Raw genomic sequence first — 72,089 nt, forward strand, 5'->3', positions numbered from 1 at the left:
TTGTGGACAGCGACTCCTACAGGTCGGTTGGGGGACGCCTGCACAGCAGAGACAGGAAATGTAGTGTGAGCCTCCCACACGTTACACCTCGCCAATGAGAGTCCGCGCTAGCAGGTGAAAAGATGCGACAGGCTGCCTTCTCGTGTACCGGAGGGGGCACGTGATGCAAGGCTTCTATCCTCCCTACAATCGACCAGTGGGGGGCATATGCGAGCAACTTTCAAGACAGGGGAGGGGAGAATTGGAAACACGAAATTGGGATGGGAGAAAAATAGAAAATAAGGACAAAAAGTGAAGAAAAAAAAAATAAGAAAGGGCAGCAAATTAGACCCAGGCAACTACCGCCCTGTTTCTATTCTTATCTCAATCTCGAAAGTCATGGAAGAAATAGTATACGAACAGGTCAAAAAGTACCTTGCGGAAGAAAATCTAATCTTCGAATTCCAATCTGGCTTCAGAACATCCCACTCCACCGACACATGCTTTCTCTATTTGAACGACCACATCAAACAAGAGGTGGACGACTGGACGCGGGCAAATACTGCGGATTGGTCATGCTGGACCTACAAAAGGCCTTCGACACTGTCAATCACTCCATTCTGATAGACTATCAAAACCAATTGATTTTAGCTTGTCAATCAGTGAGCTGGATGCAATCCTACATGGAGGGGAGAGAACAGATGGTGGAGGTAAATGGTACCCTATCCCCCCTCCCAGTGAGCTGTGGTGTTCCACAAGGAAGCATACTAGGACCGCTGTCCGCTACTGTTCCAAATTTATGCAAATGACATGTCGTCAACTTGTGACTGCAACTTGTTCCTGTTCGCGGACGACTCTGCCCTGCTGGTCTCTGACAAGAACAAGTTACAGGTTGAAAAAACCCTCAGCTCGGAACTAGGCAAAATCTGCACCTGGCTCACTGACAACAAACTATCATTACACCTGGGTAAAACAGAGTCCATTCTTTTACAATAAAGTTTCATAGAAATCTTAGTCAAACCTTTAGTATTATGGATATTAAACATGCAGGCAGAGTACATATGCATCCATGTTGTTGTGAACATTTTAATTAAATAAAGAAATTCCATATCCATAGTCGCCGTGGGAAAGAATTAAATAAAAAATTTAAGAAATTCCCTAACTACCCATGGCCTTAACTGACAACCAACAGGAAACAAACAATATTTTCTTTTATGCCTAACAGGAGCACTCATTCAAGGGTACTACTACTGTGCTTGTACCTCATGGTACCAAAGCACCTCAAACGGGGAACAAAATAACCACACGCCATTCGCCAATGGCCTGTAGATTTAACGTCTGGCGACTAAAAATAATAGGTCTGCCTGCCATCTGGCGTGTAGTTCATATCGATACTCTTATTTTGAAAATCCTGTGCGGGTCTCATTTCCGCCCCAAGCGCAGCTCCAGTCATAATATCTGGGCTCCGGCAGCTAGCAGCAACGTTCGGTTCATATGATACTCTTATTTTGAAAAACCTGTAGCAACTCCGCGAGTCATATGATATCCGCCCACTCCGTGTTTCTTGAAAACAGAGCAGCGTTAAACACAGCAGCGTTAACACAGCAGTGCGCCTACAGACTCAAAATAAGTCTGTGGTGTTTTTTTTCTTCTCACAACGAGTCAAATGCACCGTCGCCATTCCTTTATGCCCACATCGCTCGAAATTAACGTTTATGTACCAATCACTACAACGTTAACGTAAGCTAACAAGCTAATCCTGATCAGACGAGGCAGAGCCATAGTGAACAGCAGACAGTGTGGACTGAGGAAAGGGAAATGGGGGGGCACTCTCCCCTTCACTGTGTGTGTGTGTGTGTGTGCGTGCGTTTGGAAAGACGACGAAGTCACTAGTCAGGACTCAGGACAGGAGTATATTATAGTAAACTGAGGATTACTGAGGATGGACAGATAATGTTGATATTCAAATATAAAAAAGTTTCGAGAGGAGTGGAAGTTTGAAGACAGACTACAATATGATGCGGGGGTGGTGAGTTGAAACACAGTGTGTGTGTGTGTCCCGACCCCACTTCTATGTTTCAATAAATTATTTGCATTTAAAACTATTAACGCCGACTCATTCCTTCAGTCCACTCAAAATTATGCTAATATTCCTTATGTTGTTTATGATATTAATTGAAAATAGCATATGAGAGTATTATATAGTAATAATAACACATGGCAATATACTAAAAAGCTATTTATTTTTGGCTGGTAAAAAATCTGCCCCCCAGCTGGTAGTTTTTAAAATCTACCAGCCAAATGGCTGGTAAGTCAAAAAGTTAAGTTTGTTCCCCGAGTCCTCAAAGGCACTAAAAACAAGATTACAAACATCACAAAACAAACTGGTCACACTACTGCTTGACCTCACTCCTAAAACCCACCTCACCCCTGCCCACTTTGACAACCTAGGATGGCTTAGAGTAGATGACAGAGTACAGCAACTTGCAATGGGCCTGGTCTACAAGATACACTACACCACTAAGGTACCCATGTGCATGTCGAAATACTCCCCAAGGGGTCAGTGAATACCACGACCACAACACCCGAGGGAGTTCCACAAATCATGTCCAACACAGATTCGGCTCAAACAAGGGACTAAACACATTCCGCAATTATGCCACATCAATGTGGAATGCCCTACCCAGAGCTGTAAACAAATTTGAATCACTACCCACTTTCAAAACCGCTCTCAAAGAGCACCTACGGGATGCTGCAATTCTAAACTGGCCCCCCCCGGATCTGTTTAACAGTACTGTTTGCATATCTTGTATGTTGATTGATTGATTGAAAAGTTTATTAACAGATTGCAGAATGGGTACAGTACAGTACATCTCAATACATACAATTGTTAAGGGGATGCAGACCAGAGAAAGACTTTCGTCTTGTTTACACCAGGGTCCCCCATTTTCAATTCATCATAACATATATGACATACATGACATACAGATAGACAGTACTGCTACATCTATACATTTATGACATATCAGATTTGCAAATACAGTACTGTTTGTGATACAAAAGTGTCCAGAAAAGGAGTGTATATACATTTGGCGTAGAAACTGTACATTGGAGGAGGTTGGTGGGGTGGGGTTGGGTGGGTTGGGTGAGGGCTGTACATTGGAGGTGGGGGGGGGGGGGGGTTGGGTAGGGGACACACACATTTTACACTGTACATTGGAATATTGACAAAGCCTTACTTGGTCATTTACTGTACAACTAGGTTAGGACATTTGTAGGGGCCAGTTTCGAATTGCAGTCTCACGTAGGTGTTTTTTGAGAGTGTTTTTGAAGGTGGGTAGTGATTCACATTCCTTTACAGCTTTAGGCAGGGCGTTCCACATTGATGTGGCATAATTGCGAAATGTGTTTAGTCCCTTGTTTGAGCCGAATCTGGGTTTTACATGATTTGTGGAGCTCCCTCTGGTGTTGTGATCGTGGTATTCACTGACCTTTGGGAAGTATTTTGACATGTACATGGGTACCTTGGTCGCGTAGTGTATCTTGTAGACCAGGCCCATTGCAAGTTGCTGTACTCTGTCGTCTACTCTAAGCCATCCTAGGTTGTCAAAGTGGGCAGGGGTGAGGTGGGTTCTAGGAGTCAGGTCAAGTAGTAGTCTGACTAGCTTGTTTTGAGATGTTTGTAATTTGTTTTTTAGTGCCTTTGAGGTGCTTTGGTACCATGAGGTGCAAGCATAGTCGTAGTACCCTTGAATGAGTGCTCCTGCTAGAGTCTTCAGGGTATTCTTGTTTACCAGAGAGGAGATCCGGTACAAGAATCGCGTTCGTTGGTTGACTTTTTTTATTACATTGGATGCCATTTTGTCACAGGAAAGATTAGCCTCTAGGATGGAACCCAGGTAGGTAATTTCATCTTTCCTTGTGATAATATTGTCACCCACTGTAACCGAGAAGCCGTCGGTCTTGCTGAGTTTGTTATTTGAACCGAAGAGAATGGACTCTGTTTTGCCCATGTGTAATGATAGTTTGTTGTCGGCGAGCCATATGCAGATTTTGCCTAGTTCCGAGCTGAGGGCTTTTTCAACCTGTAACTTGTTCTTGTCAGAGACCAGCAGGGCTGAGTCGTCCGCAAACAGGAACAAGTTGCAGTCACAAGCTGACGACATGTCATTTGCATAAATTAGGAATAGATGTATGTCACAAATGTACTGTCACAAATGTAACAGTACTGTATATCTGTATGTCATAAATGTCATGATTAGATTAGATGATTAGATTGGATTATTATATCTGTATATCTGTATGTTGTGTATGTCATAAATGTCATTATGAATTGAAAATGGGGGACCCTGATGTAAACTAGACGAAAGTCTTTCTCTGGTCTGCATCCCCTTAACAATTGTGTGTATTGAGCTGTACTGTATTGTACCCATTCTGCAATCTGTTAATTAAAGTTTTCAATCAATCAAAACTCCCAACAAGCAACAAGACACCAGAGTATTGACACCAAGCATGAAGGGCCTGGACCATAACCCTAACCCACCAGACCTCGCCAGAAAATAGATATGCAAACAATGCTAAAATAAGCACAGAGGCTAGTCATAGCTTATTAGCACACAGAGAAGCTAACGTTGCTAGTGTTAGCTCAGAGGCTAACCGGGACGCGTGTACCTGTTCCGCAACAGTAAGTGACTTCCGGAGTAGGCCTGATTGGCCCCGACAGGCACGTGACGCAGCAAACTCAGGACGCGCAACGAGGCTGCCGAGAGCTGTCGCGCGGAAATAGGCTGTCTATTGCCATTCTCTAACACAAACTAACCTTAACCGGCGAAAGAATACACGTTAAAAAAAAAATCACGTTAAAAAAAAAAGATTTGATGGGATTCGAACTCACCAACAACGGACCGCAGGATCGCAGGACCGCTGCTCTGCCAGGTGAGCTATAGCGCCGAATGAGAGTCATGGCGTATTTGGACGGTTACGTAATTCCGTAAGCTCTGCCGCTCGGCTCCGCGGAGCGTGCCGCGCGGCAGAGAAAGTTGCGCGTCACGTGCCTGTCGGGGCCAATCAGGCCTACCCCGGAAGTCACTTACTGTTGCGGAACAGTTACACGCAACCGGGACATTGCACACAGAGCTAACAGCAGCACTGAGAGCTCAAAGCTAACTGCTAGCTAATCCAAACAACACTGATAAAGCAGGCGGCCTAATATCCTACTGATCAGTGCTTTAAGACTCATGTCCAAAGGAGCCTTTAAGTTTCATTTAACAAACCTGCTTTGTGTTTCTTCATCTCACTTTTAGGCATCTGGACATTCAGTATTTTACGGTGGTGACCAATCTGTTCCTAGTTCAGACTCCTCCTTAGTCTTCTTCTTCTTCTTTTTTATTTTTCCGGCAGTGTAAACACAACATGGCGTATTACTGCCCTCCTCAGTTCTATAATTAAACTACGCCCACAATTAAGAAAGACGCATACAAATAAATAAAATAAAATAAAAATAATAATAATAATAATAAATTAATTAATTAAATAACATTATATCCTCTGGTACAACTCTGACTCATGCAGAAATGTCTGTACTGCCTCTGTGATCAGCAGTGTTGGGACTAAGTAACGAAGTTACTTTTTGCGATAAATAGTACTCTAACGCATTACTTTTCAAATTCAGTAACGCTACTTACGTTACTGAATGGTTTGTTAGTTCGTTACTGCGTTCTTTTTATGTAGATTCATAGCGAGCGTCCTTATTTCGCCTGCGTTTTGTTTTGTTTACTGTAGAGAGCGTCTATTTCTTTCCGTAGCCTCATTTCTGGTTTTCGCATTTCTGATTGGCCACTGACTGACGTTCTCTGACGTTCTCTGACCAGAGAGCGTCAGTCAGTGGCCACTGGCCAATCAGAAATGCGAAAACCAAAAATGCGGCTACGGAAAGAAATAGACGCTCTCTATAGTAAACTCCTGTTTATTTCACCTGCGTAGATGTGGGCGTGTTTGTTTTGATTTTACTATAGTATTAGTCTAGAGACCATCATGGCGGCGTCCACTAAATCCAGTTTTGGTACATGGAGATATTCTCAGTATTTTTCCTATATCGAGAGCAAAGAAAAGAACATCTTGGTAAAATGTACGTTGTGTCTACGGGTCCTATCGACTGCCCAAACAGCAATTCTAATTTACTGAAGCACCTGGAGAAACAACATGCTTCAACGAAGCTAGTAGCTAAGCCATCAGACACACCCGAAGCCACTCCACGCAAGCAACAGCGGCTCGATTTTACTCAAGGGACTGCTAGCCAGGGAGCACGCGACAAAGCAATTGCACGGTATGTTGTGGAAAACATGCAGGCTATTTCGACAGTGGAGTCACCTGCTTTCAAGCAACTAGTGAACATGATACCATGTCCCAGTGGCACACGGCAAATGGGGCGGAAAACGTTTTCCAATTACTTGGATATTGAATATACAAAGATGGAAACTGAGATCAAGAAAACGTTTGAAGGGCTGGACTACATCTCGACCACCGCAGACATTTGGTCCGTCCACAACAAAAGTTTCCTCGGGATAACATCTCGCTGGATAAACCCAACTAATTACAACGCCAGAAAGCGGCATTGGCTTGTAAACGGATAAAGGGTAGGCACACGTATGATGTCATTGCTGCTGAGATTGACCACATTCACTCATTGTATGGAGTTTCAAAAAAAGTTACAGCCACAGTTACTGATAACGGCTCTAACTTCGTAAAAGCATTTCAAATGTATCAACCGGAATCGCTCTCTGACGATGATGATGATGAAGTTGATGAAGAGGTTATCTTCACTGATGTTGCAGACGTGCTTAACACCGCTGCAGAGGAAGGGCTTGTTTTACCTCCACACCAGAGATGTGCATCTCACACACTGAACTTAATTTCATGCTCTGATGTGGACAAGTGGCTCCTTTCAAATCCTGGGACTAAGGGAATCTACAGAAGCGCTACAGCTAAGTGCACAGCACTGTGGAATAAAGCTAGCAGGTCGACAGTGGCTTCAGAGATAGTGGGCGAAGTGGTGGCCAAAAAGCTGCTGGTGCCATGCACTACAAGGTGGAATTCCTTTTATGATGCTGTGGCAAGAATAATTGAAATACCTATGGCTGACTTGAGTGCCATCTCTGGTCGTTTACAGCTCAAATGTATCAGCGAAAGGGAACTTCAGTTTCTGAAGGAATACTGTGCCATAATGAAGCCACTCACAGTTGCTCTGGACATCCTGCAAGGAGAGGATAACTGTTACTATGGCACCCTCCTGCCCACTCTAGAAGTATTAATGTCAAAGACACTGGGGACGAAAGATGGTCTGACTGTGGCAACTGGCCTACCTGAAGCCGTAGTGCAGGTAAGAAACATTCATCAACACTTTTGTAATGATCTGCTTTCCCCTCCTCACTGTACAGAAAATAAATACTGCATTAATCAGTGGACACCAGTGCACCGCTCGTTTTTATTACAGCACACATGGTATAATTGTTTACTAAAGGAGAAAAAAAAATGTAAACATTAATATTGTTAGCTGAGAGAGAGCACTGATATAGCCAAAGAAAAAGGGACATTATTTGAACATATTGATATCTTATTTATAAACTGTACTGCATCTACACACTGGGTGCAACATACATAAATAGTAATACTTATTTTTTTGGCAAAATAAAGTTTTAGTTTTGTCATCAGTTGTACATATATTCTCAATTTCTCATTGTCTGTTTTTGTGGTGTTTAAATTATTTTATAACTCATAATAATAACTATAGTTCAAAATCACCTGGTGGTGTACAGCTTTCATGGAAATGTACACAAAGGGAATATCTCACTTATTCTAATGTCTGTGTCACTGTGTGTATGTTTCGCAGGCTATCAAAAGACGATTTGCATCCGTCTTGGAAAGCAACAATGCAATGCTGGCGGCTGTCACACTTCCCATGTTCAAGTTAAGGTGGTTGAGAGAGCAGAGGAAGAAAGAGATGGTCAAGGGAATCCTGGCAGCAGAGTGTCACAGGTTTGTCTCTGTGCAGCAATCGGCCAAGAATCCCCTGCCTCCGACAACACCACCAGACCCAGGCTCGTCCAAAGAGCAGGACTTTTTTTGCTTTGAGGACAATGAGGAGGGTGAGGAGGACACCTTCAGCACTGTGGAGACTGAGGTAATGGCCTACTTGAGAACAGCCGAAACAGGGATGGAGATTCTCAAACAGTTTCCCATAATAAAGGAAATGTGTCTGAAAAAAAATGCAGCTACTCCATCCAGTGCACCAGTTGAGAGACTCTTCAGCCTGGGGAGTCTGGTACGGTCTCCAAAGAGGAACAGGCTGTCTGACCAAAGGTTTGAGAAGCTGCTCCTTATGAGGTACAACCACTGGTTCGAAGGCTAAACTGCCACTCAAACATTCATCCAGGTCTTTGCCAGTAAGCACTTTATTTTGTTTTGATTAAGTAGGCCCACATTTGTCTGTGCAACATAAAACGTGGCTTAATTTAGTAGCCACAGTGACACAAACAGCACTTTATTTTTTATTTTATTTTTTATAATTTATGTTATATTTCAGAACACTTATTTTATGTAAAAGTGCATTGCTTGCTGGTATTCATACTTGAATTAAAGGAAAAATGCTGTGACTTATTTTTGTATACTTGGACCATATACACAACAGCAGTTGCAACTTGCCTCTATACGAATATGGTGCTGAAACCACTTACATTTTTGCACTTTGATTCTGAATAATATATTCAGATTGTATTTAGTTATTTATTTCAGAATGCCTTGAGGAAAATAAATGTTGCGTTTGTTCTGTTGCACATTGCTTGCTAGATTTCATACTTGAGATATGAAGGGATATTTTAATGTGCTAAACACAACAGTAGTTATGGTGCTGAAGCCACTTACAGTTTTGCTTTTTGATTCTGAATTATATATTCAGATTGTATTTAGTTATTTATTTCAGAATGCCTTGAGGAAAATAAATGTTGTGTTTGTTCTGTTGCACATTGCTTGCTAGATTTCATACTTGAGATATGAAGGGATATTTTAATGTGCAAACACAACAGTAGTTATGGTGCTGAAGCCAATAAAAATTTTGCTTTTTGATTCTGAATAATATATTCAGCTTGTATTCAGTTATTTATTTCAGAATGCCTTGAGGAAAATAAATGCTGTGTTTGTTCTGTTGCACATTGCTTGCTAGATTTCATACTTGAGATATGAAGGGATATTTTAATGTGCTAAACACAACAGTAGTTATGGTGCTGAAGCCACTTACATTTTTGCTTTTTGATTCTGAATAATATATTCAGATTGTATTCAGTTATTTATTTCAGAATGCCTTGAGGAAAATAAATGTTGTGTTTGTTCTGTTGCACATTGCTTGCTAGATTTCATGCTTGAGATATGAATGGATATTTTAATGTGCAAACACAACAGTAGTTATGGTGCTGAAGCAACTTAAATTTTTGCATTTTGATTCTGAATAATATATTCAGCTTGTTTAGTTATATATCTCAGAATTCCTTGGGGGAAACATTTTTGGTTGGGCTATGTTGTTATGTGTGCCCTGTGTGTTAGTTTTGAGCTAACTAAGCAAAGCCAGACTGACTATTTTTGTTAGTTTGGTTGGTATTTTTTGGATATATTGGCAGACTATACCCAACCCCCATTGTGTATTGTATATTATATGGTAACTCAGAACATTGTACATATGTCTATACCGAACACTGTGACCTCATTTTCTTCTTCTTCTTCTAAATTCATGCTATATTATGTTATTATGTTATTTGATACTATCTTGTCTAGCACAGTCTCTGGAGCGTAACAGTAAGAAGCATTTTGTATGAAAGTATTCTGTACTTCTGTATGACAACTATTAAAGAACTTGAAGAACTTGAACTATGACCTGTAGAGGGCAGCAATACTTGTTCTGGCCTGAAATAAATTGGCATTTAAACATTATCTTTGTGTTTGTGTCAGGTTTGTGTTTGTATAGACCACATTGCTTAGCAGAGTTCAGTGATGTGAATGCAAATGAATGGAAACTGTCAAGTTGATTAACATTTTTGACTGTAAGAATCTGTAAGGGTATTAATGGGAGCAATAAAAAAAATGTAAGTAACTAAATAGTTACTTTTCACAGTAACTCATTACTTTTGGGTGTAAGTAACTATTAAAGTAACTAAGTTACTTTTAAATGAAGTAACTAGTAAAGTAACTGAGTTACTATTTTTCAGTAACTAGCACAACACTGGTGATCGGCTGGTGGTTCTCATTATTCAGACCAAAGAAAGATTTTAGAGAGAAAGAAGAAACTCCTAATACTGATAACCTAACCTCTTATAAAAGATTTCCCTTTCCTTCCTATACCGGTTACATTCTAGAAAAACATGCTCGCCGAAAAGTGGATTTTTTTTTATTGAACATTTGCCGAAACGAAATATGGATGTATCGTGCTCAAAGATGTGCAGTTTGAGGTAGTTGGACAGTTTGTTAAAAAAGTTGGATTGGCAAACCGACGCGGAGAAGCGTGACAAGTTACAACTGACAGCTGCAGCTAACAGCTGAACGGACGGCTAGCTAACAGCTGTTCGTGCAACAAGACAACAACAACAACAACAAGCAACAGTGCTAATAGTAGAAATGGCAGGAGGCATCGGGGCATCTTTAGCCTTGCTCACCATCGTACTGTTTATAAATCTGTCATCTCACAACACAAGCACAAATGGAAAACCGGAAAAACATTTTGGACTTGGCAGAGCGGTGCTATTTACTATCTTAGCACCACCACAAAACAACATCTCCATGCGAGAGAGACGCAAAAATATTCTCTCTTCCAGAACTGTAAATGCCTGCAAACTATTCATAATTCTCAGCCTATTGCTATCCGGAGACATTCATCCCGGTCCAGTCAGCATAGCAGAGAGGACGGCGTTCCAGTCTGGATTTAGAACATCACATTCCACAGACACATGTTTATTATATCTGACAGGCCAAATTAGAACAGAGGTGGACAAAGGTCAATTCTGTGGGATGGTTTTAATAGACTTACAAAAAGCCTTCGACACCTTTAACCACGACATACTTTTATATAAACTGAAGGCTATGGGTTTTAACAGTATATCCTTAAGGTGGATGGAGTCTTATCAGAGAGGCAGGAAACAAGTAGTGGAAATTAATGGTTGCATATTTCATATTTTCAACAGACATGCGGGGTGCCGCAAGGGAGTATTTTAGGACCACTTTTATTTCTTTTATATGTCTGATGCATTTGTGCGCCACACCCGCACATATTAACTTGTTCCCTCACCCTTATTGTTTGTTTATTTAGTTAATGTTTGTACACGTTTACATTCATGATGCACATACACAATTTCTATTTCACATAATGACACACCGTACACACGACACATAGACTTGCATACTGATATGTCATATCCATTCTTTATTATTTGACTTACATGGTTTAAGTGCATGCATGTCGTTCATTGTTTGTTTCTCCAACTCTGCAGCCAGCCGTCCTCGCTCTGAGCAAACAGAGCAGCTGCGACTGGTCCACCACCCTAAATAGCCGGATGGGGGTGGTGGACCGAACCATGTCGCGGGAGTTGTCAATGGGGGTTCATTGTATTGTAATTTTGTTTTGTTATATGTATTTCCTTATTCATTAAGATTATTGGTTGTTCAGTTTGGTAGTTATGTTGTATGTTGTGTGTTTATTGTTTATTAGATTAATCAGATTTGTAAGATATTATTTGGTAAAATATTAATGATCAATAGGTTAATGTATCACTTAGGTTAATGTATCTGGCCAGGGCCTATATATAGTTTTGAGTTCTCATTTGTCTTTGTCTTCCGTTCTGTTCAGGTCTGTTTTTGTCCTGCTGTATTATTTGGACCATTTGTTATATTTAGTAAATTATGTATTTGCATGGGTAAATAAAACCCTTATTCTTTGGCTGTTTTTGAAATGGGTAAAATAAGACCCTTATTTTTTGCCAAAACCACTGTTTCCTCCTTGTCTGGCTGCTTGGTCCCTTACAATGTCAATGACATGAAAACTGCATGTGATTGTATATTGTTTTTATTTGCCGACGATGCTGCACTCATGGTCTCCCATCAGGACAAAAGAGAAGTTGAGAGGTCACTCAGTCTAGAGCGTGTCAAGATCAGCCATTGGCTGGTCGAAAAAAGGTTATCCCTCCACCTGGGTAAAACCGAAGCTATCCTTTTTGGCTCTGCCATACGACTTAAGAGGTCTCCTGGGTTCAAAGTAGTGGTAGGAGATATCGAGGTAACAGCAAAGGAGGAAGTCACCTAGGATGTGTTTTGGACAACACCTTATCAGGGGTGAGCATGGCACAAAAGGTGGTCACAAAGATCAATCAGAGAATAAAATTTCTCTGTAGTGTGTCCACCTATATTAACAGGTCAGCCTTAGAAGTACTGGCAGGGGCCCTGATCCAATGTCATTATGACTATGCATGCTCCTCCTGGTACACTGGCATCACAGTAGTACTGAAAGGTAGGCTACAGACAGCTCAGAACAAATTAGTTAGAATTAGGGATGTCCAATATTATCGGCCTACCGATATTATCGGCCGATATTGGCATTAAAATGTGATATCGGAAAATATCGGTATCGGTTTTCAAAAAAAAATATTATTTTTTTTACATTTCTATAACCTTTATTTACCCAGGCAAGCAAGTAAGAACAAATTCTGATTTTATTTATTGTCAAAAGTATGCATAATGTTGTGTTAATTCCACAACAAGAGATATGTAATGTTAATTACCTGAAATTATTCAGTTTTTTGGGGGGGGGGGAACCCTGCATATATCGGTATCGGTTGATATCGGTATCGGAAATTAAGAGTTGGACAATATCGGTATATCGGTATCGGTAAAAAAGCCAATATCGAGCATCCCTAGTTAGAATGATTTTAAAACTCCATCCCAGGACTCACCTTACACAGACACATTTTAACAGCCTCAAATGGCTCAGGGTTGAGGAGAGGGTCTCTCAATTAAAACTCAACATGATACACAGGATACTCTGGAATACTGTCCCTCAATATCTTAGTGGATATTTTCACAGGGTAAGGGATGTACACGGACATGCCACCAGGGGTAGTCCAACAGACATCGTACCAGTGAGATGTAATAGAAAAATAGGCCAAAACTCATTCATATATTCAGCAGCAGTACTATGGAATAGCCTACCAATGGAGTTGAAGTCCATAAGCCCCTTCTCCACTTTTAAATCAGTTATAAAGAGGTGGATCATAAGTAGCAGAAGCTGGGAGTAGTGACCAAAGGGTTTCTAATGTGTTATTCCTTTTTATTCTTTTATTGTCTATAAAATGGAATATTATTGTATGTATGCAATGTATTATTGGTATTGCACAGTTTAACAATTTTATTGTAAGTTATATGCAATATATCGCCGCCCCCTACCTGTTTTCACCCATGCGTACACAGACTCTGACCATGGTTTGTTTTCTTTTTTCTTTTTCTAATCTAATGGCTGGCCGAAAGCTTTCCACCTTTTGACTAAATACATTTATTTTCTCTACAGAAAAAAAGACTGAGGCAACTGAGACTGAGATTTGATGCTCGCTCTCTCTTTCACTCACACACACACCCACCCCCACACCCCCACACAATTACTCTGACAATAATATAAGAAAGGTGTTTCAATATTGTTATTGTTTTGGTTGTTTTGTTGTACTAAAAAAAACTGAGCGCCCTCCAACCTAACAAGGCCACTGGCCATGACAATATCCCCTCCAAATTCCTCAGAGACTCAGCAGCTGCCATCACCCCAGTCATCACACACGTAATAAACCTCTCCATAAAACAGGGACACGTACCCAAATAATTCAAAATTGCGAGAGTAACCCCTCTGCACAAAAAGGGCAGCAAATGCGGCTGGGTGGCGCAGCGGAGATTGCGCTCGTCACCAATGCAAGAGACTCCGGTCTCGAATCCGGGTGTCAGCATTGCCTCCGGCTTGGGCCGGCCGTCATACTGGCTCAATTGGCAGAGCCAGCGGGTGGAAGTCGATGGGTGGTAATCTGGACGTTGTGGACAGCGACTCCTACAGGTCGGTTGGGGGACGCCTGCACAGCAGAGACAGGAAATGGCAAGGGTAGTGTGAGCCTACCACACTTTACACCTCGCCAATGAGAGTCCACGCTGGCAGGTGAAAAGATGTGACAGGCTGCCTCCTCGTGTACCGGAGGGGACACGTGATGGAAGGCTTCTATCCTCCCTACAACCGACCAGTGGGGGGCATATGCGAGCAACTTTCAAGACAGGGCACACGAAATTGGGATGGGAGAAAAATAGAAAATAAGGAGAAAAAGTGGATAAAAAAAGAAAGGGCAGCAAATTAGACCCATGCAACTACCGCCCTGTTTCTATTCTTATCTCCATCTCGAAAGTCATGGAAAAAATAGTATACGAACAGGTCGAAAAGTACCTTGCGGAAAAAAATCGAATCTTCGAATTCCAATCTGGCTTCAGAACATCCCACTCCACTGACACATGCCTTCTCTATTTGAACGACCACATCAAACAAGAGGTGGATGCGGGCAAATACTGCGGATTGGTCATGCTGGACCTACAAAAGGCCTTCGACACTGTCAATCACTCCATTCTGATTGACAAGCTAAAATCAATTGGTTTTGATAGTCTATCAGTGAGCTGGATGCAATCCTACCTGGAGGGGAGAGAACAGATGGTGGAGGTAAACGGTACCCTATCCCCCCCCCCCCCCTCCAGTGAGCTGTGGTGTTCCACAAGGAAGCATACTAGGACCGCTACTGTTCCTAATTTATGCAAATGACATGTAACTTGTGACTGTAACTTGTTCCTGTTCGCGGATGACTCTGCCCTGCTGGTCTCTGACAAGAACAAGTTACAGGTTGAAAAAACCCTCAGCTCGGAACTAGGCAAAATCTGCACCTGGCTCACTGACAACAAACTATCATTACACCTGGGTAAAACAGAGTCCATTCTTTTACAATAAAGTTTCATAGAAATCTTAGTCAAACCTTTAGTATTATGGATATTAAACATGCTGGCAGAGTACATGCATCCATGTTGTTGTGAACATTTTAATTAAATAAAGAAATTCCCTATCCATAGTCGCCGTGGGAAAGAATAAAATAAAAAATAAAATAAAATAAATGCCCTAACTATGGCATTAACTGACAACCAACAGGCCAGTAGATCACTTTATTTATTTATTGTATTTATACATTGTTATTTATTGTATTTTGATAGACTACAGGCCACCTTTTTACAGGTTTAAATGACTCTACGGACATACTGTCACTTTTATAGGCTAAGTAGATTACATTATAGTATTATTATTCTTTGTCATGCATTACTCAATGCTCTTACATTGTTGTTTTTTGATAATTGTTTTTTGATAATTGTTTTTTGATAATCGTTGGTAATTGTTTATATTATTATTGATCTATTCTATTTTTGACTCATTTCTTTATGTTGTTATAATATTTTGAGCTTGTGTGTATATATATTTATATAATATACAAATTTGTTTTTCTATTTAGTATTATTGTATATTTACTTCAACTCAAGTTGAGAATGTTGCTTTGCCTTCATTTAATTGGGACCAGCTGTCCCCCATTGTAATTAGTGTCTCCCTGAGTTGTGTGTTTTTTCCTTTTTTCCTCTATTTAGTCACAGTATTGTTTTTGTCACAGCAACACCCTGAAGAAGGCCATGTAGGCCGAAACATGTTGGACTTTTAAAAGATTTTTCTAAATAATGTAAGCCACTTATTAAAGGCTTTTTAAAAACTGTAGAGCTGCCTTGGATCTCAACCTCTTATATAAGCGAATCCTACCCCGGATTTAATCCAAAGAGCACCTACCTGAAACAAAATAAGAACGCTGAAGCCCTCTCCATATCCTTTGTTCTGTAGGAAACAAACAATATTTGCTTTTATGCCTAACAGCCACAGGAGCACTCATGCAAGGGTACTACGACTGTGCTTGTACCTCATGGTACCAAAGCACCTTAAGGCACTAAAAACAAGATTACAAACATCACAAAACAAACTGGTCACACTACTGCTTGACCTCACTCCTAAAACCCACCTCACCCCTGCCCACTTTGACAACCTAGGAGGGCTTAGAGTAGATGACAGAGTACAGCAACTTGCAATGGGCCTGGTCTACAAGATACACTACACCACTGACTAAGGTACCCATCATGTACATGTCGAAATACTTCCCAAGGGGTCAGTGAATACCACGACCACAACACCCGAGGGAGTTCCACAAATCATGCCCAACCCAGATTCGGCTCAAACAAGGGACTAAACACGTTCCGCAATTATGCCACATCAATGTGGAATGCCCTACCCACAGCTGTAAACACATTTTAATCACTACCCACGTTCAAAACCACTCTCAAAGAGCACCTACGGGAGGCTGCAATTCTAAACTGCCCCCCCCCCCCCCCCCGGATCTGTTTAACAGTACTGTATATTTGCATATCTTGTATGTCACAAATGTAGCAGTACTGTATGTCACGTATGTCATGATTAGATTAGATGTTTAGATTGGATTATTATATCTGTATGTTGTGTATGTCATAATTAAATGTCATTATGAATTGAAAATGGGGGTCCCTGATGTAAACTAGACGAAAGTCTTTCTCTGGTCTGCATCCCCTTAACAATTGTGTGTATTGAGCTGTACTGTATTGTACCCATTCTGCAATCTGTTAATTAAAGTTTTCAATCAATCAAAACTCCCAACAAGCAACAAGACACCGGAGTATTGACACCGAGCATGAAGGGCCCGGACCATAACCCTAACCCACCAGACCTCTCCAGAAAATAGATATGCTAACAATGCTAAAATAAGCAGAGGCTAGTCATAGCTTATTAGCACACAGAGAAGCTAACGTTGCTAGTGTTAGCTCAGAGGCTAACCGGGACATTGCACACAGAGCTAACAACAGCACTGAGAGCTCAAAGCTAACTGCTAGCTAACCCAAACAACACTGATAAAGCAGGCGGCCTAATATCCTACTGATCAGTGCTTTAAGACTCATGTCCAAAGGAGCCTTTAAGTTTCATTTAACAAACCTGCTTTGTGTTTCTTCATCTCACTTTTAGGCATCTGGACATTCAGTATTTACGGTGGTGACCACTGACCAATCTGTTCCCTAGTTCAGACTCCTCCGTACTCATTATAGCATATGGAGTAGGGTCGAGCTGCAACCTCGGAGCCTCGAGGTCCAGATTGGTACTTCCGCCCTGCCACAGGACTATTAGTCCTGTGACAGGGCTATGCGCTGATTGGCGGAAAGTACGGAAGTATCTCGAAGTACGTCTGACGTTTCTCTACGTTAGCGAACATTAAACGCTGTATTCATAAAATAATATAAAATCAGCAGCATGGGGAGGGCCGGGGGGAGGGGAGGTACAGGTAGTAGAAGACATAGAGGTACAGGTCACATAATTATAGTACAGTGGAGAAGTAAAAATAGAATAAAAAGGCAGTGTAAACAATATACAATATTATTAACTCTAATAATAACACGCCTCGCGGGCTCCTCATTATAATACGAGAGCCGTGGGTCTGCATTGTATAGAGCGGATCCCCCGGCCGTATTCAAGCGCTGGAGCGCTTTGCGATGGAGTATTAATATAGTAGTAAATAATAGTAGTTGGCTAGTTGCGCGCTTCTGGCCACCTCCCGCAGTGCGCGCATACACACATACTGTCTGTAGCTATACAGTACGTGCAAAATTAATTGTCAAGAGCCAATCGCACAGGTTGCCTCATCTCATCTGGCTCTGCAAATAGATCTAGAGTCTGAATATCATAATATAGCCTGCTGATGATCTCTCTCTCTCGAGTCAAATCCATTCTGAGAACGGAATGCAGTGCCGCTACGAGGGTCTTGATTGATTGATTGATTGATTGATTGATTGATTGATTGATTGAAAATTGGGGTGGGGGGGGGGGGGGACACTGTACAACTGTACAAGCAAAACTGTACATTGGAATATTGACAACCATACTTGGTCATTTACTGTACATTGGAGGGGGTTGGGTTACAACACAGGAGCAGAGTATAAACAACAGTACAGTACTGTTTCTCATTCCTGTACTGTTGTTTATACTCTGCTCCTGTGTTGTAACCCAACCCCCTCCAATGTACAGTAAATGACCAAGTATGGTTTTGTCAATATTCCAATGTACAGTTTTGCTTGTACAGTTGTACAGTGTCCCCCACCCCTCCTACCCGACCCCCCCCCCCCCCCCCCCCCCCCCCCAAGGCGAAAGTCTTTCTCTGGTCTGCATCCCCTTAACAATTGTGTGTATTGAGCCGTACTGTATTGTACCCATTCTGCAATCTGTTAATAAAGTTTTCAATCAATCAATCAATCACACACACACACACACATACACACACACACACACACACACACACACACACACACACACACACACACACACACACACACACACACACACACACAGAAAAGGAGAATGGCTCAAATGATTTTAGAATACTTCAGCTAATGAAGTAAAATGTTTATTATCATCAACTATCCAGTTAGTTTTTATAGTGCAACGTTTTTCTACTTTTCTACATTAATTGAACCAGTAGAGAGAGAGATGCCCCCCCCCTGCTGGTGAGTGCTGCTTTCTGTAGTCGGGTCCCAAGTTCCCAACTGCAAAATTGCTGTATTACCCTGTATTATACACTTTTACTATTATATTGTAGACCAGGGGTCAGCAACCTTTTTGACATGAAGTGCCAGTTTGAAATATAGTTGTAACTAGTGTGCCTGTGCCATATCAACAATATCCCATGCATCGTAATTTTTTTTCTCATAATCAGGTATTTTTAATGATAATTTTTACATTATTACATCGTTATTGTTATTGTTATTATTAACAATATTATTATGATGGTTGTATCAACCCTAAATCTGAGTTGGGGCGGGGGTGCAATGCAGACAAACAGTTTTGCTTTACTGAGCTCCGTTATCTGGGGGCTGTAGTTGGTCACTTTAAGCTGCACACCGGAGCATCTTTTAATCCAGCTGTTTGCTGTTCTCTGATATTTTCTGACATTTCGTTGATGCGTCGCTCGACACTTCAAGCTTACATGGGGATATCTTTTATCCTTGATTTGATTGTCTCTTTGTTTGGCAAGCCTTCAAACAAAACATCTGAGCTACAGAGAAAAGCCTCCTTGATATACTCGCCATCAGTGAATGGCTTTCCACATTTTGCAATGCAATGAGCAATGCGATAGCTTGCTTCAGTTGCGTGTTTTTTAGCAGTCGTGAACACTTTGAGGGTGCTGGCTTGCTTTCCATACCTGGCCACGGCACGTTTAATCGATTCTGCCTTAACTTTTTTGATGCTTCGTCTCAAAATGGTGTTTCACACCTGACGTTCTGCAAACTACATTTTCTAAACATAAAGTACACACAGCACGGTCCTTCTGACACACAAACCCGTAGTCGTCTGTCCACGAGGGCTGGAATGCCCGAATTTCCTTTGCTTTAACTTTCTTAGCGGGGGTTGCCATCATGAAAGACGGCACATACAGAATGCAACCGCAGCACTGTGTGATTACCTGGGAACTGCGTGCGGGCGCGGGAGGCCAGCTGACTGCTGACAGCTGAGCACCATGCGAACAGCTGTATAGCTGTCATAGGGGTGTGCAAAACAGTCGACTTACAAAAAAGAGCCTGTGGGAGGATTTCAACAAGATAAATGCGACAACAGTGCAAAATATTTCACTATAATATTTCAAAGCGAAGTAAAAAAATATGATGTAGACTATTCTGCTTTGTGTTTTTGTGTTTACATGTGATGTATTGTATATTGTATACATGCACATTTATTATGTTCTTGTGTGATGTATCGCACATTTTATTGTTGTGTGATGTATTGCAAATGTTATTGCTGTCATCTTGGCCAGGTCTCCCTTGCAAAGGAGATCTTGTATCTCAATGGGACTTCCTGGTTAAAAAAAATAAAAATAAAAAAAGAATATATATATATATATTTATATATATAATTTTTTATTTATTTTTTTAATTGCAGGCTTGGCGATTTGATAATTGCATCATTCCAAATCGCGATTTCAATTAAAAAACAATTAATCGTGCAGCCCTAGTACTGACAATATGTTACTATGGCTCGCCGATAACAAACTATCATTACACATGGGCAAAACAGAGTCCATTCTCTTCAGTTCAAATAACAAACTCAGCAAGACCGACGGCTTCTCAGTTACAGTGGGTGACAATACTGTTATAATGTCAGCTTAGACATTATACCCAGCTTAGCTCAGGGTAGGAGGGGTGGGTGGGGGACACTGTACAACTGTACAAACAACACTGTACATTGGATTATTGACAAGACCATACTTGGTAATTTACTGTACATTGGAGGGGGTTGTGTTCGGACATTTACAGGGGCCAGTTTCGAGTTGCAGTCTCCCTTAGGTGTTTTTTGAGAGTGTTTTTGAAAGTGGGTAGTGATTCACATTCCTTTACCGCTTTGGGTAGGGCGTTCCACATTGATGTGGCATAATTGCGAAACGTGTTTAGTCCCTTGTTTGAGCCGAATCTGGGTTTAACATGATTTGTGGAGCTCCCTCTGGTGTTGTGATCGTGGTATTCACTGACCTTTGGGAAGTATTTAGTCATGTACATGGGTACCTTGGTCGTGTAGTGTATCTTGTAGACCAGGCCCATTGCAAGTTGCTGTACTCTGTCGTCTACTCTAAGCCATCCTAGGTTGTCAAAGTGGGCAGGGGTGAGGTGGGTTCTAGGAGTAAGGTCAAGCAGTAGTCTGACCAGTTTGTTTTGAGATGTTTGTAATTTTGTTTTTAGCGCCTTTGAGGTGCTTTGGTACCATGAGGTGCAAGCATAGTCGTAGTACCCTTGAATGAGTGCTCCTGCTAGAGTCTTCAGGGTATTCTTGTTTACCAGTGAGGAGATCCGGTACAAGAAACGAGTTCGTTGGTTGACTTTTTTTTATTACATTGGATGCCATTTTGTCACAGGAAAGATTTGCCTCTAGGATGGAACCCAGGTAGGTAATATCTTCTTTCCTTGTGACAATATTGTCACCCACTGTAACTGAGAAGCCGTCGGTCTTGCTGAGTTTGTTATTTGAACCGAAGAGAATGGACTCTGTTTTGCCCATGTGTAATGATAGTTTGTTATCAGCGAGCCATATGCAGATTTTGCTTAGTTCTGAGCTGAGGGTTTTTTCAACCTGTAACTTGTTCTTGTCAGAGACCAGCAGGGCTGAGTCGTCCGCAAACAGGAACAAGTTGCAGTCACAAGCTGACGACATGTCATTTGCATAAATTAGGAACAGTAGCGGACCTAGTATGCTTCCTTGTGGAACACCACAGTTTACTGTGAGGGGGGGGGATAGGGTACCGTTTACCTCCACCATCTGCTCTCTCCCCTCCAGGTAGGATTGCATCCAGCTCACTGATAGACTATCAAAACCAATTGCTTTTAGCTTGTCAATCAGAATGGTGTGATTGACAGTGTCGAAGGCCTTTTGTAGGTCCAGCATGACCATGCCGCAGTATTTGCCCGCGTCCACCTCTTGTTTGATGTGGTCGTTTAAATAGAGAAGGCATGTGTCAGTGGAGTGGGATGTTCTGAAGCCAGATTGGAATTCGTAGATTAGTTTTTTTTCCGCAAGGTATTTTTCGACCTGTTCGTATACAATTTTTTCCATGACTTTCGAGATGGAGGTAAGGATAGAAACAGGGCGGTAGTTGCCTGGGTCTAATTTACTGCCTTTTTTGTGCAGAGGGGTCACTCTCGCAATTTTGAAGTCCTTGGGGACGTGTCCCTGTTTTATAGAGAGGTTTATTATGTGTGTGATGACTGGGGTGATGGCGGCTGCTGAGTCTCTGAGGAATTTGGAGGGGATGTTGTCATGGCCAGTGGCCTTGTTAGGTTGGAGGGCGCTCAGTTTTTTGAGTACCTCATCTGTTGTTACCATTTCCAGTTTGAAGTCGTCTTTGTGGACCCCTAGGTTTTTGTAGTAAGCTACTATGTGTTCTACCCCATAATGCCCTGAGTGGGAGGGTAGTTTGTTTACCAGTGTTGTGGCTATGTTTGTGAAGAAACTATTTAAGTAATTGGCTACATCCAGCTTTTCTGTGATGAGCGTGTTGTCCGTCTTTATGTTTATGTTTGAGAATCTGGTTTTAAGTTTTTTACTGCAGCCTAGTTGGTTATTGAGTAATTTCCAAAGTTCACGCGGTTTGTTTTTGTTTTCCTCGGTTTTGTCATTGATGAATTTTTTCTTTGCTGTTTTGATCATGGAGTTTACATCATTTCTTAGTCTGTTTCTTTCCAGTTTGAGTTCCATCACGTGGGCTTGGAGTTCACTGCTCGTGCTTATGTTAAGCTTTGACTGACTTTTACGAAACTCAGAGCATTTTTTGTCTCTGGTTTTCATAGCGGTCAGTATTTCAGCGTGCATCCACGGCTCAGCGCGATTTTTTACCCTGGTGGTTCTTAGGGGGGCCATGTTGTTTAGTATCGTTGAAAATTTGGTTTTGAAGCCAAGCCATGTTTCTTCAACCAGTGTACCATTGAGCTCATCTGACCAGTCCAGACCCTCCAGTTCAAGGTTAAAGGCCTCGCTAGAGTAGGTTTTTAGGTCTCTAGATGTGACTGTTTTGTGACAGCCAGCCTTTTGTTTTAGCTTTTTGCGGGTACAGAATATCATATAATGATCACTTAACCCGCATGCTATAACCCCTTTATTGGCGATCTTGGACTTGTCAGAGGTCAGGATGAGGTCAATGGTAGTCTGAGTTGACTCACACACACGTGTGGGTTGTGTGATTAGTTGGCTGAGGCCGTGCAGATCACAAAACCTATTGTAGGATTTGAAGACGGGTGCATCTTTTTGTTGCATATCCGTGTTCCAATCCCCAATAAGAATCATTTCTGTATCCTCAACTCCAGCTAAGCACTCATCCAACACGTCATAAAAGCCATTTTGGTCTGGCGGTCTGTAAATTGTGCCGACTAGAACAGATTTAGCCCTTTCAAATAGAATTTCTACAAAAACAGTTTCAATAGCCTCATGATCTAGGTCTGTACGGTTAATAAATTTGGTGTCTTGATGGATGTACATACAGACACCTCCTCCATGCCTGTTCCTGTCATTGCGGACTAAAGAATAGTTCTCTAATTCAATTTCCGGGTCTGTTACTGATGGGTCCAGTTTGGTTTCTGAGAAACATAGTATGTTTACCTTTCCGCTACTGAAATGATTTCTTATTTCTGTCAGTTTGTGCCTGAGGCTATTTACATTAAGATGAAAGATATGTAGTCCGTTTTTATCTGCTGTGTCGTCAATATCATTGAGATAAAGGTAGGATTCTTCTTCTGTGGGAAGGGGGGGGGGGCTCTGTGATGTCCGGAGGGGGGGTGGGGGATCCTAGTCCGTGTGGTTGATCTTGTGGCGGTAGGTGGGGAGGGGGGGATGGGGTCCTGTGTTCATTGATGTTAGGAGGGGGGGTGGGTATGATCCTTTGTCCTCTGCTGGTGTATTTGGTCGGTGTGAAAACCCGCGACGTGGGGGGGGGGGGCTGGTTGCTGTCCTCAGATGTCTCTGGAGGCCCTCCGTTGTGGGGGAGGGGGGGTGGGTCGGTTAGTCTAGCTGTCCTGGCGGGGCTAGCCGAGTCAACCGGCGGGTCCCTGGTGCTCACGTCCCGCGCTGATATGAGTCCCCTGATTGCAAGCTCTCTCCCTCTTGCATCTCGGCTCCTCTGCTTGGGCTTCGGTGAGGGGATGTCGCCGCCTGCTGGTCGGTTGGTGCATCCGCTGGCCGTTGTGTCCTGGGCCGGCTTTTATATATATATCTAGGGTTAATATTGATGCAGTATCTATATTTCCCCACTAGAGGGAGCTATCGCTCAAGGCATATTATTTTGTGACTACAGATATATTACGTGAGGTATTCTCCGTATCCGGGCCTGAGTTCTTACCTGTATGACTAACGTGCGCGGAGTGTAAGACGCACCTGTATTGTACAACCTTCCATTGCTCCCGTTACCCACTGTGATGTATTAGGTTCGGGTTTGAACCTCTGTGATTGCCGTTGTTATTGTGACGTCACCAGGAAGGCGACACACACAAGTTGAACGTGACAGACGTGAGCGACATGAATGGATGCAGATACGAACGAGTCAATAAAGGAATCTTATTGAACCTCGGGTTAAGCCTCGTCAATATAACATGGTGTCAGAAGTAAAATTGGAATAAGAGGATGGCGCAGTTTCAACCTCCGATGCCATTGAGTCTGCAAGGCAATCTTGCTGAAAATTGGAGGAATTGGACACAGCGCTTCGAACTATTTTGCATCGCCAGCGGCATCTCAGAAAAGTCTCAAAAAAGTGCAGTGTGCGACGTTTCTTCATGTCGCCGGAGAGGAGGCGATTAAAGTATGTAATACTTTTGTCTTTACTGAAGAAGAAAAAGACAAAATAGACATACTGAAGAAGAAATTTCAGGACTATTGTGAGCCCCGGAAAAACTTGCCATATATAAGGCACATATTCTTCACACGTGCACAGAAACAGTCAGAAACAATAGATGCCTATGTCACGGATTTAAAGTATAAAGCCAATGATTGTGAATTTGGTCAGTTGAACGAATCCCTGATAAGAGACAGGATAGTGTGTGGCATAACTAATGACCAAGTAAGAGGCAGACTGTTAAGAGAAGCAGATCTGACACTAGCAAAGGCCTTGGATATTTGCCGTGCAAGTGAGATCACAACCAGTCAAGTGAAAGCACTGACAGAAGAGGTGGATGTGAACAGACTGAGAACAGTCAGGCCAAAAGACAGTAAAGTTGCAGATAGCACAGGTCATACTGAACCAGATGAGTCAAGTTGTTACAGATGTGGTTACAGACATGGAACAAGGACATGTCCGGCAATTGGACAAACATGTAAATCATGCCACAAGAGAAATCACTTTGCCAAGGTGTGTAGAGCGCAGGGCCCACCACAGCACCAATATAAAAAAAAGCTGCATGCAATTGAGCAGAGTGAGAGTGATGAGGAAATGTTCATCGGCACAGTCGAAGTGGAGCAGAAAAAACACATCAGACTGATGGAGACAAAATTCAAGGAAAATCCGTGGAATGAAACAGTGAGGATAAACAGAAAAGCAGTGACTTTCAAACTGGATACAGGCGCTGACTGCAACGCCATGTCAGTGAAAACGCTGAATGAACTGGACGTTAGAGGCAGACTCAGGGTGAGCAAATGCAAACTAGTTGCTTTCTTTGGGCAAAAGATTTCACCACTGGGCAAGAGAGCACTGACATGTGAGTACAAAGGCCAAAAGCATAATATAGAGTTTGAAATTACACAGCAGGATGTACCAGCTACACTAGGCGGAGCCACTTGTGAGAAACTAGGTTTAGTAAAGAGAATGCATGACATTTCCAAGGAAAGTGACATTCTTAAGGATTATGATGATCTGTTCAGTGGACTGGGCTGCTTACCCGGTCAGCATCATATTCAAGTTGACCCCACTGTTACACCTGTAGTGCATGCTCCCAGGAGGGTCCCAGTCGCGCTCAGAGACAGGGTAGTTGAGGAACTACAGCGCATGGAGAAATTGGGGGTAATAACAAGGCAGATTGAGCCAACTGAGTGGGTTAACAGTATGGTGACTGTGGTCAAACCAAATAAACTCAGAATCTGCATGGATCCTAAGGACTTAAATGAAGCTATTAAACGGGAGCATTACCCATTGCTCACTGTGGAGGAAGTAGTTTCCCGTATGCCAAACGCCAAGTTCTTCTCAGTGTTAGACGAAGAAAGTTCAAAGCTATGCACCTTTAACACTCCCATAGGTAGGTACAGATTCTTACGTTTACCGTTTGGTATTTCATCTGCGCCAGAGGTGTTTCAAAGGGCAATAGCACAGATGATTGAAGGTCTAGAAGGTGTCGTAAACATCATAGATGACATGCTTGTATGGGGAGACACCAAGGAAGAGCACGACCACAGGGTGCTTAAACTGTTAGACAGAGCAAGGGAATACAACTTGAAACTGAACAGGAACAAGTGCGCTGTCAGGACAAGTGAAATAAGATACATAGGACACATACTCAGCGCCAGTGGGCTGAAACCAGATGGGGAGAAGGTGAGAGCAGTGACACAAATACCCCCACCACAGAACAAACAGGACCTGCTCAGGTTCAATGGTATGGTTCAATATCTCGCCAAGTTCATACCAAATCTGTCAGATGTCAGTGCACCGTTAAGGAAGCTGCTTGAAAATGACATAGAGTGGCACTGGGAGGAACCACAAAAGAGGAGTTTTGAACAAATCAAACAGCTGGTCACTAGTGCTCCAACCCTGAAGTTTTATGACGTCAACAAACCAGTGACTATGTCAGTAGATGCCAGCTCAGAAGGCCTCGGAGCGGTCCTACTACAAGATGAGCAACCTGTAGCTTTTGGGTCTAGGTCTCTCACTGACTGTCAGCGCAGGTATGCCCAGATAGAAAAAGAGCTACTTGCTATAGTCTATGGATGTGAAAAATTCCATCAGTATGTTTATGGAAAAAGCATACACGTTGAGAGCGACCACAAGCCTTTGGAGAGCATCTTTAAAAAGCCTTTACACCAAGCTCCTATGAGGCTACAGTCAATGCTGCTTAGGTTGCAAAGGTACAGCCTAAAAGTCACCTACAGGCCAGGCAAGGAACTTCATATTGCAGATGCTCTAAGTCGAGCGTTTCTGAAAGAGCAGAAAGAAGATCTATTGGAGAAAGACTTGGAAGTGAATATGATCACTCTGCAGCTGCCGATATCAGAGGAGAAACTGCACACATTCAGAACAGCAACGGCAGAAGACCCCGAAATGCAGCTACTAAAAGAAACCACACTCAAGGGATGGCCGAAAGACAGAAGTGCTGTACAAAAGGAAATTCAACCCTATTGGACATTTAAAGAAGAAATCTCACACGCAGATGGTCTGATGTTCAAGGGAGCGAAGCTCATTGTTCCGCAGCAGTTGAGACAAGAAATGATTAACAAAATCCATGAGTCACACTTAGGAATTGTTAAGTGCAAGGAAAGAGCCAGAGACATTTTATATTGGCCATGCATGTCTTCACAAATTGAGGAGATGGTATCTCAGTGTGCCATATGTAATGAGAACAGGAACAACAATCAGAGAGAACCGTTGCTCCCACACCCAGTACCAGACAGACCGTGGTCAAAAGTAGGGAGTGATCTCTTTCATTATAAGGGATCTGAGTTCCTGTTGTGTGTGGACTATTTCTCAAAGTTCCCGGAAATCACAAAACTGAGAGACACTACCAGTGGCAGTGTCATTGTCGGACTGAAATCAATATTTGCCAGACATGGCATTCCTGATGTTGTCTTCACGGATAATGGTCCTCAGTATTCCAGTGCTGAGTTCAAGGACTTTGCAGAAAGCTGGGAATTCATCCACACCACGTCGAGTCCCGGTCACGCCCAGTCAAATGGGCAAGCAGAAAGAACAGTACAGACTATCAAAAATATGCTGAAGAAATCAGAAGGAAGTAATGGCGACCCCTACATATCGCTATTGGAGTATCGCAACACACCGCTGGAAGGGGTAGGACTATCACCGGCACAGTTGCTCATGGGACGGCGGCTGAAAGGAAAACTGCCTGCCTCGACATCACTGCTCACTCCAGAAGGAACTACATACGTGCGTAGGCAGTTGAGTGACAAACAGGAGAAACAAAAACTCTACTTCGACAGGCAAACAAAAAGACTGCCTGACCTACAAGCAGGAGAAAACGTCAGGGTTCAAAGAGGTGAAACATGGCAGCCGGCCGTGGTCCTGCACAAACATGACCAACCTCGTTCATATGTGGTTCGCACACCGGAGGGGAGACAGTACAGGAGAAACAGAAAATACCTGAGACAAACGGAGGAGAGAACTTTTCCATCTACAAATGAACAGGATGCTTACCAGAACGTGGACTGTGACACGAGAGAAAATCTGGCAACACGCACACGTTCAGCAGAGAACACAGGTGTTGCAGACCAAACAGAGACACATGATGGACAATCTGAAACGCAGCCATATCAGACTAGGTCTGGTAGACCAGTTAAACTACCTTCTAGATACAGAGAGTAACTGGAGTGTTTTCATATGCATGTTGTTGGAGTATTTTCATATTCAAGTTTTCGCATTAAGTGCTTTGCATTATGTCATGGTTCAAGTGGGTTTAAGTTACAGGATCCTTTAAAGTTAAAGTTGTCTGTGACTAACATTGTTATTTCATTTACAGCAGGTGGATGCTCTGAGTAAACATTTAAGTTGGGAAATGTTTGTTTTTGGGAAATAGGACGTGTTAGCAAGAGTTCAAGCTAAACAAAGGTAGGATACTAAGTTCTGTTTGAAAAAAAAAAAATGTTAAAGAGAAGGATGTGATGTATTAGGTTCGGGTTTGAACCTCTGTGATTGCCGTTGTTATTGTGACGTCACCAGGAAGGCGACACACACAAGTTGAACGTGACAGACGTGAGCGACATGAATGGATGCAGATACGAACGAGTCAATAAAGGAATCTTATTGAACCTCGGGTTAAGCCTCGTCAATATAACACCCACTAAACTACTCAACCAAATGTAGCAGTCTGGAAAATATGGTATATTATTCAGAACTGCTGACTGTGTTTATATCCCTTTTTGTACACAAAGACATTCTAACTAGTGTCATTGATTCACACGAGCAATGACACAAACGTCCCCTTCCGAAGAGCATTGGAATACGGATTATAAATGACAGTACTGATTCATATTCTACAATGCGTCCCCCTTGTGACTGGCAGGCGGGACCTGCAGGGGGCAGTAGCAGGCAGAGAGTGGCGGAGAGAGCTGAGAGATGATAAAGGGAGGAGTCCAGCGGAAGTCGCTCTCTTCGGCAGTGAACTTGACAACAAGTAGTCGCAGCTAACGGGGCTCTGGATAGCCCTGTTGCTGACGTTATGCCAGGGGGCCCCGTAAGAGAACAACGGGTGATAACAAGTACTGGCTAGTGGACACGATATCCTAGCAGTACCAGCGGTATTATATGAACAATGAGTGCAGAGCCAGGCACTAGCAATCGAGTTATAGCAGTTACAGTGTGCGGCAGGCACGTGCATACATAGGGGTGAAGGGGTGCCCGGGCACCTGCCTTTTTCATTTCTCATTAGAAAGTGCCCTTTTTATGCCACCCTCTTTTTTTTTTTTTTTCTTTTTTTTTACAGTTGCACATATATATATATACTGCCCTGCCCTTCCAAATGAAAGATGTCACGATAGAATCTAAATATTAGGTAAAGAAAGAGAGAGAAATGCCACCCCTCTCGTAAATAATAGGTCCTTCCAGCCAACATGTAAACCGCGCAGGGCCAGCAGTGCACTGAACAGGAAATTGATATCCAGCTGTTGTTGAGCTCACAGTGCCCTCACACTCGAGTCGAGACCTCTTTTTTTACAGTTACTATTTCAACTAAAACAAAGCAAGAGTACACTTCAGGTAAGGTATTTGCCCAACAAAATAAAATGTCGGGTTTGCAGTGCACTGTATATTTTCGTGAAACACGTCGCCAGCCCCTCCCTGTCTGCTGCTGCTAGTGCAGGAAAATCACGCAGCTCTCTCTCTCTCTCTCTCTCTCTCTCTCTCTCTCTCTCTCTCTCTCTCTCTCTCTCTCTCTCTCTCTCTCTCTCTCTCTCTCTCGCAGCTGTTGGTCTGGAGCGCATATTGTGTTATTAAAGGGACACTATGTAGTTTTGGTGACATCTATCGGTGAAACTGAATGTACCATGATATACTTGTATTAACCCCAAAAATCGGGCTCGCGCGCTACGCGCGCTCGCATTACATTTACTAATTAATGCCCTTTTATGATTTCCGGCACCTGCCTTTCTAAAGTCTTGTGCACGTCCCTGGTGTGCGGTATAGGTAACGTGCGGTTAAACAATTATCCAAGTCTTTAAGTACCGAGTTATAGTAGCGTGCGGTATAGTGTGCGGTATAGAGCGCGCGCCCCAGGACGAACGTGGGCCAACAACCAGTCTGCTCCGGCTGACTTCGACCAGACCTGCGACCGGCTGCCTGCGTTCAGCCTGCCCCGGAGGACTTCACTCAGATCTGCACCAGGCTGCCTGCGGCCGACGGGAGTTCCGCCCATCCAACAGGGGTCGCCATCACTCAGTACATGCTCTCAGCCGGCGCTGCCTCTCTGCCTAGCTCCGCCTGCTGACATCCTCGCGAGAGCGTTCAACGCCATCTTGCCTCCCGGACAACAGTGGAGTGGCGAGGCGGCCATTTCGGATGAGTACAAATGAGCATTGATGCTCCCGATTCCATATACAGTACACAGTGTGGTGCAGCCCGCGGGCGAAAGTAACGTTGCTACTACCAGTTCATAGGGGTACCCCGAACGATATATGCCGGCATTAAGATAGGACTTTATAGGTATTTTGTGGGCTCACTCTTTTATTTCATTCCTTTTCTTTGAGCGTGATAAGGCGTGTATTTCATAAATAATTCCCGTTCAGTGAATCCCTTTATTCTCTTCCCTATGCTCCCCCTTCCTTCCCCATATTTTCAACCAGGGACAGTATGAGTGTAATTCCTTAGAGAAGGTAAATACTGTGTTCCGCCCAGACGTGGGCAGCGTTTGGTCTGGGTACCTGAGAGCACTTGGTGCCTGGGTGTAATACGATAATTGATTCATGCCATTGATTCATGTCATTGATTCATGCCATTGATTCATGCCAGTGTAATTATTGTATGGATACCCATGGTGCAGTAATCACCAGACGTAGCATTGTTGTAACTAGGCTGAGTTACAATACATTCATCCAGAACGGGAGCACTGTGTGCGTGTCTTTTATTATTCCTAACCCTAACCTTAACCCTTTGATGCGGGTAATACATTTAACCTTAACCCCTTCCTATTCTACCTTCCATTTCTATTGTAAGGTTTCTGGTGTCTACTGCTTGCGGGGGGAACCAAGTTATTTCTCTACCATCCGGTCATTAGGTGTGGGAGGGCAAAAGAGACAATCGTGGAGGGTGAGGGTGTGTTGGGGAGTACTGCTGACTGCTCCAGAGAGAGGGAGGAAGACCAGAGTACCGGACCAGGTTTGTAAATCCTGGGCCTCATACATCCCCACTGCCAGCCTCCAGTTGACGCTCCGGACCCCAAAGACGGAGGTGCAGCTGGCCAGAGTGCTACTGTGTCTCGCTACCTATTGACCGCACACCACGGTTCCCACGAAGCAGGGATAATCCACCCTGCTACACAAAGGGATCACAAACGTGTCGTGTGGCTTACTTATTATTAGAGGTTACCACATATTTTTGGCGACGAGGATAAACTGGATTGGCGACGTGTCATCCCGGTTGCTTTTGTTTGTTGTTAGCGTGAGGCTAAAGCTATAGCTGGACGGCTAACGTATGAGCGAAACGGGTCGGGACGGGAGAGCATCGGGAGAAGAAGACGAGCCGAGTGTGGAAGAGGAGCCTCGCGCTCAGATGACGACGTTTGGGACTATCAGTGAGTTCGTGGAAGCGAATGAGGACTGGACAGAGTACGACTGTACGAGGAAAGGTTGGGAAATTTTTTCAATGCAAATGGAATTACTGATGTGGCGAAAATGCGCTCTATTCTCCTGAGTGTGTGTGGGGCTAAGACTTATAAGCTAATAAGGAATTTAGCTACACCACTGAAACCAGGGGAAATCCCATATGAAGACTTAGTCAAGCTTGTGGGGAACCACCACAACCCAAGACCCTCCTCTGTGATAGTACAACGTTTCAAATTCCACAGTCTGTTCAGGAAGCAAGGTCAGTCTGTAGCCAACTTTGTAGCTGAGCTACGCCAACTGTCGGAACATTGTGAATTCGGGGCAGTGTTGGATGATATGCTCCGTGACAGATTAGTTTGCGGCATTAATAATGACCCCATACAGCGCCGCCTGCTGGGGGAAGCCCCGCCGCTGACTTTTAAAAAAGCCCTGGAGATTTCCCAAGGTATGGAGATGGCTGCAAATAATGCTAGGGACATACAGAGGGGGAATGGGTTGTCAGTGTCACAGACAGTGCACCAGGTCAGAAGGGATCATGCCTATAAAGAGACTGGTAAGAATGAAGTGTTTAAAAAAGGGGTGGAATGTTTTAGGTGTGGGGGGTCGTCGCATTATGCAAATGACTGCAGATTCAAAGAGGCTGTCTGCCATAATTGTAATAAAAAGGGACACCTAGCAAAGAAGTGCAGGAGTTCAAAAGACAATAAAATGGGCAGGGGCAAGCCTTGGCAGGGAAAGCAGCGACAGGCTCAAGCCTCCACACACCACCTGGAAGAAACACATGAGGAAGCAGAGTGTGCATACAACATGTTCGGGGTGGGAACAGATGAGGAGCCACCTGAACCCTATTATGCCACTATCACTGTCGGGGGACAGGATGTAAAGTTTGAGATTGACTCAGGGGCTACTGCATCGGTCATCAGTGAGGAGACCTACAGGAAGACATGGGGGTCTAACCTACCACCCATTAGCCCATCAAAGCTCAGGCTCAGGACATACACGGGTCAGCCCATACCTCATATAGGGGTGCTATATGTGGACATTTTAGCGGGGAATCAGAAGGCAAAGGCCAGGCTGGTTATAGCTAAGGGGGGGGGGCCAAGTCTTTTGGGCCGTGATTGGCTAAGGAAAATTAAGCTAAACTGGCATAATGTTAAATATGTGCACACGACAGACACGACAGAGGACATCCTGCATCGGTACAGTGATGTTTTCAGGGACGAGCTGGGCACACTGAAGGGGGTAACTGTGAAACTCCATGTTGACCCTGAGGCCGCCCCAAGGTTTTTCAAGCCTAGGTCGGTGCCGTATGCCATGAAGGTCAAGGTGGAAGAGGAGCTGGAATGTTTGCAGAAGCAAGGCATCATTGAACCCGTCCAATTTTCAAGGTGGGCGGCTCCCATTGTGCCAATCCTGAAAGAGGAGACTACAAGGTGACGGTAAATCAGGTCTCTAAACTGGAGGAGTATCCACTACCAAGAGTGGATGACCTGTTTGCAACCTTGTCAGGGGGGAAGCTTTTCACAAAGCTAGACATGAGCCATGCTTACCAGCAACTGCAACTTGACGAAGAGTCAAAAGAGTGTCACCATCAACACTCACAAGGGCTTATTTAAATACAATCGCCTTGTGTTTGGAGTGGCATCCAGCCCCGCCATTTTTCAAAGAACAATGGACACGCTGTTACAGGGTATCCCGCACGTAGCGGTATATCTGGATGATATCCTCATCACGGGGGCCACGGAGGCGGAGCATCTGGCTAACCTAGAGCAGGTGTTGAAACGACTCTCAGACGCAGAACTGCGTTTGAAGCGTGCCAAGTGTGTGTTCCTGGCACCGAGCGTGACCTACCTGGGACACAGGATCACAGCACAGGGGCTCAGCCCTTTGGAAGACAAGGTGAGAGCCATAAAGGAGGCTCCGAGCCCAAAGAGTGTCCATGAACTGAGATCGTTTTTGGGCATGGTGAATTATTATGGCAAATTTCTGCCGGATTTATCAAATGTTTTGGCCCCGCTGTACAAGCTACTGCACCTTGACACTAAGTGGGAGTGGAGTGGAGAGCAGCAGAGAGCTTTTAAGGAAGTGAAAGAGCTGCTCCAGTCTGCAAAGCTGCTCGTTCACTACGACCCAGACAAAGAGATCATCGTCTCGAGTGATGCCTCGCCTTATGGAGTCGGAGCAGTGCTCTCACACATCATGGAGGATGGAGATGAGAAGCCTGTTGTTTTTGCTTCACGTACCCTAACAGATAAAGAGGGTGTAGCTGTTGTTTTTGCTGTGAAGCGTTTCCATCAATACCTATACGGACGGGCATTCACTATCACAACAGACCATAAACCTCTGATGAGTATGTTCAGTGAGACAAAATGCATCCCACCGCTGGCCTCAGCCAGGATACAGCGTTGGGCTCTCACACTCTCAGCCTACCAGTACACTATAGATTTGGCCGGCAGGTGGAGCAATTCTGTTTTGCTTAGGTTCAGTTTGAGGTGGTTGGTCGTCATCCAGGCGGAGATGTCGGACAGACAGGCCGAGATCCGCTCAGAGACGTGGATATCTGAGGGAGGGAAGGAGAGGAAGAGTTGAGTATCATCGGCATAACAATGATATGAGAAACCATGAGATGTGATAATGTTACCCAGTGATTTAGTGTAGAGGGAGAAGAGAAGGGGTCCTAGGACCGAGCCCTGGGGGACACCCGTCCGGAGGGGGCGGGTGGCCGACAGAGTCCCTCTCCATGACACTTGGTAGGAGCGGTCATTGAGGTATGATGTCAGCCATGTCAGCGCAGATCCAGCCACTCCCATTCCTGCGAGGGCCGCGAGGAGGATCTGATGGTTGACTGTGTCGAAGGCTGCAGATAGATCTAGGAGAATCAGGACAGAGGAGAGGCCTTTCGCTTTTGCTAAGTGAAGTGCCTCTGTGACCGCAATGAGGGCCGTTTCTGTGGAGTGGCCAGTCCGGAAGCCAGACTGATTGGGGTCTAGGAGGTCATTCTGTAAGAGATAAGCAGTAAGTTGGTTGGATACAGCACGTTCAAGTGTTTTAGAAAGGAAGGAGAGAAGAGAGACAGGGCGATAGTTGGCTATGACGGTGGGGTTCAGGGTTGGTTTTTTTATGAGGGGCGTGACTCTGGCTTGTTTTAGGGAGGTGGGGACCACCCCCGAGTTGAGTGAAGAGTTGATGGTTGCAGTTAGGAATGGGAGGATGTCCGGTGCTATGGTCTGGAGGAGTGGGGAGGGTAGCTGGTCCAGCTGGCATGTAGTCGGACGGTTTGACGTTACCAGTGTCAGGGTCTCGGCTTCTGTAATGGGAGAGAAAGATGACAGAGTGAAGGATGAGGTTCTCGATTCAGCGTTTGGAATGGGTGGGGGTTGGGAGAAGGAGCTGCGGATGTTCTCCACTTTTTCCTCAAAGAAGATCGCAAAGTCTTCGGCAGAAAAAGATGAGGGAGGAGGAGGTGGGGGGGGAGTGAGGAGGGAGGACATGGTAGCATGCAGTTTGCGAAGATTCTTGGCAGAGGCCTCGATCCTATGGTGAAAGAAAGAAGCTTTGGCATTAGTAATGGTTTTGGAGAATGTTAACAAGAGGTTGTGATATGTGTCGATGTCAGCAGTGAGGCGTGACTTTCTATACTTCCTCTCAGCCGCTCTCAGGACCTGTCTTTGTTCTCTCACTGCATCCGTCAGCCATGGACTGGGTGGGGAACGGCGGGCAGGTTTCTCAACGAGGGGACAGAGCTTGTCGAAGGAGGTTGCAAGGGCTGAGAGGAGGGTGGAGGTTGCCATCTCTGTGGGGAGAGCAGAGAAGGTGTCACTCAAAGGTAGAGCGGATATTATGTCAGAGGAGAGGGTGGAGGGGGATAGGGAGGGCAGGTTGCGTCTGAGTGAGACGGTTTGAGTTGGGGTGAAGACTTTTCGGTTAAGCATGAGAGTTAGTGAGAAGGATATGAAGGAATGGTCAGATACATGTAGGGGAGTTACCGTGGTGTTAATGATGCTGGAGTTACGGGAAAATATGAGATCCAAGGAGTTGCCTGCTTTGTGGGTGGGAGGCATGGCAGTGGGAGTCAGGTCAAATTGTTGTAGGAGGGAGACCACTGGGACCGACTGAGATGAGTCAGGCAGGTTGAAGTCGCCCAATAGAAGGAGCGGGGTACCATCTTCCGGTAAGGAGCTTGGAAGCATGTCCAGCTCATCTGTGAAGTGATCAGTACGGCTCAATACATACAATTGTTAAGGGGATGCAGACCTGAGAAAGACGTTTGTCTTGTTTCCATCAGGGTCCCCCATTTTCAATTCATATAGACATATATGACATACATGACATACAGATAGTCAGTACTGCTACATCTATACATTTATGACATACCAGATTTGCAAATACAGTACTGTTTGTGATACAGAAGGAGTCAAGAAAAGGGAGTATATACATTTGACGTAGAAACTGTACATTGGAGGAGGTTGGGTGGGGGGGGTTGGGTACATTGGGATATTGACAACCATACTGGGTAATTTACATTGGAGGTGGTTGGGGGGGGGGGGCGGGGGGCACACTGTATAAACAAGTAACACTGTACATTGAGGGGGGGGGGGGAGGAGACACTGTACAAACAAACACAATTGTACATTGAACTATTGACAAAACCATACTAGGTAAATGACTGTACATTGGAGGGGGTTGGGTTAGGATATTTACAGGGGCCAGTGTTGAATTGCAGTCTCCCGTAGGTGTCCCTTGAGAGAGGTTTTGAAAGTGGGTAGTGATCCACATTCCTTTACAGCTTTGGGTAGGGCGTTCCACATTGATGTGGCATAATTGCGAAACGTGTTTAGTCCCTTATTTGAGCCGAATCTGGGTTTAACATGATTTGTGGAGCTCCCTCTGGTGTTGTGATCGTGGTATTCACTGACCTTTGGGAAGTATTTTGACATGTACATGGGTACCTTGGTCGTGTAGTGTATCTTGTAGACCAGGCCCATTGCAAGTTGTTGTACTCTGTCGTCTACTCTAAGCCATCCTAGGTTGTCAAAGTGGGCAGGGGTGAGGTGGGTTCTAGGAGTAAGGTCAAGCAGTAGTCTGACCAGTTTGTTTTGAGATGTTTGTAATTTTGTTTTTAGCGCCTTTGAGGTGCTTTGGTACCATGAGGTGCAAGCATAGTCGTAGTACCCCTGAATGAGTGCTCCTGCCAGAGTCTTCAGGGTGTTCTTGTTTACCAGAGAGGAGATCCGGTACAAGAATCGAGTTCGTTGGTTGACTTTTTTTATTACATTGGATGCCATTTTGTCACAGGAGAGATTAGCCTCTAGGATGGAACCCAGGTAGGTAATTTCATCTTTCCTTGTGACAATATTGTCACCCACTGTAACTGAGAAGCCGTCGGTCTTGCTGAGTTTGTTATTTGAACCGAAGAGAATGGACTCTGTTTTGCCCATGTGTAATGATAGTTTGTTATCAGCGAGCCATATGCAGATTCTGCCTAGTTCCGAGCTGAGGGTTTTTTCAACCTGTAACTTGTTCTTGTCAGAGACCAGCAGGGCTGAGTCGTCCGCAAACAGGAACAAGTTGCAGTCACAAGCTGACGACATGTCATTTGCATAAATTAGGAACAGTAGCGGTCCTAGTATGCTTCCTTGTGGAACACCACAGCTCACTGTGAGGGGGGGGGATAGGGTACCGTTTACCTCCACCATCTGTTCCCTCCCCTCAAGGTAGGATTGCATCCAGCTCACTGATAGACTATAGCCCCACACGAATAACAAACTCTTCCAGTACCACCATTGACCTGATATTAGTGACTGATAAACCTAAGATAGCCAACAGTGGGGTAATACATTGTGGTATCAGTGACCACTCAATTACATTCTGTACACGAAAGGTGGTGAAGGCAGCTATTAGCCACCACAACACTGTCAAGATAAGGTCAATGAAAAATAACAACAGCGAAGCTCTAAAAAGCAGACTAAATTCCATGGATTGGACACCAGTATATTGCAGTATGAACGTAGATAAAGCCTGGGCTTATTTTAAATCTTTGTTTCTGACGGAAATTAAGGAAAGTGCACCAGAAAAAATGAGAACGAAGATCCGACAAGAGCCCTGGATGAAGACCAGAGATCCTGGCAGCTATAAAGTCCAGAAATTACACATTTTCGAAATTCAGTAAAAATAGGGTTGAACAGGTTTATGAGGAGTTCAAGAAGAAAATAAATGAGGTTACAGGAATGATCAAGAAAGCCAAGGCTGAATATTTTAATGACAAAATGATCGAGAATAAATCAAATCCACAAAAATGATGGAAGTGCTTAAAGCAAACAGGGTATGGAAACAAGCTCATGACAAAAGCTAAAAACATGATTCTAGACATAGGAGGCACAGTGATTACAGGCAATAAGAACATAGCTAATTGTCTAAATAAGTTTTTTAACACCATAGCGAATAATACCCTAGTTAAGTGACTGCCAAGTACAACTGACATGTATGGGGAAAAACAGGTAGGGTAGTACTACAAACAGAAAGGTATCCAGACAGATTCCTTCTCCTTTGCGAGTGTGACTGAGGACACAGTTTTGAAAAAACTGAGGGCGCTCAATCCTATCAAGGCAACAGGACAGGACAAGATACCTGCTAGATTTCTTAGGAACGCAGCCGAGTCCATCGCCTCCGGCTTAACACACATTGTAAATCTATCTATCGGTCAAGGACAGTTTCCCTATGATCTCAAACAAGCCAGAGTCATTCCGCTTTACAAAAAAGGCAATAAACTAGACCCAGGGAACTATAGGCCTGTGTCGATTCTTAGTGCGGTATCCAAAGTAGGGATGGGCATTTTAAAGAAAAATCCAGATCGATTGATCGCATGCTATACTCGATTGATCGTGTATTACTCGAAAAGGGTAAAAAAACATTAAAAAAAATAATGGACAGGGACCTAGCTACATCACCAACACTCTAATAAATTACACACCAGCAAGAACACTGCGATCATCAGCTGCTGGACTACTAGAGGCTCCCAGAAACAGTCAAAAGAGGATTGGTAATGCAGCCTTTATCAACTATGCCCCAAAACTGTGGAACAAACTACCCCAAAACATCAGGGAAGCCAACTCGCTAGACATCTTCAAGAGACAGCTTTGCTCAGGCATTTCAATGAAACATCAGGGATATCCTGACACAAATTGTACTTACCTGCACTATTCTTATCCTGCCTACTTTTATCCTGCCTATCAAATTCATGTGTCGGTTCTATGCTAATTTTATCTGACTACCTCCTACTGTATGAACTATTTTATCACACTTTTTACTTCTTACTGATGCACTGCTGTTGTATGTTAAATACCCTGTTGTATGTCCGTTCTATTTTATAATTTTTAGACTATTTTTAAACTGAATCATTTTAAACTATTTTTATTATTTGTATTACTGAAAACTGTAAACAGAGAGCCTATTGGGATGCTAGATCCTAATGTGAAACACTGTGATTTACCATACCTTGCTACCTGTCTATCTTTTTTATGCTCGCTTATGCCTGTATTTTTTACTGTTGTGAAGCACTTTGAACTGCAACCTCTGTATGAAAAGTACTATACAAATAAAGTTATTATTATTATTATCATTATTAAATATAATAATAATAATAAACATTAGATTTTTTTGTTTTTTTTACTTATTTTTGTTCATTCACGTATATATGTTTAAGGAAACCAACAAACAGTTATAATCTTACACATACATGAAAAAGAAAATTCATAAAAATGTATAATTTCGATAATTTTTTCTTTAGATTTTTCTCATAGCTACGAGTAATCGATTACTCACGCCCATCCCTAATCCAAAGTCATAGAAAGGATCATTAATGATCAAACAACCTGTTGTACGAGCTCCAGTCTGGATTTAGAACATCACATTCCACAGACACATGTAAATTAGAACAGAGGTGGACAAAGGTCAATTCTGTGGGATGGTTTTAATAGACTTACAAAAAGCCTTCGACACCTTTAACTATGGGTTTAACACTTTAACTGCCGGAGGTTAAATTCATGACCATGCATGGGTTGCCAGCTCTATTTGTCTATGGAGAGGTTCCCCTTCTTTGCAGGGCTATAACTTTTTAGATTATATTGCTAGATTGCCATTATTAGGGCCCATTCAATGTCCTATATGTAATGTTCAGGGTGAGGCAACGTTGAACTTTTTCATTCACATATTCATTCACATATTCATACTAAAGTATGGTCTAAAGTATAAGTATGTTTTCATCTCTTTCTGCAGCTTTCTCCAGAACGTGATCTATAGCCCCAAATGCATTATATTGATGATGAAATACAGTTTGATGGCAATCGGCGCGATATAAAAGATTCCAACTGGACATGGTTCTAGAAGTTACTACACGTCATCTGATGTTGACCGGATGGCCGAGGGGGCGTTTATAATTCCGTGGGCAGCGTTGTACCATTCATCTAATGTGGGTCATATGTTCATCAGATCAGTTAGTATAGAAGACATTGAAAAATAACGCTGAATCTTACCGTATCTTCCTCGTGCCGTTGGGCGATGAGCGTGGAGTATACATTTTCCTATTATGGGATGTTGAAATGCCCGGTCCATTTCCAGGTTGTATAGTGGTATATGCGTCCAAATCATGTTGTTTGTCGAGTTATTGGCAACGGATCGCTATGTATTGTGACGAGCTAGAGTGCCGGGACCTATAACGAGTGCCCGGAAGTAATATGGGTGAACAGCACATCGTCCAAGTAACTTCCTGTTTGGCGATTGCGCCGATCGGCCACCAGATGGCGCTCTTGAACCGCTAGAGGGTTCAGTGGGGCTTTTTGGTGGGTCTCAGGCCAGCGGATGGGAAATATGAATCCGAAATATTGATATCAAAGACGAGTTACGGCGTCTTCGGCAACTTGAGCATGGCGGGGAAGGACGCCTAAACACGTCTTTCGGCACTTAAAGTGTTAACAGTATATCCTTAAGGTGGATGGAGTCTTATCTGAGAGGCAGGAAACAAGTAGTGAAAATTAATGGGAGCATATTTCATATTTTCAACAGATGCCGCAAGTGAGTATTTTAGGACCACTTTTATTTCTTTTATATGTCTGTGACTGATGCATCTGTGTGCCACACCCGCAGATATTAACTTGTTCCCTCACCCTTATTGTTTGTTTATTTAGTTAATGTTTGTACATGTTTACATTCATGATGCACATACACAATTTCTATTTCACATAATGACACACAAAAGTCAAGTTAGACCGCGCTCTCAAGATACGACACTGGGTGCTGAAATCCCATTAAGTATTATATAAAAGAAGCAGTGAAGCTAGACCAGCACTCAGAGTGCTGGTCTAGCTTCACTGCTTCTTTTACATAATGACACACAACACATAGACTTGCGTACTGATATGTCATATCAATTTTTTTTTTTTTTTTTTTTTATCTTTTTCCCCCTCCTTTTTCCTCCGATTTTCTCCCATCCCAATGTTAGTCGTTATGCCAATTCCCAATCCCCTTCCTGGTCGCTGCGCACTTACCCCCCACAGTCGGTCGGGGGAGAGTGGAGGCTATCACGTGCTTCCTCCGACACACGTCTAGCCAATCAACCGCTTCTTTTCACCTGGCAGCGCGGACTCTCACTGAGAGGGCGTAGCGTGTGGAAGGATCACACTATCCCACTTAGATCCTATCCGCGCTTAGCAGGCGCCCCGACCGAATTGTAGGAGTCGCTGTTTACAACGACCCTGACCCACCCCGCCAGCTTCTCCCACCCTCTAATACTGCCAATTGTATTAATGTGAACAGCCAGCCAAGCTGGTGACAACCCCGGAGCTGTGGGCTGGATTCGAACAGGCGAATCCAGCGTCTCCGGGGTTGGTGACGAACGCAATCTCCGCTACACCACCTGACAGCCTTGTCATATCCATTCTTTATTATTTGACTTACATGGATTAAGTGCATGCATGTCGTTCATTGTTTGTTTCTCCAACTGTGCAGCCAGCCGTCCTCGCTCTGAGCAAACAGAGCAGCTGCGACTGGTCCACTCTGTTTTTAGCACCTCAAAGGCGCTAAAAACTAAATTACAAACATCTCAAAACAAACTGGTCAGACTACTGCTTGACCTTACTCCTAGAACCCACCTCACCCCTGCCCACTTTGACAACCTAGGATGGCTTAGAGTAGACGACAGAGTACAGCAACTTGCAATGGGCCTGGTCTACAAAATACACTACACGACCAAGGTACCCATGTACATGTCAAAATACTTCCCAAAGGTCAGTGAATAACACGATCACAACACCAGAGGGAGCTCCACAAATCATGTTAAACCCAGATTCGGCTCAAACAAGGGACTAAACACGTTTCGCAATTATGCCACATCAATGTGGAACGCCCTACCCAAAGCTGTAAAGGAATGTGAATCACTACCCACTTTCAAAAACACTCTCAAAGAACACCTACCGGAGACTGCAATTCGAAACTGGCCCCTGTAAAAACACAACCCCCTCCAATGTACAGTAAATGACCAAGTATGGTTGTCAATATTCCAATGTACAGTTTTGCTTGTACAGTTGTACAGTGTCCCCCACCCACCCACCCCTCCTAGCCAACCCCCCCCCCCCCCCCCCCAGCCAACCACCTCCAATGTACAGTCCCCCACCCCCCCCCCAACCCCACCCCACCTACCCAACCTCCTCCAATGTACAGTTTCTACGTCAAATGTATATACTCTCTTTTCTGGACTCTTTTTGTATCACAAACAGTACTGTATTTGCAAATCTGGTATGTCATAAATGTATAGATGTAGAAGTACTGTATGTATGTCATATATGTTATGATGAATTGAAAATGGGGGACCCTGATGTAAACAAGACGAAAGTCTTCATGGTCTGCATCCCCTTAACAATTGTATGTTTTGAGCTGTACTGTACTGTACCCATTCTGCAATCTGTTAATAAAGTTTTCAATCAATCAATCAAACTCTAAATAGCCGGATGGGGGTGGTGGACCGAACCATGTCGCGGGAGATGTCAGGGGGGGTTCATTGTATTGTAATTTAGTTTTGTTATATGTATTTCCTTATTAATTAAGATTATTGGTTGTTCAGTTTGGTAGTTATGTTGTGTGTTTATTGTTTATTAGATTAATCAGAATTGTAAGATATTATTTAGTAAAATATTAATGATCAATTAGCCCACTTAGGTTAATGTATCTGGCCAGGGCCTATATATAGTTTTGAGTTCTCATTTGTCTTTGTCTTCCGTTCTGTTCAGGTCTGTTTTTGTCCTGCTGTATTATTTGGACCATTTATGTTATATTTAGTAAATTATGTATTTGCATGGGTAAATAAAACCCTTATTCTTTGGCTGTTTTTGAAATGGGTAAAATAAAACCCTTATTTTTTGGCAAAACCACTGTGTCCTCCTTGTCTGGCTGCTTGGTCCCTTACAAATGGTGACAGCGGTGGGATCAGCACGCCGAGTACAGTGTTGTTTTTTTTTGGCAATTTATTTCCTTGCTTCCCTGAAGAAGATGCAGGAGGAAGAAGTGGAGCAAACCCCGGGCAGCAGTCTGATGTACCAGAAGACTCTGATGTAACCAGTGCTAAGGAAGGTCCAGCATGATGGGGGCAGGTGGAAGCTGCTGGTGTGTCTTGTGGAGGAGCAGCGGAGCACGGTTCGGGGACAGCTGGGAAAACCCTACAAAGAGGGGGTAGCTGTTCTGGTCCTGCCAAAGATGACCGCAGATTCTGTGTCCAAGATGCAGCTACCTAGGAAGTCCAGCGGAGACGGCCCATAGCCCTGTGTGGGGCGTAGTGTCTTGGCCCTGAAGAGCTGTTATGCCTGAAGGGGAGAGCTACAAGAGGCCCTGTGTGAAAGGGAGGCTGTGTTCTGAAGCTGCATGGTACCATCATGTAATAGACTGTACTTAAATGGTGAAAATGTCTCTTCAAACAGACTGGTCAGTAACCTGCTTGTCTCATCAACTGTTGGTTTGATGAGACAGGATAGGGAGGAGGAAATGAGACTCCTTCATGGGGCTCCTTCACTTATGTTTTTATTGTAGTAAATGTTATTGTAAATGGTTGAGCAAGTTGGTAGGCTGTGTCAGGTTGGTATTTAAGCATTACATCACGCGCAGGAGTGGTTTGTGAAAAATAAACCATGCCTAGGGGTGGTCGTTAGACCCCCTAGGCATGGTTTATTTTTCACAAACCACGACTGCAAGTGGTGTAATGCTTTTATACAACTGCCACATTTATCCAACCTTATTGCTATACAATAAACACACATTAATTGAAGATTTATTGAAAAAAACATCCGCCAGAAAAAGTAGTTCCCAAAAAAGAAAAAAATAGAAGTTGCCTCCATGTGGAAGCAGCTCGGAAGTGCATCTAACTTTTCTCAGTAGGACATCCAACCAACCAGGGACGTGCACAGGACTTTAGAGGGGCAGGTGCTCAAAGGCTGAAAAGGGCACTACACTTGTGTGTATATATTAACCGAGCGCGCGTAGCGCGCGAGTGCGATTTTTAAGGGCCCTTTTCGGGCGGGGGGCCCCCTTTTTATGCTTTTTGGTGGGTTATGGTGATCAAATATTGAATATTGAACTATAATAATCAGTGCAGGAGCTCACTTATCCTTGAAAGACACTTTTATCACTGACTTAAAAGGCCCATACATCTCCATAAATGTTCAGGGGGGAGGGAATAAGTGCTTACCCTACAGACCCCAAGAAGTGCTGTATATTCTGTATTGTTTAATATAAATGCATTTTTTATTCCAATCCCGATTTGTATTTGAGATTCCCAAATCCCATCGGACTTGACTTCTTCGTGTCCCTCAATGAGTGAAAGACCAGCATTCAACAGCGGTTTCTATCATCATCATCATCACCACCCACGCTATGCATAAAATAGGTCCGCGGAGAGGCACGCTGAGGAGGCTGTGCAAACTGAAATGGAATATGGGGCATCTCTCTCTCTTTACCTAATATTTTGATTCTATCCTGACATTTTTCAGTTGAAAGGGCAGTCTATATGCTTAACGATAAAAAAAAAAAAAAAAAAAAACATTATTTAAATCTTTTTCAAAAAGGGCACTTTTTTGATGAGGCTCAAAAAGGCAGGTGTTCAGGCACCCCTTGGCCTCTATGTGTGCACGTGCCTGCAACCAACTAACACATCCAACTGTCTTTCAACTAAGACATCCAACCAACTAACACATCCAACTGTCTTTCAACTAAGACATCCAGCCAACTAACACATCCAACTGTCTTTCAACTAAGACATCCAACCAACTAACACATCCAACTGTCTTTCAACTAAGACATCCAACCAACTAACACATCCAACTGCCTTTCAACTAAGACATCCAACCAACTAACACATCCAACTGCCTTTCAACTAAGACATCCAACCAACTAACACATCCAACTTTTCTTTAGTTTTTAATTATGAAGTTAGTGGTTGTTATTGGAATGATTGATTGATTGAAAAATGTATTACCAGATGCAGAATGGGTACAATACAGTACGGCTCAATACACACAATTGTTAAGGGGATGCAGACCTACTTTCTATAGAACTTCATTCTTAGATGCTTCTATTGAAAGTAGGTACAAAAAAATATTGCAATTAATCATTCAATCAATTCACGCAATTTTTATTTTGTTCTACAATGACTCATGACCCATCAATTACATCATCCAATTAAGCATTACATCACGCGCAGGAGTGGTTTGTGAACAATAAACCATGCCTAGGGGTGATCGTTAGACCCCCCTAGGCATGGTTTATTGTTCACAAATCATGATTGCAAGTGGTGTAATGCTTTTATACAACTGCCACATTCATCCAACCTTATTGCTATACAATAAACACACATTAATCGAAGATTTATTGAAAAAACCATCCGCCAGAAAAAGTAGTTCCCACAACAACAAAAAAGACAAGTTGCCTCCATGTGGAAGCAGCTCGGAAGTGCATCCAACCAACTAACACAACCAACTGTGTGTTATTGGAATGATTGAGAGAAGTTGCCTCCATGTGGAAGCAGCTCGGAAGTGCATCCAACCAACTAACACATCCAACTGTGTGTTATTGGAATGATTGAGAGAAGTTGCCTCCATGTGGAAGCAGCTCGGAAGTGCATCCAACGGATCCAACAAACTAACACATCCAACTGTGTGTTATTGGAATAATTGATTGAACATTTTATTACCAGATGCAGAATGGGTACAATACAGTACGGCTCAATACACACAATTGTTAAGGGTATGCAGACCTACTTTCTATAGAACTTCATTCTTAGATGCTTCTATAGAAAGTAGGTAAAACAAATTAAAACGTTTTCTTTGCCCTATAGGGAAAAAAAATGTCTTCGCCCTATTTTTTTATTTATTTTTTTAAACCTACTTTAGAGGGCCTAAACTTAACCAGTTGGAAACCAGGCGTACAGTAATAAAATTAGCAATCAACCAATCAATCAATTCAATAGACCATGCTCACTTAAAACAGCGCAGCACTCAGCTGCTTCTCTCTGTCTGACTCTCCCCCGCCGTTGCAGACAGGAGTGTGTGTGTGTTTGTGTTTGTGGGGGGGGGGGGGTGGGGGGTGGGTGGGTGTGCAGACAGTGTGAGAGTGAGCTCTGCAGTCAGGGGGAAGGAAGAAGAAAAAAAAGAAAAATTGCAAATAATCAATCAATCCGCGATTTTTCTTTTGTTCTACAATGACTCATGACCCATCAATTACATCATCCAACATTGTTTAAAGGACTAAGACATTCGCCGTGACAGAATCGCTTTATATTTAGTCGTTATGACGCTATCAACATATCCATTTTTTAAAGATTATTGTCCGCCATCTTGTTTTCTCCGAAGAATCAGCACGGCGGAGTGATGTGATTCGGTTGTGGGCGGGTCCTGGGACCAGGAGCGTGGATTGTGCCCTATACATACGTGTAAATGGACTGTTTCAGCCAATCAGAATCGAGAAATTTGCATGCCGTTGTATAACATTGTTTAAGCAACTAAGACATTGTGTGTGTGTGTGTGTGTGTATGTGTGTGTGTGTGTATGTGTGTGGGTGTGTATGCGACCGAGTGAGTGTGTCTGGAAGCCAGACAGTGTGAGAGAGTGAGCTCTGGCAAGGAAGAGGAAGAAAGAAAATTAAAATAATATTTTTTTTGCAATTAATCAATCAATCAATCAATCCGCGCGATTTTTATTTTGTTCTACAATGACTCATGACCCATCAATTACATCATCCAACATTGTTTAAAGAACTAAGACATTCGCCGTGACAGAATCTGTTTATATTTAGTCGTTCTGACGCTATCAACATATCCATTTGTTAAAGATTATTGTCCGCCATCTTGTTTTTTCAGCGGAGTGATTGTAATTCGGTTGTGGGCGGGTCCTGGGACCAGGAGCGTGGAATTGTGAAGAATACATGCGTGTAAAATGACTGTTTCAGCCAATCAGAATCGAGAAATTTGCATGCCGTTGTATAACATCATATATTAGTGCCAAACTACTCTGCCAGGGCGGCCCTCCTCACTGACGTGCTCAGTCAGAACTGTCCCGCTGTTCCAGCGAGCTTCCAGAGGAGGGGGCGTATGTGACAAATGCATCTGTGCGCCGCACCCGCACATATTAACTTGTTCCCTCACCCTTATTGTTTGTTTATTTAGTTAATGTTTGTACACGTTTACATTCATGATGCACATACACAATTTATATTTCACATAATTATACAGGACACATGGACTTGCGTACCTATATCATATACATTCTTTATTATCTGACTTACATCGTTTAAGTTTGAGTGCATACATCTCGTTCATTTGTTTGTTTCTTCAACTCTGCAGCCAGCCGTCCTCACTCTGGGCAAACAGAGCAGCTGTGACTGGTCCACCCTAAATAGCCAGATGGGGGTGGTGGACCGAACCATGTCACAGGAGATGTCGGGGGGGTTCATTGTATTGTAATTTAGTTTTGTTATATGTATTTCCTTATTAATTAAGATTATTGGTTGTTCAGTTTGGTAGTTATGTTGTATGTTTATTAGATTAATCAGAATTGTAAGATATTATTTAGTAAAATATTAATGATCAATTAGCCCACTTAGGTTAATGTATCTGGCCAGGGCCTATATATAGTTTTGAGTCCTAGGCAACTTGATTGATTTGTGTTATTATTCTTCCTAGGCAACTTGATTGATTGATTTGTGTTATTATTCTAATTCGTGACCTGTCCTGTCTAAATGTTTAAATGTTGAGCGATTTGCAGTGTAAAATTTCCCACGGGATAATAAAGGTATTTCTATCTATTCTATTCTATTCTATTCTATTCTATTCTATTCTATTCTATTCTATTCTATTCTATTCTATTCTATTCTATTCTCATTTGTCTTTGTCTTCCGTTCTGTTCAGGTCTGTTTTTGTCCTGTTGTATTATTTGGACCATTTGTTATATTTAGTAAATTATGTATTTGCATGGGTAAATAAAACCCTTATTCTTTGGCTGTTTTTGAAATGGGTAAAATAAAACTCCACTGTGTCCTCCTTGTCTGGCTGCTTGGCCCTTACAATGTCAATGACATGAAAACTGCATGTGATTGTAAATTGTTTTTATTTGCTGACGATGCTGCACTCATGGTCTCCCATCAGGACAAAAGAGAAGTTGAGAGGTCACTCAGTCTAGAGCGTGTCAAGATCAGCCATTGGCTGGTCGAAAACAGGTTATCCCTCCACCTGGGTAAAACCGAAGCTATCCTTTTTGGCTCTGCCATACGACTTAAGAGGTCTCCTGGGTTCAAAGTAGTGGTAGGAGATATCGAGGTAACAGCAAATGAGGAAGTCACCTAGGATGTGTTTTGGACAACACCTTATCAGGGGTGAGCATGGCACAAAAGGTGGTCACAAAGATCAATCAGAGAATACAATTTCTTTGTAGAGTGTCCACCTATATTAACAGGTCAGCCTTAGAAGTACTGGCAGGGGCCCTGATCCAATGCCATTATGACTACGCGTGCTCCTCCTGGTACACTGGCATCACAGTAGTACTGAAAGGTAGGCTACAGACAGCTCAGAACAAATTAGTTAGAATGATTTTAAATCGCCATCCCAGGACTCACCTTACACAGACACATTTTAACAGCCTCAAATGGCTCAGGGTTGAGGAGAGGGTCTCTCAATTAAAACTCAACATGATACACAGGATACTCTGGAATACTGTCCCTCAATATCTTAGTGGATATTTTCACAGGGTAAGGGATGTACACGGACATGCCACCAGGGGTAGTCCAACAGACATCGTCCCAGTGAGATGTAATAGAGAAATAGGCCAAAACTCATTCATATATTCAGCAGCTATACTATGGAATAGCCTACCAATGGAGTTGAAGTCCATAAGTCCCTTCTCCACTTTTAAATCAGTTATAAAGAGGTGGATCATAAGTAGCAGAAGCTGGGAGTAGTGACCAAAGGGTTTCTAATATGTGTTATTCCTTTTTATTCTTTTATTGTCTATAAAATGGAATATTATTGTATGTATTCATGTATTATTGGTATTGCACAGTTGAACAATTTTATTGTAAGTTGTATGCAATATATACCCCCCCCCCCCCCCCTACCTGTTTTCACCCATGCGGATCCACAGAATCTGACCATGGTTTGTTTTTCTTGTTTTCTTTTTATACCACACATCCTGACATATAAACACTACAAACACCCACGTCCACACACCAGTACATAAATCCACTGACACCAATGATGAAGGACCACAATGGAAACAAGCCTATGGCTTTATTGTGTTTATTTTTTAATCCTATTGGTAAATGGTGATATGTATACCTGTTCATCTTGTGTTCAAATGTATATGTTGTTATTCCATTCTAAATCAATAAACTATTCTATCTATCTATCTTGACAGTTTCAGGCTCTCCACACTCACACCGCCCATCTGGATGTTTTCCCACAATGATTAAGGTACTATTCAATCCACAATGTCCCAGCCTCAATCTACACATCTTGACCCTATCGCTCCTAGACCCATATCCAGCCAAGTTGATTTTGACCCGAGGCTGCAGAGAGAAATAGTGCCTCCCCTCTGTCCCCACTCCACTAGGGCGGGCCATACTTTTTTTTTTTTGGAAAATCAATCGAGTGGGGTGTCTAAAATATGTGTTTTTTTGTGGGGAATTCAAATATGGGATTATTTTTCTAATCGGATAACTCCTACCTACATTGTTTTGGATTTCAAAATGGCCGATTTGACAATTTTTCACCCCTTGGCCATACATGGATGCCAACATGAATCTGAAGGAAATCCTAACATGCAAGGTGTCTAAATGATGTGTTTCTTAATGGGGAATTCAAATATGAGTTCATTTTTGGGATAGGATAACTCTAACCTACATCATTTTGGATTTCAAAATGGCCGATTTTACCATTTTTCACCCCTTGGCCATACATGGATGCCAACATGAATCTGAAGGAAATCCTAACATGCAAGGTGTCTAAATAATGTGTTTCTTAATGGGGAATTCAAATATGAGGTAATTTTTGGGATAGGATAAATATAACCTGCATCATTTTGGATTTCAAAATGGCTGATTTTACCATTTGAACCCATTGGTATTGTATTACAAAATTGCAAAGATAAAAAATATATGGGAAATCATTTATAATGACAAAGCCATCAAATTTATTAACAAGTGAACTGTATATAACTGGATACAACTCCAAAGATCAATAATAATAATACTAACAATAATAAATTGTATTTGTAATGCACACAAACACCTAAGTGCTAAATCTCGATCTCCTGACTTCTTGAACTTTGCCAGGTTCCAATATCTTGATTGGACTCATTCTTGGATGGCAAGATCTCCTACTGTACTGCTTTAGCCACCAACCTACAAACACAAACTTAAAGTCAACGTCAGCCATAAATAGGTGAGCTCTTTCCAGAACTACTCAGCAGAAACCTCTGTAACCATTTAAACAAACGTCTCAATGTATTGAGAAAATCCATGGGGCTCCATCAATCCTCTATCTTCTTAAATTTGATCAGGTTGCACAAGTCCTGCTTGGATTCATTCTTGGACATCAGCCTCCTGCTGGTCTCCTGAGCCCTGATCCCTCCATCCCTTTTTTCTTGTGAAAAGTACTTAGCAGAGGCCTCAGTCACCATTTTAACAACCCTCTCGATGCTTTGTGTGTGGCAAGGCCAGTCGAGAACCTCCATGGGGGTGTTGATTAAGTTCTTCACCTCGGAGGTGCTTAGGGAGCAGGTGAGAGGTGGCTCTGACGAATCTTCTGACCAGCTGATTAAGCCACCAATGCTGGAAGCGTCACTATTGATGTGAGGTGTTCTTCTGATCCTGACACAGGAGTCTCCCAGCTGAGTGTCTGGATCCCCCTCTCCCCTGATGGCCAGGATTCTCTCCACCCCCTCAATTCTCTCTTTTTGATCCTCAGAGCACAGCAGTGTTTGGAGGATGGCTTCACTGTGGGCATACCAAGCAGATCTTCTCACAGTTGGCATCACAACATCCAGCACCTCCTTCCTCTGAGACTTGAGGCAGTCCAGCTGAAACAGGATGTGCCTAGGCCCTTCGATCCAGGAGTGCTTGACCTTCATGTTGAACCAACATGGATAATACACTCCAATGATGAATTCCACAATGCATTGTAGATTATTCAGGTTCTTTCTTTTAAGTTGATGCTTTGACACCCAGAGCCTGAGGAGTCTGTTTGCTGTGTTGAGCCAGCGGCTGTGGTTTACCGGTCCAATCTCCAGCAGAGCCAGCCTTGCAGAAAGCACTCCATCCCTGATTGCACAGACCAGCTTATAGCCATAGTGTTGATCAGTTGAGAGATCTTGAATGATCTTCTCAGGCAGCTTGATCAGCGGAGGGCCAAGAAAGATCCTGGTGAAGTTAGGATTGATCTCCAAGTCTGTAACAGAATCAAGGAGCTGTCCTATTGGCCCAGACAATTTGTTGTCTGACAGAGTAGCCCCATCAACTTCAACAATGAGACGGCGCAGTGGAAGTTCACCAGTGTGCAGGTTGCACACCAACCAGACCAGCTTTCTCCCCAGGTGCAGATCCAGCTTCCGCATTACACCTGCCTTCACTCCAGTGTTGACATTGGTCGAGTCTCCTTCAATGGCCCACAAGGTCTTATCAGAACCTCTCTCTTTCAGCCAGGCAAACAGGACCTTAGCAAATTTCTCTGCATGGGACTCCTCTTTAGTTGCTTTCTCTGGTGTAAAGTGGAACAGATAGTTGCTGCCAGGCTCACTAGCAACACTATAGTGTTCTTCCTTGATCTTTGCAGGAAAAGATTGGTCACTGCCCTCAGCTTCCATCATCACATTGGTCATGTCAATCCGCCCATCAAAGAGGATACAGGAGATCCCCCCCTCCTCCCTGCACTTCTCCTCAAACTCTTCCCCCAGCTCTTGCATCAACTTTTCTTGTGCTCTCTTAACCTTGTTCTTATCAATCACTTTACTTGTCATCTTCTAAGATGAGTCCTGCATCAATCAGAGCTGCAGTTGCTATAGCTGCAGTTGGCCTTAGACCTATGCCATACCTTACACTAGCAAGGGCGATGTTTGGAAACTCATCATAATTTTTCCGTAGCTTTGCTGAAGCTGCAGGGTCAGTTTCAGGAATGAGCTCAACTTCAGGGACTGTAAGGAAGCTCTCAACATCCTTCCTGGCAACCTTGTCTGCTGCTGCAAAGCTTTCTTCTTTGCCCCTTTTCTCTGCCTTCTTTTCCATCCCCTGCCTTTCCAATGTTTTAAGAAGATAGAGGATTGATGGAGCCCCATGGATTTTCTCAATACATTGAGACGTTTGTTAAAATGGTTACAGAGGTTTCTGCTGAGTAGTTCTGGAAAGAGCTCACCTATTTATGGCTGACGTTGACTTTAAGTTTGTGTTTGTAGGTTGGTGGCTAAAGCAGTACAGTAGGAGATCTTGCCATCCAAGAATGAGTCCAATCAAGATATTGGAACCTGGCAAAGTTCAAGAAGTCAGGAGATCGAGATTTAGCACTTAGGTGTTTGTGTGCATTACAAATACAATTTATTATTGTTAGTATTATTATTATTGATCTTTGGAGTTGTATCCAGTTATATACAGTTCACTTGTTAATAAATCTGATGGCTTTGTCATTATAAATGATTTCCCATATATTTTTTATCTTTGCAATTTTGTAATACAATACCAATGGGTTCAAATGGTAAAATCAGCCATTTTGAAATCCAAAATTATGCAGGTTATATTTATCCTATCCCAAAAATGACCTCATATTTGAATTCCCCATTAAGAAACACATCATTTAGACACCTTGCATGTTAGGATTTCCTTCAGATACATGTTGGCATCCATGTATGGCCAAGGGGTGAAAAATGGTAAAATCGGCCATTTTGAAATCCAAAATGATGTAGGTTAGAGTTATCCTATCCCAAAAATGAACTCATATTTGAATTCCCCATTAAGAAACACATCATTTAGACACCTTGCATGTTAGGATTTCCTTCAGATTCATGTTGGCATCCATGTATGGCCAAGGGGTGAAAAATAGTCAAATCGGCCATTTTGAAATCCAAAACAATGTAGGTAGGAGTTATCCGATTAGAAAAATAATCCCATATTTGAATTCCCCACAAAAAAACACATATTTTAGACACCCCACTCGATTGATTTTCCAAAGAAAAAAAGTATGGCCCGCCCTACCACTCCACTGAACATCCTGCCTTCTCAATCCTATATAAAACGAATACTATCTCTGAATGAGATCAGGCCGAGCTTTAGACCTACCTGCACTCACAGCCATCACTCCTCCTTAGTCCATCCAATACTTCAAATATACATTCGGCAGCTGCAGTTAGTCCGTTCTTTACACGATCTACATTCTAGATAATATAATAGAGGACTGATAATAATTATAGATTAGTATTATTCCATTAGCCATAGATAATTCTAGATTAGTATTATTCCATTAGCCATAGACAATGAAGTGAAGCACAAACAGCACACTGACGTCATTTCCACTGGGCGGGGACTGCGGCAAACAGGCTCTTCAAGGAAAGAAGAGCAACTCTTGAATTTGCCAACAGAGGGACTCGAAGCGCAGTAAGTGTAAAATAATGAGTTACGGTCAATGGGATGTTTTTAAGGTAAGCTATTTAGTAACCCCCTTATGGAAATCAAATGCAGGGGTCATAGCAGATAAAGATAGTGGTCTGATCTGCCGGACATGGGAGACATACAGTCAGGTCCATAAATATTTGGACATCAACGTCATTTTCATTATTTTGGCTCTACACACCACCAGAATGGATTCTAAATGAAACAATGTGTTTTAAGTGCAGAGAGAGAAGAGACAGAGGGAGGGATATAATAATACACACAGGGAGAGAGAAGACACATACACTTGTGTGGGGTGTGCAGAAGGTGTTTAAGCTCCTCTGGGAGGGAAGCAGACACCTCTACAGAACTGTTAATTTTCCCTTTGTAGTCCGTGATTGTTTTTAGTCCAGACCACATGTGTGCAGAACATTCAATGTAATTTTGTAATTTCTATATGCAAACCTGAGACGTTCGATTGAATGGCCAGATGTGGAGGCCTTTGGACAATCTGAAAGCACACGCCCAAATGTTTTCCAGCTAAAAGCACAGTCACACTATGAGGGGTCTATTTGTTTCCTAACAAAAGGGTGGAGTGGCCATACAAGTGACAAACGTATAACACAGAACAGTGGTTCTCTTGACAATTTGTTGCCAGGGGACATTTTGTCTTAGCTGATACAGGTTGACATACAGGGAAGTGACAGCATGTTGTGTGCAGAGTTTAAATTCCCAGCCTTTACAAAAGGTAACAGTCAGTTAGCTGCAACATATGTAGATGGGTGTACCTGACGAGGTATGTGTTTTTCTGAGTGATCTGTGATGTTTTCTTTTCTAAGCCTGCTAGAAACTATCCCTACATAATATGAAACGCTAGAGCTTGACATAAAAAATCAACAGTAAAACCAGTTACAATTGAAACGGGTAAAGATTACAATATAAAACACATTCTCTCAAAGATTAGGTTAAAACATTTAGGCCTTAATGGTTGATTGGTTGTAAGTACAATAATTAAATAATATATACCTCCATCGAAAATTATGAACCTACACAATATGGTTTGGCTGTAATACTTGTTTTGATCTTCAATGGGGCAACATCGGTGGTGGAACCCCCCTCGGAGGGGTGGACGGTATAAACGGTATGAATTTGCTCTACGGTATGGATTTTGACTATACCTTGTAACCGGTAGAGCAGCTCTAAAATAGCAATGACGTCATGTAACCACAGCGCGACTATTTCACATTTGCCCCTAAAAATAGATAGAATTAGTCATAGATAATAGATATGTGCAAACTGGAAAAAGTTATTTGGAGGCTTCGCGCAGTGGGCGTGTCAACGCGCAATTGTCATTTCATAATAAACACATATCACTGCGGCACACAGCAAGTTTCAATTTCAGTTCCTGGCATTTTTAACCAGTGGAGAAAGGGAAGAGATTTCCCTATCGTTTTTCTTATATGAATTATTCTACGTTAATAAAACATACCTGGTCATCAACTACAGTTTGCTGTGAACATTATGATATGCGTGTCGTGTTCTGATAACGACGGCTGGGCAGCGGGAGCTGGAAGCTGGATTTTGCGAGAAGCATATGCAGCTGCAGAGCCGCAGAGTAGGGGCGCTTTCAGGTCCGGTCACAGGCCTGCTCAACAGCGCCCCCCACCCAACGGCTGAATTGCCAATGGCTGAATTGGAGTATTGCACTGTGTATTGCACAGTGCAATACTCCAATTCAGCCATTGGCAATTCAGCCGTTGGGTGGGGGGCGCTGTTGAGCGGGCCTGTGACCGGACCTGAAAGCACCTCCGGCTCTGCAGTTGCATACTGTTGGGAGCAGCACGGAGTCTCGACTCGGGACTTATTTTATTTGGAATATAATGACTATACGCAAAAGTAGCCTAGTTTTAAGTTAAAATATTATAAATCTACATGCCTTGAGGATGTCATTATTTATATAGCCTGCCTATCAGGCAAAAAAATTTATTCTAACGGAAACACTGATACCGTGATGTATACCGTTACCGTCTATGCTTCAAATTATACCGTGATATAAATTTTAGACCATACCGTCCACCCCTCAGGTCTAATGAACCAAATGATTTTCATTATGATTTCATTTTAAATCTTTAAGGCCTTAGCTATTGACCACTTGCACAATGTGGGGGCATCATATCCGGTTATGTCTCTAGCCCCTCGATGCTTTGTGTGTGGCAAGGCCAGTCGAGAACCTCCATGGGGGTGTTGATTAAGTTCTTCACCTCGGAGGTGCTTAGGGAGCAGGTGAGAGGTGGCTCTGACGAATCTTCTGACCAGCTGATTAAGCCACCAATGCTGGAAGCGTCACTATTGATGTGAGGTGTTCTTCTGATCCTGACACAGGAGTCTCCCAGCTGAGTGTCTGGATCCCCCTCTCCCCTGATGGCCAGGATTCTCTCCACCCCCTCAATTCTCTCTTTTTGATCCTCAGAGCACAGCAGTGTTTGGAGGATGGCTTCACTGTGGGCATACCAAGCAGATCTTCTCACAGTTGGCATCACAACATCCAGCACCTCCTTCCTCTGAGACTTGAGGCAGTCCAGCTGAAACAGGATGTGCCTAGGCCCTTCGATCCAGGAGTGCTTGACCTTCATGTTGAACCAACATGGATAATACACTCCAATGATGAATTCCACAATGCATTGTAGATTATTCAGGTTCTTTCTTTTAAGTTGATGCTTTGACACCCAGAGCCTGAGGAGTCTGTTTGCTGTGTTGAGCCAGCGGCTGTGGTTTACCGGTCCAATCTCCAGCAGAGCCAGCCTTGCAGAAAGCACTCCATCCCTGATTGCACAGACCAGCTTATAGCCATAGTGTTGATCAGTTGAGAGATCTTGAATGATCTTCTCAGGCAGCTTGATCAGCGGAGGGCCAAGAAAGATCCTGGTGAAGTTAGGATTGATCTCCAAGTCTGTAACAGAATCAAGGAGCTGTCCTATTGGCCCAGACAATTTGTTGTCTGACAGAGTAGCCCCATCAACTTCAACAATGAGACGGCGCAGTGGAAGTTCACCAGTGTGCAGGTTGCACACCAACCAGACCAGCTTTCTCCCCAGGTGCAGATCCAGCTTCCGCATTACACCTGCCTTCACTCCAGTGTTGACATTGGTCGAGTCTCCTTCAATGGCCCACAAGGTCTTATCAGAACCTCTCTCTTTCAGCCAGGCAAACAGGACCTTAGCAAATTTCTCTGCATGGGACTCCTCTTTAGTTGCTTTCTCTGGTGTAAAGTGGAACAGATAGTTGCTGCCAGGCTCACTAGCAACACTATAGTGTTCTTCCTTGATCTTTGCAGGAAAAGATTGGTCACTGCCCTCAGCTTCCATCATCACATTGGTCATGTCAATCCGCCCATCAAAGAGGATACAGGAGATCCCCCCCTCCTCCCTGCACTTCTCCTCAAACTCTTCCCCCAGCTCTTGCATCAACTTTTCTTGTGCTCTCTTAACCTTGTTCTTATCAATCACTTTACTTGTCATCTTCTAAGATGAGTCCTGCATCAATCAGAGCTGCAGTTGCTATAGCTGCAGTTGGCCTTAGACCTATGCCATACCTTACACTAGCAAGGGCGATGTTTGGAATCTCATCATAATTTTTCCGTAGCTTTGCTGAAGCTGCAGGGTCAGTTTCAGGAATGAGCTCAACTTCAGGGACTGTAAGGAAGCTCTCAACATCCTTCCTGGCAACCTTGTCTGCTGCTGCAAAGCTTTCTTCTTTGCCCCTTTTCTCTGCCTTCTTTTCCATCCCCTGCCTTTCCAATGTTTTAAGAAGATAGAGGATTGATGGAGCCCCATGGATTTTCTCAATACATTGAGACGTTTGTTAAAATGGTTACAGAGGTTTCTGCTGAGTAGTTCTGGAAAGAGCTCACCTATTTATGGCTGACGTTGACTTTAAGTTTGTGTTTGTAGGTTGGTGGCTAAAGCAGTACAGTAGGAGATCTTGCCATCCAAGAATGAGTCCAATCAAGATATTGGAACCTGGCAAAGTTCAAGAAGTCAGGAGATCGAGATTTAGCACTTAGGTGTTTGTGTGCATTACAAATACAATTTATTATTGTTAGTATTATTATTATTGATCTTTGGAGTTGTATCCAGTTATATACAGTTCACTTGTTAATAAATCTGATGGCTTTGTCATTATAAATGATTTCCCATATATTTTTTATCTTTGCAATTTTGTAATACAATACCAATGGGTTCAAATGGTAAAATCAGCCATTTTGAAATCCAAAATTATGCAGGTTATATTTATCCTATCCCAAAAATGACCTCATATTTGAATTCCCCATTAAGAAACACATCATTTAGACACCTTGCATGTTAGGATTTCCTTCAGATACATGTTGGCATCCATGTATGGCCAAGGGGTGAAAAATGGTAAAATCGGCCATTTTGAAATCCAAAATGATGTAGGTTAGAGTTATCCTATCCCAAAAATGAACTCATATTTGAATTCCCCATTAAGAAACACATCATTTAGACACCTTGCATGTTAGGATTTCCTTCAGATTCATGTTGGCATCCATGTATGGCCAAGGGGTGAAAAATAGTCAAATCGGCCATTTTGAAATCCAAAACAATGTAGGTAGGAGTTATCCGATTAGAAAAATAATCCCATATTTGAATTCCCCACAAAAAAACACATATTTTAGACACCCCACTCGATTGATTTTCCAAAGAAAAAAAGTATGGCCCGCCCTACCACTCCACTGAACATCCTGCCTTCTCAATCCTATATAAAACGAATACTATCTCTGAATGAGATCAGGCCGAGCTTTAGACCTACCTGCACTCACAGCCATCACTCCTCCTTAGTCCATCCAATACTTCAAATATACATTCGGCAGCTGCAGTTAGTCCGTTCTTTACACGATCTACATTCTAGATAATATAATAGAGGACTGATAATAATTATAGATTAGTATTATTCCATTAGCCATAGATAATTCTAGATTAGTATTATTCCATTAGCCATAGACAATGAAGTGAAGCACAAACAGCACACTGACGTCATTTCCACTGGGCGGGGACTGCGGCAAACAGGCTCTTCAAGGAAAGAAGAGCAACTCTTGAATTTGCCAACAGAGGGACTCGAAGCGCAGTAAGTGTAAAATAATGAGTTACGGTCAATGGGATGTTTTTAAGGTAAGCTATTTAGTAACCCCCTTATGGAAATCAAATGCAGGGGTCATAGCAGATAAAGATAGTGGTCTGATCTGCCGGACATGGGAGACATACAGTCAGGTCCATAAATATTTGGACATCAACGTCATTTTCATTATTTTGGCTCTACACACCACCAGAATGGATTCTAAATGAAACAATGTGTTTTAAGTGCAGAGAGAGAAGAGACAGAGGGAGGGATATAATAATACACACAGGGAGAGAGAAGACACATACACTTGTGTGGGGTGTGCAGAAGGTGTTTAAGCTCCTCTGGGAGGGAAGCAGACACCTCTACAGAACTGTTAATTTTCCCTTTGTAGTCCGTGATTGTTTTTAGTCCAGACCACATGTGTGCAGAACATTCAATGTAATTTTGTAATTTCTATATGCAAACCTGAGACGTTCGATTGAATGGCCAGATGTGGAGGCCTTTGGACAATCTGAAAGCACACGCCCAAATGTTTTCCAGCTAAAAGCACAGTCACACTATGAGGGGTCTATTTGTTTCCTAACAAAAGGGTGGAGTGGCCATACAAGTGACAAACGTATAACACAGAACAGTGGTTCTCTTGACAATTTGTTGCCAGGGGACATTTTGTCTTAGCTGATACAGGTTGACATACAGGGAAGTGACAGCATGTTGTGTGCAGAGTTTAAATTCCCAGCCTTTACAAAAGGTAACAGTCAGTTAGCTGCAACATATGTAGATGGGTGTACCTGGCGAGGTATGTGTTTTTCTGAGTGATCTGTGATGTTTTCTTTTCTAAGCCTGCTAGAAACTATCCCTACATAATATGAAACGCTAGAGCTTGACATAAAAAATCAACAGTAAAACCAGTTACAATTGAAACGGGTAAAGATTACAATATAAAACACATTCTCTCAAAGATTAGGTTAAAACATTTAGGCCTTAATGGTTGATTGGTTGTAAGTACAATAATTAAATAATATATACCTCCATCGAAAATTATGAACCTACACAATATGGTTTGGCTGTAATACTTGTTTTGATCTTCAATGGGGCAACATCGGTGGTGGAACCCCCCTCGGAGGGGTGGACGGTATAAACGGTATGAATTTGCTCTACGGTATGGATTTTGACTATACCTTGTAACCGGTAGAGCAGCTCTAAAATAGCAATGACGTCATGTAACCACAGCGCGACTATTTCACATTTGCCCCTAAAAATAGATAGAATTAGTCATAGATAATAGATATGTGCAAACTGGAAAAAGTTATTTGGAGGCTTCGCGCAGTGGGCGTGTCAACGCGCAATTGTCATTTCATAATAAACACATATCACTGCGGCACACAGCAAGTTTCAATTTCAGTTCCTGGCATTTTTAACCAGTGGAGAAAGGGAAGAGATTTCCCTATCGTTTTTCTTATATGAATTATTCTACGTTAATAAAACATACCTGGTCATCAACTACAGTTTGCTGTGAACATTATGATATGCGTGTCGTGTTCTGATAACGACGGCTGGGCAGCGGGAGCTGGAAGCTGGATTTTGCGAGAAGCATATGCAGCTGCAGAGCCGCAGAGTAGGGGCGCTTTCAGGTCCGGTCACAGGCCTGCTCAACAGCGCCCCCCACCCAACGGCTGAATTGCCAATGGCTGAATTGGAGTATTGCACTGTGTATTGCACAGTGCAATACTCCAATTCAGCCATTGGCAATTCAGCCGTTGGGTGGGGGGCGCTGTTGAGCGGGCCTGTGACCGGACCTGAAAGCACCTCCGGCTCTGCAGTTGCATACTGTTGGGAGCAGCACGGAGTCTCGACTCGGGACTTATTTTATTTGGAATATAATGACTATACGCAAAAGTAGCCTAGTTTTAAGTTAAAATATTATAAATCTACATGCCTTGAGGATGTCATTATTTATATAGCCTGCCTATCAGGCAAAAAAATTTATTCTAACGGAAACACTGATACCGTGATGTATACCGTTACCGTCTATGCTTCAAATTATACCGTGATATAAATTTTAGACCATACCGTCCACCCCTCAGGTCTAATGAACCAAATGATTTTCATTATGATTTCATTTTAAATCTTTAAGGCCTTAGCTATTGACCACTTGCACAATGTGGGGGCATCATATCCGGTTATGTCTCTAGCCCCGCAGACTTCTTCCGGTCCCATCACAATACATTGAGTTTAGCAACTTTTCACCCATCAATTAAACAACTTTATAGTCACTTTTTTCTTTTTGAATGACTTTAAAAAAAAATGTTTTTATTGTTAATCAGTTCACCATTCGTTTTTATCGTTAGTATTGTCAATGTGTTGTTTTACAAAAGGAAATGTTTGTGGACTGTGGAGTTGTGGACATGCTTAATTAATTAAAAATTAAACAATAAAAACATATTTGTTAATACGTGGAGTTCTATTTATCCAATAGTTTTGGTGTGATTTGCCTAGATTTGGAGATATCTGCTGAGATGTGCCGTCACCAATACAATGGAGTTGAATGGCACTCAGTTTGTGGCTCAAAGCAAAATAAAAAATGTTTAAAGTAACATTGAAAAACTTCACATTTATGTTTTTTTGTGAAGAGTTTTAATTTTGTAACTATTTTCCACCAAAGTACACCCACCAGATTATTATGGGCGGTGTACTGTACTTCTTCCACCAGTGATTAATCAAATAAACCTTAGAAGATAAGTCAAATCCACTCAAATCTGAGGTCTCCACACATTAAAACAAAACCAACCAAATAATGAACTGAGGGGGCAGCCCTAATGAATGAATGATATTTATTGTCATTGTCACAGGTACAACGAAATGAAAAATGTGGCCCTAGGTGCTAACAGTCAACACAGTCCTAAATAATAATACAGTTCTAAAAATAATAGTCCTAAAATAATAAAAACAAGAGTGAGACATAAATAGACATAAATAGGGGGGATATAAAAAGAAATGGCACTATTCCCTTGGTGGTGTGAGTGGGTGTGTGGTGCCCCGTAGTTTCTTGTATTGTACAGGGGGGGGGGGGGGGTTGCAGAGGAGATTGTTTTGCTTTAAATCTTAGCCGAGTTTAGTGCACTTATGGCCCTGGGGTAGAAACTGAACTTGAGTCTGTTAGTCCGGGTGGGCATGACACTGAAACGCCTGCCCGAGCGCAGCCGTATGAGGTGTTTGTTGCCAGGGTGGTGTGGGTCCTTGAGTATTTTGACTGCCTTCTTAAGACAGCGGGAATTGTAAAGTTCTTCCAGGGAGGGGAGAGGGCATCCAATGATTTTCTGGGCAGAGTTGACGACCCTCTGGATCGCTTTTCTCTCTGCGGCTGTGCAGCTGAGGAACCACATGTTGATACAGTACGTGAGGATGCTTTCCACAGAGCAGCGGTAAAAGGACACAAGCAGGTCTTGTCTGAGGTGGTAGTTTCTGAGTATTCTCAGGAAGTAGAGTCTCTGTTGTGGCTTCTTCACGATCACTGTGGTGTTGGTTCTCCAGGTCAGGTCATCCTCCAGGTGGACGCACAGGAATCTGATGACTGAGACTCTCTCCACGCATCCCCCCTGTCGGTCTTCTTCCTCCTGTGATCATCTCCTGGGTTTTTACCTTGTTCAGCTGCAGGTTGTTGATTTTGCACAGGGCTGACAGTTGCTCCACCTCATGGCGGTACGTGGTCTAGTCACCTTTTGAGATACAGCCCACAATGGCTCATAATGAAAGAGTCAAGAAAAGCATATAATCATAGATAATTGATTGATTACATCCAAAAAAGAAACGTAATTTTTTATGTGAACGAATATAACGGGAAATCAGTCACAAGAAGTAAATAAGTCTCAATAATATCAACTGTTCACTATTGGCAAGATGCTATTGCTGAGACATCAGGTAGATATTAGGTTGATATTAATGCACAAGGATCCAGAATTAACAGTATGTGTCTAAGATGACAGGGGTTTTCAATGATCCTTCGTGCATGACAGAGCCATTGAAACTCTGATCAATAACAAGGTGGTAGATATGAAACACAGTTACCCATTTAGCTTCCATACAGCATATCGGCTTTCTTCCTTCTGCAGCTTTAAAAGCATAATACATATAATAACAGCAGAAAACTACAAGCTACACATGAGTTCTGATGCTGTGAACAGTTTGTTTACATAATGTACTAGATGGTGGACCTCTCCGCCTAAATGCAGCATTTGCAGAATGTAAAGAGCAAACCTCTCCATTGTCCTTCCTCTGATTTAGAGGATGAAAGCAAAACTCCTTTGCCTTATTCTTCCTTTTTTTTTGCATTGCTTAATACACAAAAGCAACTTCCAGATTATCTTGTTTTGATAGTCCAGATACTAGCAAAAATGCTCTGGCTCTCTTAATAATTCTGTGCCCCACAGTGGCATAGAGCGACATAAACCATAGCACATGAGAGTTCCTCTGGAGTATACCGCTTAGTAGAACATAGGGTTTTCTCACAAACTGCACAACTAAATGGGTTCTCTCCTGTATGGGTGATCATGTGTGCCTTCAGACTACCCTTCTGACTAAAGCCATTCCCACAAACTGAAAAACTAAATGGTTTCTCTCCAGTATGAGTTCTCATGTGTCTCTTCAGAGTTCCTCGATCACTGAACCCTTTCCCACAAGCTGAACACCTAAATGGTTTGTCCACAGTATAAGTTATTGTGTGTCATTGTGTGTCTCTTCAGATCTCCCTTCCAACTGAACCCTTTCCCACAAATTTAACAACTAAATGGTTTCTCTCCAGTATGAGTTGCAGTGTGTCTATTCAGATAAGCCTTCCTACTGAACCCATTCCCACAAACTGCACAACTAAATGGTTTCTCTCCTGTATGAGTTCTCATGTGTCCCGTCAGACTTCCCTTCACACTGAACCCTTTCCCACAAACTGAACAACTAAATGGTTTCTCTCCAGTATGAGTTCTCATGTGTGTCTTCAGATCTCTCTTCCAACTGAACACTTTCTCACAAACTGAACAACTAAATGGCTTTTCTCCAGTATGAGTTTTCATGTGTTTGTTCAGATCTGCCTTCCAACTGAACGCTTTCCCACAAACTGAACAACTAAATGGTTTCTCTCCAGTATGAGTTCTCATGTGTGTCTTCAGATCTCTCTTCCAACTGAACACTTTCTCACAAACTGAACAACTAAATGGCTTTTCTCCAGTATGAGTTATCATGTGTGCCTTCAGACTTCCCTTCTGACTAAACCCATTCCCACAAACTGAACAACTAAATGGTTTCTCTCCAGTATGAGTTCTCATGTGTGTCGTCAAATCTAAGTTCCTACAGAACCCATTCCCACAAACTGAACAAGTAAATGGTTTCTCTCCAGTATGAGTTCTCATGTGTGCGTTCAGATATCCCTTCCAACAGAACACTTTTTCACAAACTGAACAACTAAATGGTTTCTCACCAGTATGAATTGTCATGTGTCTCTTCAGATCTCCCTTCATAAAGAACCCATTCCCACAAACTGAACAACTAAATGGTTTCTCTCCAGAATGAGTTGTAGTGTGGTTCTTAAGATTTGATTTCAAATTGAACCCTTTCCCACAAACTGCACAACTAAATGGTTTCTCTCCGGTATGAATTCTTATGTGTGCGTTCAGTTCTCCGTTCCATCTGAACCCTTTCCCACAAAATGAACAACTAAATGGTTTCTCTCCAGTATGATTCTTTTTGCTTCTCTTCAGATCTCTCTTCTTGCTGAACCCAGGTCTGCTGTTAGATAAACCTTTTATTTTCTGGATCTTCTTTGGTTTCAGAGTCAATAAACCTGACTGAGTTCCTTCACTCTCCTTCCAATCATCACTGTCATCAGTCTCAGTTCCAGAACAGTATGAAGAGAGAAGCTGATTATTTATAGTTGGTTCCAAATCACCAGCTGGATTTAGGTAACTGGCTGGTTCTGATACTCCACAGTCCTCTCTATCAGGTTCTGTTTTCATACGTTTAGTTGAGGTGCTGGGTAAAGAGTGAGCTTCTCTGTTTTTCTCCCTCTTGGTTTGAAGAAGCTGGAAGGGCTGAGTGTTATCTTGACCATCTTCACATTTAACTGGGTGTACTGTGATCTCAGAGTGATCAGCTTCTTCCAGCCCTTGGTGCAGTTCACCTTTAATCTGTAGGGACTCTGGGTCCTGGGTTTGGTTAAACCATGAGGACTGAGGTTTATCTTCATCATGTTCACTCTTTACAGAGACAAGAGTCAACTTTATGACATCAGCCTCCTCCAGACCTTGAAGCTGCTCTCCCTGCTGACTGGTCCAGAGTTCCTCCTGTTCCTCTTTAATCTGTAGGAGCTCTGGCTCCTCCTGGCCGACACTGTGACTCCTCTCCTGCTGCTCAGGGGGAACCCTCTCTTCACAGATAAACTGCTGTGAAGCAAGGGAGTCTAGAAAGAAGGGCATAAAATAATGTAATTAAAATAAATAATTCAAAACCATTGCTTTTGAAAATAACAAAGGGACAAGTCCCTATTTCACACTACACTTTTACCAGTTATGTAACACGTTGAACCAATATATAGGGATGCACAGATGGGGATGCCCATTATCTCCATCACTATTTGATGGAACGGTATCGACTACAGGTGGTCTGATCTAGGGATGTCCCGATCCGATCACATGATTTTCAGAAGATCGGGAAAAAAAATCGGGAGTAAAAATGTTTGTTACACAGTGTTGACTATATTTACGCTAATGGGTAAACCACACGCACGCACGATTGTACATAACCTGATACACGATACTGTGTAACACACTTTTCAAAATAAATGTATTCAACAAACATGACCATGTTCACGTCTTAAACTCATACTGAGGCGTTAGTTTTGGTTTTAAATTAAATATCATCATTCATTTATTTATTGTCGCACAGAGCAGAAGAATTTGCCAAAAGAAACGCATTTCCTTTGATTTACACCGTCGCATGACAGTGACGTATGCCGAAAATAGCAGACCTACAAGCTCACAACGCGTCGCTCCCGCAACACCGGCAGGTTATGTCCACCTGATGACTCGGAGCAGCTAGACAAAATGTCAGAAGTTTGGAAGCATTTTAAAATTGAAACCGAAGCCAGTCCAATAGGGAGGTGTAGTGGTTACGTCATTTTCGTTTTTTCCTGTTCCACCCTCTGTTCCACTTAATGTATTTCCCCATTGACCATTTCTAAATCCGCTCGTTTTAGATAAATAAAGCATTAACGTTGGCATGGTGTACCTTTCTGTGTGTATTTATCCACAATCTATAGCTCAACATGAAAATATCCGCAATTAATCGTAAACGTAGTAAAATAACAACGTTTATGTTTTCGTTCGCTGGGAAACTACACTGCTATTTGGCGCTGCTGACTGACGTCACCACAGCGTAGCCTACCGCCTGTAGTCACAGACCTAGGATCAGATTTCCCTTACATTCCATAAGCTTAACAATTCGTACAATGGGGACATAACTGACCCTGAATCTGTGGCAAATATCTGTTTCACCCAACACTAGTGCTCCGGTTATCATAACTATTTATCTCTAAAGCTAACCACTATTTGTAAAAGCCACAACCACGTTACCATATTTGTATTTATAATTTAAATCGTATAATGATAAAAAGACCCATCGGCCATGATTACAACAGGTATAATCACCTCCGGAATCTTTCCGGTATCACGCTCAGCTAGACAGGGTTGCCCTCTTAGTCCCGGACTATTCGATCTATCATTAGAGCCTTTAGCACAATATATAAGACAATCCCAATCCATAGAACCAATCGTAATCATGGGCACACAACATAAAATTAGTTTATATGCGGACGACGTAATACTGTTCATGCAAAACCCCAACACCACATTGCCTCATCTGCTCGAGTTGATTGAGGACTTTGGAGATTTATCGGGATTTAAGATAAATTGGCCGAAGTCGGCTTTCCTTCCACTTAACGCCCCTGCAAAAAATATATATAACCCTCCCAGAAGAGATACCTATGGTAAAACACTTTAGATGTTTGGGAGTAGAAATATTCCCCACCATAAGACAAACGGTGAGGCACAATTACATAAAAATCCAAAACAAAATCAAAGACGACCTTGATAGGTGGTCAAAACTTAAAAACTCAGTACAGGCACGGATATCAATAGTTAAGATGGACGTACTACCTAGAATCAACTTCTTCAGCTCAATGCTACCGTTACCCCCTCCAGAGGGTTACTGGAAAAAATTACACTCCTCCACATACAAATTTATTTGGAATAACAAACCACCACGTATAAAAAGATCCACCGCACAGAGAAACAAAGCAGACGGTGGTATGGCATTTCCAGATTTTTTCCACTATTTTAAGGCGTACACTTTAAGACCATTGACAACATGGTTTGATCCCCAAGCATTAGTATCCTGGAGAAAATTAGAAGAAAATATAGTAGCCCCACATAGACTGAAGGACATAGCATACACTAAATTATCAATTAAGCAATGCGAACGGAAATTTGGCCCCATAATTACTCATGCAATCCGGATATGGCGTGAAACACAAAAGAAATATTCTAACCCACATAAATGGCATAATCATACTCCCTTATTCAATAACAATGCACTCTTGATTGGAAAACGACCTATAAGATTCCCTATATGGGAAAAGCAAGGCATACACTCATTAGGTGATGTTTTTAACAAACAGGGTTTTTGTAGTTATGAAGAAATACGCAAAGAATTTAATCTCACAGAGTCCACAAATTTTTTTTTACACACAGTTATTGTTATGTTTGAAGTCTCACAGTGTTCCATTAAAGATACCAATTGAACACCACAGATACCACAAATTCTTCTATGAAAGAGAGACATCGAGAGGTTTTGTTTCAGATTTTTATCATCAATTACTAACGTCCTCGTATGAAACCCTCCACCTAGACTCCGTCTGGAGGAGGGATATACCAGACCTGGAAAGTGATTTTAATTGGCAAGAAGCCTGGGCAAATGTTCGATTTACATCAAGGAACCCGGACCATCAACAAATAAATCTTAACTACATTCACAGGACATACTTGACTCCTATAAGACTGAAAAAAATGGGTCTTAAACAAGACTCCAAATTTATGTACAAATGGGGATGAGGGGACATTTATGCACATGTACTGGGACTGCCCACCAGTTAAGGTATTCTGGAAAGAGGTGACCCAGCAATTATCAAATCTCTTAACTCTGAATATACCTGTACACCCCTCTGTATTACTGCTGAATGATGTTTTTGAGTGTGCAGTACATCCACAGCTAAAGAGATTGGTTTTATCGGGTATCACAGTGGCTAAAAAGCTGATAGCATCACGATGGCTCCAACCGGAAGAAATTTGCCGAAAGGTCTGGATTATTACATATCTCGATGTGATTTATCAAGAAATATCTACAGCAAGAATTTTGGGTCTCAATTAATCCAAAATGACAATGTGGTTAGAAGTGGTGGAGAAAATAAAAGCTAGCATATAATGGTAGTGTCTGGTTAGGAGCGAGGGATAATGGATGGATTATCCAATGGGGGGTCCGGGAGGGGGGGGTACGAGCTAGAGCATATGTGTGTAGGGTATTAGATAGCAGGTATTGGGGGTATATCCTGTATAAGACATTTAAAGGGGAACTATCTTATAAATGGCCTTTTTGAGTGTTTAGCATTGTTTCCTAGCTATGTGAACTTATATTAATATGATCTATGTCTCAAAATTCTCATATTGGCGCATTCTTCCAATTCTCCTCTCACAATATTCACCCTCACTGAACTGAGTCGTTTGAAAATGTGCCTATAATGTGATGTCACATAGTCACTGCTGCATGTTAATGTTCAGGCGAATGTAAAGCCACACAGTGGTTTAGGTGGCACCTGCAGCTGCGGCTGCAAAACAGCTCGAAATCTTGAGGTAGAAAAATGCTGTTTTTGAGGACTTGATTAGAAATACAAAACAATGAATAAAAAAAATATATATATTACAGAGGTGTTCCATAGACTCACAGGAATTGTGTAAAAGTGCCCAAATAGTGAAAGAAATAGTAAAATAGTTCCCCTTTAACTACCGTATATGGCAATTTCATTGGATGTGCACTGTTAATAATGCTTGTATATCTTATCGTGTGTTGTCATGTTTGTTTATATGTTTGTTTAAAAAATAATAAAAAAATAAAATACAAAAAATCGTATAATGTTATTTCGCTGCATATTAAATCACTGTAAATACTGTAAATCATTGTTTCGTTGTACATAGTGTATAACGTTATTGTTTTTTACATGCCGTTAGTAGATAGCTAGCTTGCTAGCCGGCATTCCCGAAACTCCTCTAACATGCCCCGATTTAAAATGGTTCTCTCCTCTTTGTATACGTTTGTCCTCACAAACAAAGTATTCTGCCAGGGAACTTATGGACACGACAGTAGTAGTAGTTATAAGGTTTTTGAGCTTGTAACGTTGATGAAGAATGATGATGATGAAGTACGTTACGTGTAGCTAGCTAGCTTGCTAGCCGGCATGATACGTGTGCAGTGCTTGCCCCACAGGTCTGAGAAGAGGACCTGCACATTTTACTCGTTCCCGAAACTCCTCTACATACCCCGATTTAAAATGGTTCACGACAGTAGACATAATGCTAACGTCTCGTAGGTTTAGCGGGGTAACGTTAACGTTAGCTAGCTAGCTATGTATCAGCTTGCCGTGAGGTAGGCGACAGCTGCCTACTTAACAACAGGCTGCCTACTGGTAAATGTAGTTCTTTTTTTACGACAAATTAAAAACCTTATAAGTACCTTTATTTCAACCAAAAATGCTTAAACAATAATGTTAGTGGTAGAAGGGAACTCATTTTGTGCAAAAATGGAAAGCTTGCCAATGTTCATGCGGCAGAATTGTTACAATAGCCGATAATCCATTTTCCCAATGATAAATCCCTATACGGGTGGAACAACCAGTGATGTCAGACTACACCTCCCTATAGCCAGTTGCAATGTTTGCAAGGCGGACGTTCCGCGTGGAGGAAAGAACAGAGCTGCGTTCAACACGACCAATCTAATACGCCACCTGAGAAACAGCCACAAACAACAACAAAGGAATGGGGGAGGCGGCTGGTGCTTTGCCAAACAGCTGTATTGATTGCAATGCCTCGCTTGAATGAAGAATGAACGTTCCCCTGGATAACATCAACATTCGCTTTGTGAGGATTATCGTCAGCGTTTCAGACCAAAATGGAGCAAATCATTACGTAAGTCGAACACTGAATGTATACTAATGTGCAAACAGATTGAAACTTTGAATATTTCTCGTATGAAGCACATTCTCAGGGGCTCAGGGTGAGCCACCGCACTCAAGGAGCTATTGAGGCAACAGAAGGGCTTGTCTCGCTTCGCCAGTTTCTGACAAATCGGTTACTAATGTGAAAGATCGGATCGGGAAAGATCGGTATCGGCAGATACTCAAAATCACATGATCGGATCGGGAGCAAGAAAATGCGATCGGGACATCCCTAGATCCATTACCAAGTTGTCATAAAGCATCATCCTCCAATAACATCAGAGCACTGCATGGTTGAGAAGGGAAATGTTCCCAGCTTTCCCCCCAGAATGGATCTGATTCCGCTTGAGGAGATATTGGCCAAAGTTTTGGAATCTGTATTACATAAGGCTGTATATAGAAGACGCATCTCAACTCTCTACCAGATCAAAGAAGATAGAGAGCTCTTGGACAATCTGGTCAGCTCAATTCATCAGCCTGCACCATCCATCATCGCCACCTCCCATGACTCTACTGATGAGGATAAAGACAATCTACCATGGGCTGGCGGCACTTGAATCTGCAGATAGAGAGCTGGTCTGCTCGAAGAAGGTCCTACAGCTCTCCGACATGTTTAGCACCTTGGGGCTGGAGCCGGTTAGTGTGTACCCCTCTTCCCAGATCTCTGTCTTGTCTGCTCCCCCTGCAGGTTCCCTGCCTACTGCTTCCTCAACTGCCCCACCTGCTGCTTCTACGGCTGCCCCGCTTGCTACTCCTGTGACTGCCCAACCTGATGCTTTTTTTTTTTTACCAAATCTTTTTTATTTTCAATTTTCAAACACAAAACAACACAACTCACAACACAATAATAACCATAATACATAAAAGACATCCAAGAACATAAACTAACAATGATTAGACAATAAAGTTGTCACAAAGTAAAAGTATAATAAAATAAAATAAAATATATACTATAAAAAGTGCTTACCGAGCCCCCTCCACCTCCAGGCCCGGCAACCACAAGCCACCATCCCGGAGGACCCTCAGCCCGGCCCCCCCGCGAGCCAAAGCAGCACGCCCCTTTAGTGCCTCGACCCGCAGAGACCCCGAACCGCGGCCCCCCCCAGCCAGAGCCCATGATCACCAGACCCAGATCAGAAGGGGGTCAGAAAATATACATAGGATCAACATTGAATGAAAAATAATAAATCAAACAAAAATACAAAAAACATCATAACCACCAACATACATGAATATTCGCTCGTTCACCCCACCCCCCACCCCCCCTCTCGCCCCAGGACCCCAACGTGAGACATCCACAAAATACTTTATTCAGTACTCAATTTCCAGAGTCATATGCGATATTGGCTTCATTAACACCCATGACACGTGCAGTGGAAATCTCCAAATAAATAACATCAAGATAGGTGAGAATCCATACCTTCGGACATAACTTATCTGGTTGTATCCAGCGTGAGGCAATCAGCTTTTTGGCAGCCGTCAGACCAGCCAAAATGAGTCTCTTTACATGTATAGAGGTCGGCAATTGAGAAACATCATTTAACAATAAAACAGAAGGCAAGGCCGGTATGGTTAGAGAGAAAATCTCTGATAACTGAGTGGTAACATTTTCCCAGAAGATCTCAACAGGAGGGCACTCCCAGTACATGTGCATATGTGACTCGACGTGACCAAACCCGATTTGATTCGCAAGGGGGAGGTGTTAGGAAATGAAGAAAATGTCTTGCTGTTCAGAAAATCCAAAAAAATCGAAATCTTGAATATTTGAACTGTCATTAATGTGTTCCCTTATTTGCCCTTATTTGCAAACTTAAATACAAC

This window comes from Notolepis coatsorum (assembly GCF_963971535.1).
Source record: "Notolepis coatsorum genome assembly, chromosome: 7".
Classification (NCBI taxonomy): domain Eukaryota; kingdom Metazoa; phylum Chordata; class Actinopteri; order Aulopiformes; family Paralepididae; genus Notolepis; species Notolepis coatsorum.